The sequence below is a fragment of the Schistocerca americana genome, chromosome X, assembly GCF_021461395.2.
Source record: "Schistocerca americana isolate TAMUIC-IGC-003095 chromosome X, iqSchAmer2.1, whole genome shotgun sequence".
Taxonomy (NCBI): domain Eukaryota; kingdom Metazoa; phylum Arthropoda; class Insecta; order Orthoptera; family Acrididae; genus Schistocerca; species Schistocerca americana.
In genome coordinates, this window is record NC_060130.1 from 998,304,141 (window position 1) to 998,376,229 (window position 72,089).

Below are 72,089 nucleotides of genomic sequence, written 5' to 3' on the forward strand. Positions count from 1 at the left end.
GTTTTCTACCCGTCTAGGGTCCAACCGACAAAGTCACGAGCTCAGGAGAGGCGCCCCGTGCGATGTTATACTGTAAGCAAAGATACTCACGGTGGAGGTCTGCTGCGATAGCCCATTATCGCCCAATTTCGCCGCACTGTCCTAACGGATACGTTCGTCGTACGTCCCACATTGATTTCTACGGTTATTTCACCCATTGGCATTTGTCTGTTAGCAATGACAACTCTACACAAACGCCACCTCTCTCGGTCGTTAAGTGAAGGCCGACGGCCACTGCGTTGTCCGCGGTGAGAGGTGACGAGTAAAATTTGGTTCTCTTGGCACACTCTTGACACCGTGCATCTCTAAATCCTGAATTATCTAATGATTTCCGAGATGGAGTGACCTGTGGGTCTAGCTCCAACTACCATTCTGCGTTCAAGGTGGGTTAGCTCCCGGCGTGTGGCCACAATCACGTCGGGAACCTTTTTGCATGAACCGCTTGAGTACAGGTGACAGCGCCGTCAATGCACTGCCCGTTTAAACCGTGTGTACTCGATGCTATCGCCATTAGTATCTGTGCAAAAACTGTCCCTTGTCACCTCAGTGACTAATTACATAAAGGTCTAATGTAATCAAAAGCTAATGTTACACTATTCATTCACATGTCACATTCATTCAGATGTCACATACAATGCGCTCGCTGAACGCTCATCCATTCGGCCGAATCAGGACCACGATGATATTCCATTCTTTCCATTACATTTTTAATGCGTTCTAACTTCCCTGCCCTAAATCTGAGTCAGAATCTTTTCGAAATGAAAGAGATGTTAAGCTAAGGAATATCAAAGGAGGCCAGCAATTTTACTTTGTTAACTACACGAATAAAAATACGAAAAAATGGAAGATACCTTCAAGTCAATCAAAGGGTTTAATTTTATTTTATTTACTTTTTTTGTCTATCTCCATAATGCAAAAACAGTGAGTGAGGTGCAGCCTTTAAAAAAAAAAAATAATGGTGGTCCTCAACGACGCACCCTCAGACTCAGAGTTGAAATATTTAAAGTTTTGGATGGTTTCGTTGTCTATGGGCTGGGATACGTATTTGCCGCATTACAAGCCAAATACTGCTCAGTCTACAGTATACAATATGAATATACACATGAACTGAGTGGTCAAAGGTTCCTATCACCCAGCAATCGCGAATTTTGAATGTAACATAGAAATTTATAAATGAAAGATTGTAATTAAATAAAATCAGCAGCTACTTTTTTGACGACTTTAAATGATGAGTAAGACAGAAGTACCTTCAAGAATGCCGCTTACTACTGAAAATCACTTATTGGTGTCTATGGTCCAGCAATTACATAAAATATAAATTGAATGACAGGGAAACAATAGATTCTTACTTCACGTAATTAGTTATGAACAACAATGCAGCTCTCGAGACATTCGCTTCTAAACGCGTACTACATCTTCACTGCAGAAGCCACGGAAATCTCCCATGTGCACAAGTCGGCACTACGAAATATTTCTACTTCCCGCCACCACGCGCAAACTGCTCAACACTCTCCTAGTGTTTCCTGCGACCGTCCGTTGCGCCTTGCCGCCCAGCACTCCCCCGTGTCCTGTGCGACCTGATGCTCCTCCTTCACTTCCATACAGTCTCTCCATTGACTTCGGTAGTCGCCTACCACTGTAACGAGCGCTGTGATTGGCTAGAGCGCTCTCGCCATGTCTCCAAGCCAACGCACACTCATAAACATATTGAAACACATACGAAATACTGGAATTAGATTTAAATAACTTGAAATTAAATAAATATTCCTTTGGCTGGACAATTAACACACTCTAACACACTTTATTAAATACATAAACAAATCAAATAAACGTATATCAAATGAACGGAAAGGAAAGTAGGCCAATAGCCTAATTTCCCTGTGTTTTCTAAAACACAGTAAATATTTGACCAATTTCTTCATGAATAGTATATATCGGATATAAACAAAGACATAGACGAATAAATATATTTATAGACATGCTGCTACCGTTTTTTCTTGTAACTGTGGAGTACTTATGGCCTGACGCTATAAATAGTAATCGGCCACTTTGACCTCCAATAACCCATGTACTATTTCAAGTTACATGCCTGTAATTCATACCAATTTAGGTTTACACTAATAGCTTTCTAAAGACATTTCGATCGACAAAATCGGATGAACCGTTTAGATTTTGGAAATTCGTTGCTGGGTGTTACTTGTATAATTTACAGTCAGATACTGAACTTTAAACTAGTAAAGACATTGAAAATCTGATTACACCATCCGAATCATCGTGCAAATAATGGTAATGTACATGTTTCTTTTTAGGGTATCATGATTCCTGTGGCTATTATTAATTTCTACATGAACTGCGAAATGTCTGCCATTATGGTTTCACAGTGTTCACCATCTTTGGCACTCCCGACATACAAATGTCCTGTATCGACACAAAGTGCATTCCTCGACACAGCATCAACACGGTATTCCCAGCAAGCGGTCGGCCTGGACGCCAACTCCGAACTTAGAATATTTTCAGGTCGCCACAACTCCCCCGTTACCTCACAGAGAACAGAACTTAAGGTATTTTTAGTATTTTACTATAAAAATAATTGCAATATTAGCTGGTTTTGCTTTCGATGCACCACTAAGGAGGAGGAATTATCTAAATGGGATCGAAATGGGTAGATTTAATGTATGTGTGAAGAAAAACAAATGAATAAAATTAAAAAAAAAATGTTGATTAATTCAGGAGCAAGCGCTTCACAAATTCAGGAAGTCAGTAAGGCGCTGATCCAGTTTAGCCCTTATTCAAGCAGGTATTCAGTTAGTCACTGATTGACAGAATTGTGCCACATTCTGTCCAGTTGGTGAGTCAGACCGTCAAAATCCCTCGCTGGTCAGAGGGCCCTGTCAATACTGCTCCAAACGTTCTCAGCTGAGGAGAGATCAGGCGACCTTGCTGGACCAGGTAGGGCTTGGCAAACACGAAGACAAGCAGTAGAGCCTCCCACTGCGGATCTCTTATCACGGGCAGAACACTCCCGTCAACTGCGGTTTCGACGAAGAAACGCGCCAACTGGACAGAATGTTGCATGATATGCCTTAGGAGGGCATCCAACATGTCTATCAGTCGCTGACAAGCTGAATAACTGCTTGCATAAGGGCTAAGGTTAGAGCAACACATTACTGATTATTCAGTTTGTAAAGCCCTTTCTCTTGAATAAACAATGAAATTTTTCAGAAATTTATTTGTCTATAGATCTACAACAGATCTACCAATTTCCGTCCCATTCTGATAAATCCTTATCTTAGATAGTACATATATCGAAAGAAATACCAATAAATACATACATTGTCTGAAAAAATCGCAACACAAAACAAAAAAATTAAGGTAAGATAATGGAATACGTTTTTCTACACAACACATTTAGGTGATTAACACTGCAAGATCACAGATTAATGCAAGCGCGAGATAAGACATTGCTAATGTGAAATACTGGTAGATTAATAACCAGTGTGACCGCCAGAATGATGAATGAAAGCATGGAAACGTTCGTGCATTGTGTAGTACAGGTGCAGCATGTCAGTTTGTGGGATTCAGTTCCATGCCTATTGCACTTGGTCGGTCAGTACAGGAGCGGTTGGTGCTGTTTGTAGATGACGCTGGATTTGTCAACCGATGATGTCCCATATGTGCTCGATTGGAGACAGATCCGGTGATCTAGTGGGCCCAGGCAACATGTCGACACTCTGTAGAGCATGTTGGGTTACAATAGCGATATGAGGTCGAGCGTTATCATATTGGAAAACACCCCCTAGAATGCTCTTCGTGAATGGCAGTACAACAGTTCGATTAAGCAGACTGACATACAAATTCGCAGGTAGGGTGAGCTGAATAACCACGAGAGTGCTTCTGCTGTCATTTGAAATCACATTCCACACCATAACTAAAGGCGTAGGTTCAGTATGTTAGCATATAGGCACGTTGGCTGCAGGCCCTCAACTTGTCTCTTCCAAACCAACGCACGGCCGTCATTGGCTCCGAGGCAGAATCAGATTTCATCAGGAAACACAACAGACTTTCACCCTGCCCACCAATGAGCTCTCGCTTGGCACCACTGAAGTCGCAAAGGACGGGGATTTGGTGTCAGTGGAATGGACGGTACAGGGTATCCATCTCGGAGCGGTTGTTGAAGTAACCGACTTGTTAGAGCTATCTGTGTAACTGTGGTGCTAACTGCTGATCAGATTCCTGCTGCAGACATAGTACGATGCGCCGCAGCCACCGTGGTCTTCTGTCTCGGTATCGCGACGCGGCCGTTGGAGCCTGGTCGTCTTGCAATCTCACATTCGCGTGACCATCGCTGCCAGCGATCATCTACAGTGGCTACATTTCTGCTAAGTCTTTCTGCAGTATCGGAGAAGGAGCATCCAGATTCTCGTAGCCCTATTACAGTACCTCGTGTTAATAACGTCGTCTTTGTCGCCTTAAAAGCGTTCTTGACTGGCATCAACTCACCACGTCCAATCTCAAAAGTAACCAACGCTCACGACCGTTAAAGCGTGTATTTAAAGCGACCAGCGCCAAATCTGAAGTGACACCTTTCAGATGTAGGAATGTAGAAACACGTCTACCAACTTTCGTTTATATCGCACAACTCCTTCGTGTTACGAGTTTTTTGCCGTCTGTGTAAATAACACTAATATGATCCTACTACCGATGTAATCTACTCTGAAACCAAGCACGGGCAAGAATGGAACAGCAGACTGTCACTGGTGATGACAGACGGTCCCAGGCATTCAGTATTGCATTATCCCTTGAAGTGACCACTTTTTGAATCTCTAAATTCGTCTGTCGCATTGACTGTTCACGTACATGGAATCATACTACCCTGATACCTACGTGAAAATCGACCACATTTCGCAATGAGTATCACACAAAACGTCATAGGGATTGTAAGACGATCAATATGCTGACAAAATTTCACAAATTATAGTCTTCAGAAGTCCCTGACGCAGTTGGTTATCCCTCCAGACTCCCCCCTCTAATCCTTGGTGTACTTCCGTCTACGAATACTTCTCCTGTCACCTGTTGCAACTTTACCCATGGCCCGCCTACTAATGCTTTTTGCAAGCGGGCCACAAGTCTAATTCTCTTTAGCAGAAACAATCGTCCACCCTACCTACCACCGAGCACAATTTCGTACGACCAATGACGTACTGTTGATTGACAGGTCTCAGGATGTCTTTGGCGTCGTCTATAATGAAGTCGAAATCAATGCTCTTGAAATGTACAGGGTGTTTCAAAAATGACCGGTATATTTGAAACGGCAATAAAAACTAAACGAGCAGCGATAGAAATACACCGTTTGTTGCAATATGCTTGGGACAACAGTACATTTTCAGGCAGACAAACTTTCGAAATTACAGTAGTTACAATTTTCAACAACAGATGGCGCGCGGGCTGGGAAACTCTATAGTACGATATTTTCCACATATCCACCACGCGTAGCAATAATATGGCGTAGTCTCTGAATGAAATTACCTGAAACCTTTGACAACGTGTCTGGCGGAATGGCTTCACATGCAGATGAGATGTACTGCTTCAGCTGTTCAATTGTTTCTGGATTCTGGCGGTACACCTGGTCTTTCAAGTGTCCCCACAGAAAGAAGTCACAGGGGTTCATGTCTGGCGAAAAGGGAGGCCAATCCACACCGCCTCCTGTATGTTTCGGATAGCCCAAAGCAATCACACGATCATCGAAATATTCATTCAGGAAATTAAAGACGTCGGCCGTGCGATGTGGCCGGGCACCATCTTGCATAAACCACGAGGTGTTCGCAGTGTCGTCTAAGGCAGTTTGTACCGCCACAAATTCACGAAGAATGTCCAGATAGCGTGATGCAGTAATCGTTTCGGATCTGAAAAATGGGCCAATGATTCCTTTGGAAGAAATGGCGGCCCAGACCAGTACTTTTTGAGGATGCAGGGACGATGGGACTGCAACATGGGGCTTTTCGGTTCCCCATATGCGCCAGTTCTGTTTATTGACGAAGCCGTCCAGGTAAAAATAAGCTTCGTCAGTAAACCAAATGCTGCCAAATGCATATCGCCGTCATCAATCCTGTGCACTATATCGTTAGCGAATGTCTCTCGTGCAGCAATGGTAGCGGCGCTGTGGGGTTGCCGCTTTTGAATTTTGTATGGATAGAGGTGTAAACTCTGGCGCATGAGACGATACGTGGACGTTGGCGTCATTTGGACCGCAGCTGCAACAAGGCGAACGGAAACCCGAGGCCGCTGTTGGATCACCTGCTGCACTAGCTGCGCGTTGCCCTCTGTGGTTGCCGTACGCGGTCGCCCTACCTTTCCAGCACGTTCATCCGTCACGTTCCCAGTCCGTTGAAATTTTTCAAACAGATCCTTTATTGTATCGCTTTTCGGTCCTTTGGTTACATTAAACCTCCGTTGAAAACTTCGTCTTGTTGCAACAACACTGTGTTCTAGGCGGTGGGATTCCAACACCAGAAAAATCCTCTGTTCTAAGGAATAAACCATGTTGTCTACAGCACACTTGCACGTTGTGAACAGCACACGCTTACAGCAGAAAGACGACGTACAGAATGGCGCACCCACAGACTGCATTGTCTTCTATATCTTTCACATCACTTGCAGCGCCATCTGTTGTTGAAAATTGTAACTACTGTAATTTCGAAAGTTTGTCCCCCTGAAAATGTACTGTTGTCCCAAGCATATTGCAACAAACGGTGTATTTCTATCGCTGCTCGTTTAGTTTTTATTGCCGTTTCAAATATACCGGTCATTTTTGAAACACCCTGTACTTACTCTGGTTTTCTCCCTACACCGAAACGGGTTTCCCGTCGGTTCTCCAGATTATTCTAAAAATAACAAAATACTTATTATGTAATCCACGACCAGTCAAAAAATGCATTTATCTTCATGAAGACTGTATGTCCACCATTTTGCGACATTCACCAATACTCGGAAAAATTCATAAACCTCTCTTTCCTCAGTGACACTGTCCCATTCAGATTACTATTATCTACACTTTCCGAACAAAGATCTCAGTACCAAGAGGGAGTTGCGCGACATAAACGAAAACTGGTAGACGTGCTTCTACATCTGAAAGTTGATATCTATTCAAATTTTGCGCTGGCCGCGTAAGAGTGGCGCTAATAGCACCAGTGTGAGGACGCAAATCAGGTTTGCTTTAAATACACGCTGAACGGTCGTGAGCGTTAGTTATCTTTGGGATAGTACGCGGTGAGTCGACGTTAGTCAAGAATGCCTTTAAGGCGACAGAGACACCATTATTAACACCTCGCTGAGTTTCAACAACCTCGTGTATAGGGCTACGAGAAGCTAAATGTTCCTTCTGCGATACTGCAGAAAGACTTGGCAGAAATGTAGACACTGTTCATGATTGCTGGCACTAGTGAGAGGGAAGACTAGCGTGTTCGGCATACGGCTCTGGCGCGCCGCACTGCATCTGCACCAGCAAACTGAGCAGCAGTTGGCACCACAGTCATACAACGAAATGTTACAAATCCATTACTTCAAGGACAGAACCGTATCGTCAATTCCACTGACCCCATATCGCCGTCATTTGCGACTTCAGTGGTGCCTAGCGAAAGCTCATTGGAGCACAGGGTGGAGGTCCGTTGTATTTTCCGATGGAAGCTGGTTCTTCCTCGGTGCCGGTGATGGCTGTGTGTTGGTTAGAAGGAGGCCAGCTGAGGACCGGCAACCAACCTGCCTGCATGCTAGACATACTGGACCTACACTTCAAGTTATGGTCTGCGGCGTGATTTCGTATGACAGCAGGAGCACTCTCGTGTTATCCGACGCACCCTCACTGCAAATCTGCTCGTCAATCTGCAGCTTCGACCTATTGTGCTGTCGTTCATGAGCAACATTCCAGGGAGTGTTTTCCAACAGGATAACGCTTTAAAACATACCACTGTTGTAACCCAACATGCTCTACAAAGTGTTGGCATGTTACCTTGGCCTTCTCCACCACCACATCTGTCTCCAATGGAGCACATATGGGACATCACCGGACGACAATTCCAGGGTTGTCCACAATCAAGATTAACCGCCGCTGTATTGACGGGCCAGGTATAACAGCCATGGAACAAACTGACATCCGGCACTGTGAAGGCATTGCTAATTATGCATATGGTTTTTAAATGTAAGATGTAATTGTGATTATTTCGTTTGCCAATGGATAAATATGTTTCTTGCTTTGTACCTGTGGTAAAGTTTGTAAAGTTCTCTTTTGGAACATTATTAATTGTGAAAAATGCAGTCAATAACATTTATAAAGATTTATGTAATTTACGATAACGATATAACATCTATAGAAAGGAGACAGCGATAGTGATATCGATAGTCGAAAGGTGGTTGTGTAGTAGAGGGGATGGTGGATGGTGTGTCTGTGAAGCGTGCGCGGAAAAATAGTACTGTGTCTTATGAAAAGCATACGTAATTGTATGGACAGTGATACCGAACTATCAGATAGTTAATTCTCTTTACCACTGCGGTATGTAATGCCATCGCCAGCGAACTTTAAGAGCAAATAAACCGGACCGTGAAAGTGCCGCTAACAATACTTTGTTGTGGCCGACACGAACGGTGCTTCTATACGAATGAACTTTGCTGGTATGGGTTTTGGGTGGTGGAACTGTTGTCTATCGCATTCTATCAAGCCGTGAAAGTGAAGACTTTAAGTAACTGTGCAATATAAATGATTTTCAGTGAAGTTGTCGAAGTTTGAAATGCGAGAACAGAGTGGACATTTTTTACGGTGTGCTTCACAAAAAATGGTTCAAATGGCTCTGAGCACAATGGGACTTAGCATCTATGGTCATCAGTCCCCTAGAACTTAGAACTACTTAAACCTAACTAACCTAAGGACATCACACAACACCCAGTCATCACGAGGCAGAGAAAATCCCTGACCCCGCCGGGAATCGAACCCGGGAGTGCTTCACACACAAGAACAATTCTATGAACTGTGTATTTGTGGCTAAGACTATACGAATGTGATGAACTGTGTAATTATGGACGATAGCGTCATGGACAGTGCATAAAGTGTGAAAACGAGCGATGTCTACTTAATGTACTTTGAAAGTGAGGACATGTCAACAACGGTCGTATACTAGCGTCTTGTGGTTTGTTAATCACGACGGGGTTAATGATACAGCTGTGCCGGAACTTTATTTGCGTTTCGCCGGAGAAGATGAACCAGCGGAACTGCCTTTATCCTGCTCTCATCATCGTAACCCGCCGACATCGTGCTGCCCAACGCAACGCTTCGTATACAACAAAAAGTTAAGAGATTTCGCCGAACGCTATCCCCTGACCTAGAAACTTTCTTTCTCTATTAAAAGTATAAGAATTACAGACTCTATTCAAATAAATTATTTGTTTGGTTTGTTTGCTTTCTGCTAACGAAAATAAAATTACAATCAGTGAATTAAGAGTTGCCTGGTAATCATTGTTCACACACCAGTAAATATAAACTTCTTCCTCTCATTAGAACTAATTCTCCTTGCATGTGAAAATTATTGTAGTTATTTTATGTATTGTTATGAGACTAGATATACGACAGTGACTAATAAGAGTATTTTGTCACGAAATATGGCGTCGCGCGAAAATTACGGCGACCACCATAATTGCTTGCGTTCTGACCAATAAGGTAAAAGCTGCTATTCCTGTATTGGTGCATTTCCTGATGTGAGCGTGAATTATAAATGTCAGCTGTCAAATCACGTAGGGACTGTTTACCCAGTAATAAAAATTTTTGATATTGTATTGCTACGAGTCGTAGTATTAAGAGACACTGATTATACTCAAAAGTGGGTAGATGTATGGTGAACCCCCCCCCCCCCCCCCCAGTGTTCATGCAATTATTAACAGTATTGTGTGTGATTCACGAAATTTTGTCACTTTTTCTAACTCCTTTCAGATATTGTCTTAGATGTCTCTGAAGCTTCAGAGAATATATACACAATTTTGTCGATTCAGGTTAATTTCAGAGCATTTTCTCGTGAATATTGGAGTTTTCAGTTCATAAACAAAGTGGGATCGTGACCAATTGAGAAGTATAACAAAGAGTGTGGTTTTACAACGAGAATTTTGGATGACTTCACAGTTCAAATTTTGATAGTTATTTATCCTTGGGTTGAGGTCATCTGTACAACAGAATCTGTACAACAGAATGCATGCACGTTTGCATGCTTGCATTCAACATTCTGGCGGCTACACCGGTTATTAATGTACCAGCATTTAACATTTGCAATGGCTTATCTCACGCTTACATTAACCTGTAATCTTGCAACATTAATCACTTACAAAATGGTTCAAATGGGCACTATGGGACTTAATATCTGAGGTCATCAGTCCCCTAGAACTTAGAACTACTTAAACCTAACTAATCTAAGGACATCACACACATCCATGCCCGAGGCAGGATTCTAACTTGCGACCGAAGCGGTCGTGCGGTTCCAGACTTAAGCCGGCTGTTAATAATTTAAATACGTTACATAAACAAATGTATTACTGGAATTTCGTTATGCTACATTAATTATTTTTGGTATTTCGATCTTTTTCCGTCAGTGTATAAGGCCACCATTTTACTTTCAGCTTACTACCGAGCTTATACTTCGCGATGAACTCACGTCAGCGAGTTTAGCAGGTAGGCCAGTGAGGCCGACAAAACGAAACACGGCCTGCCACTCGCTTCTTCCTGGCGGACCCACGGATGACGAGATGACGAAAACAGTTCAGCGCCGCTGTGCTGCGCTGCGTGGGAAAGCCAAACGTTCCAGCCAACTTTTGTCTACTTACATCTTTCTAGCTACGCGTAGTTTTGAAGCATTCTGCTCAACGTGTTTACAAGCTGTAAACGAAATCGCTATCTGCGATCGTATCGAAAGCTGCGGTTTCCACGGCTGCACGAAGTTCTTTGGTGCGAGCTCCCTTTTCTGTCAGGTATAATATGTGAGACGTAGTAAACAGCCCAGATAAAGGCGGGGGAGGTGCGAGCCCCGGCTCGTCGCGACCGCGAGACAGCGAGTAATCTGAGCTGGCGGTCTTTGTGCAGGCGCAGATACGACACCAGATTTCCGCCCACCGTCTCCAATAGTTTCGACATTTCTGAATTACAGAGAGATGTGACGTGCATTCTCAGTGAGACCCGACTGTACTGATCGGAAACGAATTTCATTTCCGAATAAAATATGTTTGTTGCTAGTGAAGACATGCTCTAAGATACTGTTAACATTCTGCAAGTGAAGCTTCGCCTATAGTTATTATCTGTAAGCCACCGTACGATATTTGTCGGAATGTGTATAGTGTACCTCCGCATCAACCGCTCCAGATTTCAATTCTGAATGGTTTAGCTCACGCTGTCACGTCTTTACCTCTCTTTACGATCACTATTTTACAACTTATGAATAATGTCTTTCGCCAAGTGTTAGTCGTCTGCATATCTCAACGACGGCACTGACCTGCGTGCAACCTCAGAGAGGTACCGGCGACATCTCCTGTGTACAGAATGAATTACGTAATACGTAATGCTAATCTCATTTACTGAATAGCTCAACATATCGGAAGAAGGAATTCGGTAAATAACAGAACGCATAGGGATGTGTAATTTTATTAAATGTTCGATACTTTTTCATCCGTACCACAAAAGATAAGAAACCAAGTATCCTCTTTATTTGGAACAGTATACTATACGTAACGGCATTCGAAAGCTCTCTGAAACGTAGCTGCAGTGATATAACACTTGTTAATGTTGGCTTAAAGCTTTTTGCAGAAGTAACTGAGAAATGTACTAGGGCGGCCGCAATCTTCTACTGAAATGCAAATATGGCCAGTGTGAGGCTCGAAAGCCAGGCTGTGTCGATAAGCAGGGAGAGCGAAATTTTTTCCTTGGTTGGAAAAAGTTGTTCTAAGGAACTGCGCAGATACATCTATGCGATTTCTTGCAACTGGTAGTTTATCTCAAAGATTTTTGAGGAGAAACTTTTCATATGTCTATTCGTTTTCTTTCTTTTTTTAAAATGGTAGCTTAACTCATCGAGTTTTTATGGATAAACTTTTACATGTGCTCTGACAGCATCTGATTTGCTACAGGTAGTGTAATTTAGAAATGTAGCAGAGAAGAGAAAGCAGAATGTGTTCTGTGCCTTGTGGTTTTATGAAACACGGTCGCCTGTTGCAGCTCAGCGCCATTTCCGAGGTGCCTATGGTCGAGATCCGTCTGAGAGCGTCAAAGGATGATGCTTTTGTTGTTGTGGTCTTCAGTCCAGAGACTGGTTTGATGCAGCTCTCCATGCTACTCTATCCTGTGCAAGCTTCTTCATCTCCCAGTACCTACTGCAGCCTACATCCTTCTGAATCTGCTTAGTGTATTCATCTATTGGTCTCCCTATACGATTTTTACCCTCCACGCTGTCCTCCAGTACTAAATTCCCGATCCCTTGGTGCCTCAGAACATATCCTACCAACCGATCCCTTCTTCTAGTCAAGCTGTGCCACAAATTTCTCTTCTCCCTAATTCTATTCAATACCTCCTCATTAGTTATGTGATCTACCCACCTAATCTTTAGCATTCTTCTGTAGCACCACATTTCGAAAGCTTCTGTTCCTTTTTGTCCAAACTATTTATCGTCCACGTTTCACTAGCATACATGGCTACACCCCATACAAATACTTTCAGAAACGACTTCCTGACACTTAAATCTATACTCGATGTTAACAAATTTCTCTTCTTGAGAAACGTTTTCCTTGCCATTGCGCATCTTCATTTTATATCCTCTCTACTTCGACCATCATCAGTTATTTTGCTCACCAAATAGCAAAACCCATCTACTACTTTAACTGTCTCATTTCCTAAACTAATTCCCTCAGCATCACCTGATTTAATTCGACTACATTCCATTTTTCTCGTTTTGTTTTTGTTGAGGTTCATCTTATATCCCCCTTTCAAGACACTTTCCATTCCGTTCAACTGCTTTTCGAGGTCCTTTGCTGTCTCTGACAGAATTACAACGTCATCGGCGAACCTCAAAGTTTTTATTTCTTCTCCATGGATTATAATTCCTACTCCATATTTTTCTTTTGTTTCCTTTACTGCTTGCTCAATATACAGATTGAATAACATCGGGGACAGGCTACAACCCTGTCTCACTCCCTTCCCAACCACTGCTTCCCTTTCATGAGACTCGACTCTTATAACTGCCATCTGGTTTCTGTACAAATTGTAAATAGCCTTTTACCCCTGTCACCTTCAGAATTTGAAAGAGAGTACTCCAGTCAACATTGTCAAAAGCTATCTCTAAGTCTACAAATGCTAGAATCGTGGGTTTGCCTTTCCTTAATCTATCTTCTAAGATACGTCGTAGGGTCAGTATTGCCTCACGTGTTCCAACATTTCTATGGAATCCAAACTGATCTTCCCTGAGGTCGGCTTCTACCAGTTTTTCCATTCGTCTATAAATAATTCGTGTTAGTATTTTGCAGCCATACCTTATTAAACTGTAGATCGGTAATTTTCACACCTGTCAACACCTGCTTTCTTTGGGATTGGACTTATTATATTCTTCTTGAAGTCTGAGGGTATTTCGCCTGTCTCATACATCTTGCTCACCAGATGGTAGAGTTTTGTTAGGCCTGGTTCTCCCAAGGTCGTCAGTAGTTCCAATGGAATGTTGTCTACTGCCGCGGCCTTGTTTCGACTCAGGTCTTTCAGTGCTCTGTCAAACTCTTCACGCAGTATCATATCTCCCATTTCATCTTCATATACATCCTCTTCCCTTTCCATAATATTGTCCTCAGTTACATCGCCCTTGTATATACCCTCTATATACTCCTTCCACCTTTCTGCTTTCCCTTCTTTGCTTAGAACTGGGTTTCCATCTGAGCTCTTGATATTCATACAAGTGGTTCTCTTTTCTCCAAAGGTCTCTTTAATTTTCCTGTAGGCAGTATCTATCTTACCCTAGTGACATAAGCCTCTACATCATTACATTTCTCCTCTAACCATCCCTGCTTAGCCATTTTACACTTCCTGTCGATCTAATTTTTGAGACGTTTGTATTCATTTTTGCCTGCTTCATTTGATGCATTTTTAAATTTTCTCCTTTCATCAATTAAATTCAGTATTTCTTCTGTTACCTAAGGATTCCTACTAGCCCTCGTCTTTTTACCTACTTGATCCTCTGCTGCCTTCACTATTACATCCCTCAAAGATACCCATTCTTTTTATACTGTATTTCTTTCCCCCGTTCCTGTCAATCGTTCCTAATGCTCTCCTGGAACTCTGTACAACCTCTGGTTCTGTCAGTTTATCCAGGTCTCATCTCCTTAAATTCCCACCTTTTTGCTGTTTCTTCAGTTTTAATCTACAGTTCATAACCAATAGAGTGTGGTCAGAGTCCACATCTGCCCCTGGAAATGTCTCACAATTTAAAATTTGGTTCATAAAACTCTGTCTTGCCATTACATAATCTATCTGAAACCTTCCAGTATCTCCAGGCCTCTTCCATGTATACAACCTTCTTTCATGATTCTTGAACCAAGTGTTAGCTATGATTAAGTTACGCTCTGTGCAAAATTCTACCAGGTGGCTTCCTCTTTCATTTCTTACCTCCATTCCATATTCACCTGCTACGTTTCCTTCTCTTCCTTTTCCTACTATCGAATTCCCCAGTCACCCACGACTACTAAATTTTCGTCTCCTTTCACTATCATCATACATTTCATCAATCTCGTCGTCATCTGCGGAGCTAGTGGCATATAAACTTGTACTACTGTAGTAGGCGTGAGCTTGGTGTCTATCTTGTACACAATAATGCGTTCACTATGCTGTTTGTTGTAGCTTATGCGCACTCCTAATTTTTTATTCATTATTAAACCTACTCTTGCATTACCCCTATTTGATTTTGTATTTATAACCCTGTATTGACCTGACCAGAAGTCGTGTTCCTCCTGCCACCGATCTTCAATAATTCCCACTATATCTAACATAAACCTATCCATTTCCATTTTTAAATTTTCTAACCTACCTGCCCGATTAAGGGATCTGACATTCCACTCTTCGATCCGTAGAACGCCAGTTTTCTTTCTCCTGATAACGAACGACGTCCTCCTGAGTAGTCCCTCCGGAATATTTTACCCAAAAGGACGCCATCATCATTTAACCATACAGTAAAGCTGCATGCTCTCGGCAAAATTACAGCTGTAGTTTCCCCTTGCTTTCAGCCGTTCACAGTATCAGCACATCAAGGCCGTTTTGGTTAGTGTTAGAAGGCCAGATCAGTCAATCATCCAGACTGTTGCCCCTGCAACTACTGAAAAGGCTGCTGTCCCTCTTCAGGACAGCATATATAACAAACGGTTGCATATATAAAAACTTTGCTAAATACTGAAGCCAATGTACAGGAAGAGCTTCTGTGCCGCCGCCTAAGGGACCACAGACAGGTAGTAGGCATGAACTTCTGGCAGTTCTATTTCAGGAGAGGTAAATCCACCGAGAATGCGATAAATCACGCAATGAATGTTATGAACGCCTCAGACAACAAGTATATTACAGGCATAATGATTGATACCTCTGGCGAGTTTGATAATTCGCGGTGGCCTCCCCTGTTCAAAAGACTGAAACAGATGGGGTGTCGCAGGCGTCTGTATAAGAGTCTACGAGATTACTGCACAGACAGTTAAGTGCAATTATAATTTCCTGTAGAGAAAATTATGAAAGACATCACCAAAGGTTGCCCACAGGGCTCTCTTTGTGGTTCTCGAAGTAAACCAGTTATTGGTCTTTGGATTCTGAAAGTATCGTTCTTGTGAAACACAGCTAGCTCTTTAGTCTCTCGAAGTAATTACTGCTATTACGGGGAACGTCAAACTCATTCCATATTTGTCTCAGTTGTGTGACGGGATTCGTGATTTCCCGTCAGAAAGGCCACAAATCATAATAACCGACTGAAAGTCATCCAGTAAAACGAAAGTAACATCTGGCGTTCCCCCAAGAAAGTGCTATAGGCCTTGTGTTGTTCCTGATTCACATAAACGATTTGGGAGACGATCTGAGCGGCCAACTTAGATTGTTTGCAGATGACGCTGTCATTTACCGTCTTGTAAAGTCATCAGATGATCAAGAACTCCAAAATGATTTAGGAAATATGTCTGTATGGTGTAAAAAGTGACAATTGACTCTTAGATAATGAAAAGTGTGAAGTCATCCACATGAGGGTAAAAGGAATGCGCTAAATTTCAGTTGCACAATAAATCACACAAATCTTATGGCCGTTAATTTAACTAAGTACTTGGGAATTACAGTTGCGGAAACTGAAATCGGAAGGATCACATCGATAATGTTGTGGGGAAAGCAAACCAAAGACTGCGATTTAATGGCAGAACACGTAGAAAACGTAACGGCTCTACTAAAGAGTTTGTTTACAGTACGTTTTTCCGCCCTCTTCTGGAGTACCGCTGTGCGTTGTGGGATCCGCATCGGACGGAGGACGTCGGAAAAGTTCAGAGAAGGGCAGCTCGGTTTCTATCGTGAAATGAAGGTGAGATATGATATACGGACTGGGGTGTCAGTCATTAAAACAAAGGCGTTTTCGCTGCGGCTGAACATTGTCATGATCGCTGCGGTAGGACCTTCTCATGAAATTTTAATCATCATCTGTCTCCTCAGGGTCTGAAAGTATTCTGTTAGCACCCACTTATATAGGGAGAAATGATCATAATAATAATATAAGAGAAATCAGAGTTCACACGGAAAGATTGAAGTGTCAATTTTTTCCGCTCTCTCTTCGAGAGTGGTACGGTAGAGAAGTAGCTTAAATGTAGATCTGTGAACCCGTCACTTAATTGTGGGTTGCAGATTAATCATGTAGGTGTAGATGTAGACACATGTACCCTGGAATTAATATCGACGAAGAGCAAAACTTCCATGGGCAGGTAGAAGCCGTCTGCCGGACAGGCATGAAAACGCTAAATACAATAATAGAAATTGGCCAAAGAGGTTTTCAGCTGCCACTAAGTGCAATAACAACGTACACTGAAGCGCAAAGGAAAGTAGTATAGGCATGCGTGTTCAAATACAGAGATATGTGAACAGGCAGAATACGGTGCTGCGGTCGGCAACTCCAATATAAGACAACAAGTATCTGGCGCAGTTGTTAGATCGGTTACTGCTGCTACAATGGCAGGTTATTAAGATTTAAGTGAGTTTGAACGATGTGTTACAGTTGGCGCACGAGCGATGGGACACAGAATCTCCCAGGTAGCGATGCGGCCAGAAAAAGATCCCGCAAGAACGGGCTCAACGGCGACTGAAGAGAATCGTTCAGAGTGACAAAAGTGCAACCAGGAAAATTGCTGCAGATTTCAATGCTGTGCTACCAACAAGTGTCAGCGTGCGAACCATTCAACGAAACATCATCGATATGGGCTCTAGGAGCCGAAGGCCCACTCGTGTACCCTTGATGACTGCACTACACAAAGCTTTACGCCTCGCCTGGGCCTGTCAACACCGACATTGGACTATTGATGACTGGAAACATGTTGCCTGGTCATACGAGTCTCATTCCAAATTGTAACGAGCGAATGGACATGTGCGGGTATGGAGACAACCTCATGATTCCTTTGACCCTGCATGTCAGCAGGGAACTGTTCATGCTGATGGAGGCACTGTAATGATGTGGTGCATGTACAGTTAGAATGATATGGGACCCCCGATACTTCTAGATACGACTGTGAAAGGGGACACGTACGTAAGCATTCTGCCTCATCACCTGCATCCATTCACGTACATTGTGCATTGCGACGGACTTGGCTAAGTCCAGCAAGACAATACCACACCCCACACGTCCAGAATTGCTACAGAGTGGCTCAAGGAGCACTCTTCTGTGTTGAAACACTTCCGCTGGCCACCAATCTCCCCAGACATGAACATCATTGACGACATTTGGGCTGCCTTGCAATGTGCTGTCCAGAAGAAATCTCCAGCCCCACGTACGCTTACGGATTTATGGACAGTCCTGCAGGATTGGTGGTGTCAGTTTCCTCCAGCACTACTTCAGACATTAGTCGAGTCTATACCACGTCGTGTTGTGACACTTCTGGTGCTCGCGGGGGCGCTACACGATATTGGGCAGATGTACCAGTTTGTTTGGCCCTTCAGTGTACCACAAGTTAATCTTAGTTGCTGTTGTGGGCTGCGGGTCCAGCGTTTGGGCTCATAGAGCAGAAGGGTAAGGACAGCACTGGCTCTACGGCGAGAACAGGGAAGTGTAATCCTGCGCATGACAATCGCGTATTGAAAAATACCGCCAGAGGCGCTGATGGTGATATTGGGATTGCTACCTCTAGACCTGGCAGTACGAAAGAGAGGTACACAATTTTGTCTCAAAAAACCGAGTGTTGTAAGGTAAAGGAGATCATGGGCACAAGAAACTCATCGGATAAGGAAATAAAGGCATGGAATGATAGAGGTTGGCAAGAAATCTGGGAGAGAACAGAGGGAAGAGAACCTACCAGATCCTTCCTAACCTAAAAGAAGGAACAAAAATGACATACTTCCTTCCTACCAAGGGAGCTATACACTATCTGTCGGAACATGGTCCATAGCCCAACTAATTACTAAAAATACGAGTGAGCACCAAAGACACTTGTGAATGTGAAACAATCGGCATATCAGATCACATCGTCTGGGAGAGTACCATTAGACAAGATGTTACAGACCACGACAGGAACGCATTTGGAAATGCAAAAATCTATAACATAATAAGGAATGAGGAACTGTAGCATAAACTGAACTCAATGACAGCTAAAATATCGGATTATGAAACTCAAACCCGCTAAAAGTCAACCAAGAAGAGGAAATACACCATGATAACGAGACACGCCTTTACAGCCATCTCTCACACTCTGCACTTTCGAAGGTGTGTATGTGTATATGACGAAAGTTTGAGGAGCAAACGAAACAACAAATTTCATTTTCATAAACGAGCCAGAACAGAGCCGCTGGTGGCCAGTATGCTGCTTTTGTGGTCCACTGTTAAAAAACTGATTTGATGCAGCTCTCCATGCTACTCTGTCCTGTGCAAGCCTCTTCATCTACGAATAACGTCTGCAGTCTACATTCGTTTGAATCTGCTTACTGTACTCATCTCTTGGATTGCCTCTACAGCTTTTATCCGCCATACTTGACTCCGATTCTAAATTGGCGATCCCTTGATCACTCAGAAGGTGTTCTATCAACCGATTCTTTCCTTTAGTTAACTTGTGCCTCAAATTTCTTTTTTCCACAGTTCTATTCAGTACACCCTCACTTGAAACTTCCTTGCAGATTAAAACTGTGTGCCCGACCGAGACTCGAACTCGGGACCTTTGCCTTTCGCGGGCACTTGCCCGCGAAAGGCAAAGGTCCCGAGTTCGAATCTCGGTCGGGCACGCAGTTTTAATCTGCCAGGAAGTTTCATATCAGCGCACACTCCTCTGCAGAGTGAAAATCTCATTTTGGACACCCTCACTTGTTACGTGATCTACCCATCTAATCTTCAACGTTCTTCTGTAGCACCGCACTGGCAAAGTTTCTATTTTTTTCTTGTCTGAACTATTTATCTTCCACGTTTCACATCCATACAAGGCTGCACCCCAGACAAATGCCTTCATGAAAGACTTCCTAACACTTAATTCGATGTTAACAAATTTCTCTTCTTCAGAAACGCTTTTCTTGCCATTGCCAGTCTACATTTTATATCCTCTCTATTTCGGTCATCATTAGTTATTTTAATACACAAATAGCAAAATTCATTTATGACTTTTAATGTCTAGTTTCGAAATCTAATTCCCTGAGAATCGGCTGGTTTAATCCTTCTACAATCCATTACCATTGTTTTGCCTTTGCTGACGTTCATCTAATATCATCCCTTCAAGAAATTGTCGATTCCATTCAACTGCTCTTCCAAGTTCTTTGCTGACACTGACAAAATGACAGTGTCATCGGCAAATCTCAGACTTTTTCTTCCACCTAAATTCCTATTGGTTTTCTTTATTGTTTGATCAATGCACAGATCGAAAAACATCGGTGATAGGCTGCAACCGTGTCTCATTCCCTACTCAACCATTGCTTCAATTACATGCCCATCATCTCTTATCACTGCCGTCTGGTTTCTGTACAAGTTGTAAATAGCTTTCCGATCCCTGTATTTTACCCCTGTTACCTTCAGAATTTAAAAGAGTTTATTCCAGTTAACATTGTAAAAACCTTTCTCTATGTCTACAATGTCTCGTAAGAGAAGTTGTTGGGTCAGTATTGCCTCGCGATATTCAGAACCCAAACTGATCTTCCCCGAGGTTGGCTTCTACCAGTTTTTTCATCCTCCTGTAAAGAATTGCTGTTAGTATTTTCCAACTATGATTTATGAAACTGATAGTTCGGTAACATTTGCACCTGTCAATAAATCTTTTCTTTGGAATTGGAATAATTACATTAAAGTCTTTCAGTGCTCTGTCAAATTCTTCTCGCAGTATCATGTCTATCTTTTCATTTTCATCTAGGTCCTCTTCTGTTTCTCTAATTTTGCCTTAAAGTTAATTTCCCTTTTATAGTTCCTCTATACACACCTTTGACCTTTCAGCTTTCTCTTCTTTGCTTAGCACTGGTTTTCCGTCTGAGCTCTTGATATTCATACAGATGCTTTTCTTTTCTCCAAAGGCCTCTTTAATTTTTCTGTATGCAGTATCGGTCGATCCCCTCGTGATATACGCTTCGTTATCGTTACATTTGTTCTTTAGTCATTCCTGCTTAGCGATCTATCAATATCAATTTCTTAGACGGTGCATTCGGGAGGATGACGGTTCAATCCCGTCTCCGGCCATCCTGATTTAGGTTTTCCGTGATTTCCCTAAATCGCTTCAGGCAAATGCCGGGATGGTTTCCTTGAAAGGGCACGGCCGATTTCCTTCCCCATCCTTCCCTCATCCGAGCTTGCGCTCCGTCTCTAATGACCTCGTTGTCGACGGGACGTTAAACACTAATCTCCGCCTCCTTCTTAGACGGTTGTATTCCATTTAGCCTGCTTCATTTGCTACACTTTCATGTTTTCTCCTTTCATTAATTAAATTCAGTATCTCTTGGACATTCAAAAACGTCTAGGCCTTGCCTTTTTACCTATTTGATCCTTTGCAGCCATCAATATTTCATTTCTCAAAGCTACCCATTCGTCTTCTACTGTATTCCTTTCCCCTGTTGTAGCCAATCATTCCTTAACACTCCCTCTGAAACTCTCAACAATCTCTGGTTTTTTCAACTCATCCAGGTTCCATCTCCTTAATTTCCTACCTTTCTGCCATTTCTCCACTTTTAATCTACAGTTCATAACCAATAAATTGTGCCCAGAGTCCACATCAGCCCCTGAAAATGTCTTCAGACGGATTATATAATGGTGGACAGTATATGAACTAACAAATTTGTCCTTACTTAACGCACTGCTGCGTAAAATTTAGTTCCAGCACTCTCATGAGTAACTGTTAGCACCGACAACACGCCGAAACTTTTTGGGCTATGGGCTCATAATAACCCTCAGGGTCCGAGCAGACCTATTTTGCGGTTCATCGTTTGTAGAGGATTGTTACATTTTAATTATGGTAGAAGTTTCACTATTTTACTGCTTTTAACGACTCTTGTCCCATAAAAGGGTTTACAGATAATAACACGGGCATGAAAAGACATAACTGTCGTGCACCCAATCCAATATACCGTCAGCATCCTAGTCACTTCATACAAGAGTTTATACCATTAGCTATGCAACAAAATTATGTACCCCTCCACGTAGTACCATTTGCGAAAACCTCGTTTTGACATCCTGAAGCATTCAGCAAATAAAATAGATTTTTATACCTTACGTTACTCGGCTTATGAATTGGCCACAGTAAATGTACAGTGGATTTTGTAACAGAAGCCTTATAATTAGATTTCCTTCTTTTTCCATAAAGCTAACAAAGAACATGCAGGTTAACGTGGAATAACTGCATTTACAACCGAAATATTCCTCCCTCCGCAAAACTTAACTGGACTGATGGGAAGTAATTTTCCATTAACATAGAAATAATTTCATAATTGAACAGTGCGAAGTGAAATGAGAAGGACACATGTGCTGGTTACGAAGTTTTACATGCATATGACAATGACTCAATTATTTTCACAGTAGTACTAATAGATTAAACTGGAATACAGGCATCAGCTACATTGGTAATAACTTTACGCTTTTAACAGTTCTACTTGTTCATACTGCATCGAAATCATCATCGGTGCCTTCAACACTGTTAGGTCGCTATGGTAGGCTCTTCTTGACACTTTTTTTTTTACCAAAAAGACTCCCTATAACAAATTTCACTACGGCACGAAGCTTGCAATTTCCATTCCGTTGGAAACATCGCAATGTCTCGTGTACGCCGTGACAGTTATAGAATGAAATCGTAGTTTATGTCACTATCCGTGTCAACGATAATTCGTCAACACGCTCTGTGTCACTGTTATTGCACCTGATATTCTTCTCAGGACATTTCAAGCAGTATACACCACGGAAACCTGAAATGAGGCATCCCTTCCTGTCTCCCATATCCGGATTGTCTCAGGGTAAGAATTTAGTTTCTGCAAAGGAGCCAGTATTCACAGGTTTCAGTAAGTAATTTCGTATGGACACTTGGCCAGTTTCCCGTACCTGTGGAAAGACAGTAATCTGAAGAAACATAAAGAAAATAATCAGGAGATCGCATATAAGTGCGGTGGCATTTCTAGGTGGTGGTTGTGAAAGAAAAATCTAGTTATTCACTCTTCAGTTATTCAACTCTGAGAGTTGACAGAGGGCGATCTTCTTGTAGGAGGAGATCAGAGGGTATTTCACTTACATGCTATCCCTTGTATTCATTTTCCAATTGGTTAGATACACTCTTGTTTCCCGCACTTTCGTACATCCCTGAAAAATCTCTGTATACTCTCGCAAGTAATTTCATTAACGATAGCTGCTGTTAGAGACAGCTACGGCGAATGGAGTGGTTGGGCGTGCCATGTGGCTGACATGTCGTTAGCATTAACACTGACCGTCACGAAACAGTCTGGAGCAGAGTGGGTGAGACAGCTATACGAGAGCATTTGACCGCGGCTAGCTGGTGGGTGGGTGGCACAATCCATCTGCGGAGCTGTACGGGCACTGCGCTTCTGACGCGTCGCCATGTCGCCAGGATGCTGTGTCCTGTCTGTGACAGGCCTCGCCGGCTACTGTCGCAGCGTATACCAGGGCCACGGTGCATTAAGTCAGTGCCCGAAAATATCTACACGTGAACAGAAACACCTTCCGGGACCACCACGCTATGAGAGGTGTCGCAATGGGCTCACATTCTGGGGGGTCTTTGTTGAAATCCCTGCCCTTCCTTCCTGATTTAGGTTTTTCGTGATTTTCCCTAAATCGATTAAGGTGAATGCTGCAACGGTTACTTTGGAAGGGCGCATTCGAATTCCCTCCCTAGCCTTCCCAGATGCGAGCTTGTGCTCCACCACGAACGATCTCATCATCGACGGGACCTTAATACCTAGTCTTTCTTCTTCAGCACTAAGAACTCGCTATGAGATACGGACCATATAGTCGGACAGCTTTACTTCTGATCACCGGACGCCCCAGGGAACAGATATGACCACTTGCACTTATTATGCAGGGTGCTTTTGCTAAATGGGGACAAACTGCAGGAAACTAAGGCTGAGGGGGAAACAACCGCTGGGGCATATCTCTGGGAATGTGAGCCAAGAGAGGCACACCCACTCGAAGGTGGAGGTAAAAAATCTTTAATGGTGACCCTGGTATCAGGACCAGGCAGGTGCCGCGCGAGGATGGGGTAAGACAGACGACCGTGTGGAACATTCTCCGTGATAACTGCCAAAGTATGCAGTCTTTGTTACCTACGGATTTGACTCCATGGCGACGGCTTTGCCAATGGTTCGTCGCACTGGCCACCATGATACTAAGATTGCTGTCATCCTTGCTATTCACAGATGAGGCTGCCTTTAGTCGAGGCAATACCGTCAACCTTCACAACATCCACCAATGGACCATGGAGAATTCTCATGGTATGGTGACAGCGAACCATCAGCACCGGTTTAGCCGCAATCTATAGGCGTAGATTATTGGCGACCGTTTGCTGGGACTTGTCATCCCCCCACAAGACCTCACAGGTCAGGCACATCTGCACCTCCTGCGGCTCTCCCTGACTTCGCTGCTGGAAGACGTGCATTTCGTGGTACTACGTGATGGTGGCTACTACGTGATGCTGGCTACTACGTGATGGTGCTTCAGCTAATTGCCACCTTGAGTGTTGAACTTAAACATTAGTACAGACCGAACATTCCCATATGCCTGTTGTGTTCTCATGTATGCTTTCAATTATTGAAACCTACACTGCCAAAGGTCTGCAAATGGGTGTACGTGCTTTGAAGAGCATTTCCGGCCTCATGTTCGTACGACGTTTCTTGCTCCTTATCCTTTCATGTGTTATTTCCTGCAGTTTGTCCCCATTTAGCGAAATCAGCTAGTAGAAAGTGCGATCATGTTGAGTATCAAGAAAATTTTTGACAGGATTCGAGATTTCTTGGTAGGGAGGACGCAGCGTATTATCTTGGACGGAGAGTCGTCGACAGATGTAGAAGTATCTTCAGGTGTGCACTGGGGAAGTGTATTGGGACCCTTACTGTTCATAATTTATAATAATGACCTTGCAGACTATAGTAATATCAACTTCAGACTTTTTACAGACGATGTGGTAATCTGCACTTCATTACTACTACGTAAAGACAAGTGGTCGTTTAACGTTGTTATCAAAAATTTCGAAAAGTTCTTGACTTCAAATTTTTACACGATAATATAATGAACATTTGGACGGACATAGGTTATATACATCTTTTAATATATTACATATCAAATCATCACAAGACATTGTGCTCATTGCAGGACGTCGTGATCCTATGAAGCAAGATTCTCCTTTCAGGACGGTTACCAGCTTCCTTAGCGCCTGCTGAAGAGGTAGACCAGAGATTTCCTTAATTTGATCTATAAATCTGCTCGCTGCTCATCTCCTTAGTCTCTGGCATTCGATATTCTCTTCCACGATTATTTTCTCTAGGTTTTCTCCATCTCTTCTGAGAATATGGCCAAGGCAATGGAGAATTTTTTGGGTAATACGAGAAGAAAGGCGCCTGGAGGTAATGAGTTGCTCAATAATGGATACATTTGTTCTTCTTTCAGTCCATTTTGTGAACAGCATCCTGCGCCAGTGCCAAAAAGCTCAAATATTTCAAAAACTTGCTTGTGATCGGCCTTAAGGATCCATGTTTCGCAAACATGAAAGAAGAAGGGAAACAAGAGTTTTAAAACAAACCGGATCTTTGGGGTGTTCGTTATTGCTCGATTCTGATAGATACTGTTGAGCTTCTCCATAGCCACTCGCCTCAGTGTGATCGATCTTCTTATCTCATCATCATGACTTTCCATGTCACAGATGGTCGACCCAAGACAACTGAAAAAATGCACAACTTCCAGTTACTGTAACTGACCTGTGATTATAGACAACCGCTCACTTCACGGAAGATCCGTACCCTAAGCTTGGCAAGTTGCACAGGTCACACCAATACTCAAGAAAGGCCATAAGAGTAATCCAATAAATTACAGACCCATGTCATTAACCTTGATATGCAGCAAGGTTTTGGAACGTATATTGTGTTTGAACATTATGAATTTCCTCGAAAAGAACCGTCTATTGACACATAGCCAACACGGATTTAGAAAGCATCGTATTTCTGAAATACAACTAGTCCTTTTCTTACACGAAGTGTTGAGTGCTATCGACAAGGGATATCAAATTGATTCCGGATTTTTAGATTTCCACAAGACTTTGCCAGCCGCTGTGGCCCAGCGGTTCTAGGCGCTTCAGTCCGGAACCGCGCGACCTCTACGGTCGCAGGTTCGAATCCTGCCTCGGGCATGGATGTGTGATGTCCTTAGGTTATTTAGGTATAAGTAGTTCTAAGTTCTAGGGGACTGATGACTTCAGATGTTAAGTCCCATAGTGCTCAGGTCCATTTGAACCATTCTACAAGACTTTAGACTCCGTACCTCACAAGCGGCTTGTAATTAAATTGCATGCTTGTGGAATATCGCTTCAGTTATAAGATTGGATTCGTGATTTCCTGTCAGAGAGGTCACAGTTCGTATTAATTGACGGTAAGTGATCGAGTAAAGTCAGCAGAAGATCAAAACCAATTACAAAGCGATTTAAATAAGATATCTGTATGGTGCGAAAATTGGCAATTGAACCTAAATAATGAAAAGTGTGAGGTGATCTACATAAGTGGTAAAAGGAAACCGTTAAACTTTGGTTACACGATAAATCAATCAGATCTAAAGGCCATGCATTCAACTAAATACCTAGGAATTTCAATTACGAATAACTTAAAATAGAAAGAACACATAGAAAATGTTGTGAGAGTGACGAACCAAAGAATGTGTTTTATTGGCAGAACACTTAAAAGACGCATCAGATCTGTTAAACTGTTAAAGAGACTGCCTACGCTACGCTTGTCCGTCGTCTTTTGGAATACTGTTGTGCAGTGTGGGATCCTTGTCAGATTGAGTTAACGGAGCACATCGAGAAAGTTCAAAGAAGGGCTGCACGTTTTGTATTACTGAGTAATAGGGGAGTGAGTGTCATGAACATGATACAGTATTTGAGAAGGACATAATTAAAACACAGCTGTTTCGCGTTGCGGCGGGACCTTCCGCGTGCGAAAATATGTTGTTGACGCCCACATACATAGGGAGAAATGATTATCATAATAAAATAAAGGAAATCGGAACTCGCACGTAAAAATGCAGGCGTTCGTTTTTCCGTGCGCTATTCGAGAGTGGAATAATAGAGAATTAGTGTGAAGGCGTTTCGATGAATCCTCTGCCAAGCACTTAAGTCTGATTTGCAGAGTAACCATATAGCTGTAGATGTAGATGAAGAATATGTGACTAAATATGTAGGTGGCTTGCATGTGTGTAGTTTGGGAATTCCAATGAACAGTGCTGCAGCAATGACCCTTCCCCAAATGGGAGTCGAGCCGAGATGAGCTTGAATGAAGGATACAGGTACATCATTCCCCATAATATTACAGTTTAATGTCAGAGTTCATCAGTCATAATGGCTGACAAGTAGTGGTCTCCCGGAAACCAATGACAAGATGTTTTCAGCGGGTAAGAAATCTGGAGGGAATGCCAGCCAGGGTAACAGTCGAATACTTTCTGATCCACGTAGCTTTCTTGTTAAAATATAAAGTCATGTAGGCCTTGAAGATAGGGTGCAATCACCGGCCTTTGTACACCACAAACATACTCCTGCAGTCCAAATGACCGGCTATGTGAGCTGGAGGTGATCGTGTTCTGCATCCCATGGCATCCCCTTCCAGCACGTCAGGTGCTGGATCCAGATGACGATGAAGAATGCTAGCTGGTAACGTTCGTTCTCCTCGAAGCCTTCACACATGGAGGCGTCTATCGTGATTCACTACGCAGAACTGAGACTCTTATAAAAATACGACGTGCTGTCTCTTCTCTGTCCGGTGTTATCGTGGGTCGCAACACTGTAGGCGCGACTTTCTGTGCTGTCGTGTAAAGGAAAGCTGCAAATCTGGTGGCCATGCTGACTGTTTACAGTGTGCTCCAGACATTGTCGCACTGCCTTGTTACACACAATCGTGAAGCAAGATACGTTATATAACCGTACGATCCAGCATGATGGAGCAAACAATGTGTTTGACCACTTGGGTGCTAATCTCCTAAGGCCACATGGCGTTGAGATGGTCCTATGGAGCCCAACGACTCCATTTTCGCATGACAGTCGTGTGATCCGAACCATCGCGAGCTGCAACATCACAAAACGATTACTTTCTGTCAAACTAGGCAACGACACCTGCTGATAGACGCTTCCCCTTCTTAAACGATCTTGTCACAAACAACCGGCAATGAAATGCGACTTCTGAGTGAGAAAGGTAGCCAAATTGTCTTAGAAAGTAAAATTAAGGAAGGAAACGATGTGTGTATGAAGGTTGGTGTGCAAATGTCTAATAGAATTACTAATATTGAAAGTAACATCGGCCAGTTTAGTACTGAGGTAAATGAGCAGCTATGTAACCATGAAGGTACACTAACAATGGTTGAATAGAAAGCTAACAACAATAATGCGTGTGTAGTGTCTAATGGTGTTGTGGAATCTGCTGAAATTGCCTATGTGACACATCGTCAATTTTTGAAATTTATCCAAATAAGAATGTTCATCCAAAAGAGTTTTGGAGTGATTTCAAATATGTATTTCCTACAGTGTGGAACGATAAGCAAAAGATTTGTTTCATTTATCAAATTTAATGGGGGAAGCTAGAATATGGGGAAATTTAGCTTCTGATAAGTATCACAGTTTAGGTGATTTCAGACAGGATTTTTTCGAAGAATACTGGGGAAAGAGAAAGCAGATGGAAGTTTTAAACAAGTTTTGGTCGGGGGAGAAGTGTGACCCAAATGAAGATTGCATCAAAAGGTTTGTACAAAAGTGGGTGACTACCTTGTCAAATTTAAATGCAAAGGTAGAAACAGAGCTGATCGTTATGGGCATAGAGAATAAGTTGCCGTTATATTGGCGGAATAAGATCATTTCGGCTCCTCGAGATGATACTGGTAGGTTTATCCATCATTTAGAAAGAGTAGAAAACATTTTGAAAGAGGAGGAAAATAATAGGAGAGAATATAGACTTCCCGCGAGACCCAATGACAATAGGACGGAAGTCAATGCAAATAGAATAGGCGTACAAAGAGGTAATGATTACCGGGGTAGGTATAGAGGAAGAGGAGGTACTGCTGGAAGTAGGTTCAGTGACAGACGACAGAATTTTGATTGCAATCAGCTGCGAGTCGGTGACGTAATGGATGAGCGTCACCTATCAGGTAATAGAAACGTCAGAGGCAACGGCATCGCACGGCAGGGAAACGCCCATTGTGAAGAAGGCACCTACTAAACAATGTACTGAAAGTAATGTTACAGAAATCAGAAGAGCAGAGGAGAGTGACACTGAGAAGCAATTTATTTCTTTAGGAAAGGAAGTAGCATTTCGTGGCAAGGAAAGTTCTAGTAAAGATCGCAGGAACCATGCTAAGAAGGAACTTCATGCAGAAAGTAAAGACTCAGGTCAGGTGGTGGGAGTGAATCAGCATTGCGAAACCGATGTGAGACTACCTGTAGACGGTGGAAGTGACACTATGGGAATTCAAGAGGATGTTGTAAATAGACTGCATCAAGTTATTTTGGAGAGTGAGGACGAAGGGACGGGAGAGGAGGAAGAAGTAAATGATGTAAATAGTTCTGACGACACCTTGGATAGGGTTGCAGAAACCAAGATTATTTTGGAGGGTGAGAAATTAGAGAAATTTTTTGATTTGTCTATAGTGGAACGGATCGTAAAATGTCCTTCGCTGTTACAGAAGTGCATAAGGAAGCTGTTCGCGATTTGATACAGAAAATGCTCGAATGGGGGATAATTGAAAAAGCAATTAGTGTCTACAATAACCTATTGGTTGTAGTACCTAAGAAAGATGGCTCAATTAGGCTAGTTTTGGAAGCCAGGGCATTAAATAAAGTTATCTTACCAGAAAGTGATAGACCTGAAAACAAAGAAGAATTATTACAAAAATTTAAAGATGCAAAATTTTTTACTTTTATGGATGTAACGTGTGGTTACTGGAATTTACCTTTGGCTGAAGACTCCAGAAAGTACACAGCGTTACTGTTTAAAGGACGATGTTACCAATATACGGTAGTGCCATATGGGTTGAACATCAGTGTGTGTGCTTTTGTTAGGGCAATCTCCCAAGTCTTAGGTAATCAGTTATTAAGGCAGATAACTGTGTACGTGGATGATGTATTAGTTTTGACTCCCACTTGGGAAGAGCGTTGCATATTGTTAGACAGGTATTAGAGGCAATTAAAATGGGGGAATGAAACTGAAATTAGACAAAACCGAATTTGTGAAGAAAGAAATTAAATTCCTGGGACATTTAGTCAGTGGTGAAGGGATTATGCCGAATTCAGGTAAATTAAAGGCTATTAAAGACTATGCAGCCCCAAATACACGTAAAGAGCTAAAGGGTATGTTTGGCCTTTTCGGACTTTACCGAAAGTTTATACTGGGTGAGTTATTTAATGAACCTTGTCTGACGGAACCTTTGAAGAAGAACAAACCTTGTAAGTGGGCCCAGGAGTGTCAAACAGCTTTCGAAAAACTTAAAGAAGCACTGGTGAACAGTCAGATTTTGAAACATTCTGACTTTCAAAAACCTTTTGGTTTAGGATCAGATGCTTGTGGTTACAGGTTTGGAGGTGGAATTGTTCCAAATCGAAAAGGTTGGTGGAGAAACGGTCCACAAAACAATCGCCTTTCCAAGTCGGTCGTTGCAACAAGCGGAAACAATCACAACATTTCGGAACTGGAAGCATTAGCCGTTATTTTTGGATTGCAGAAATTTGAACAATATCTTTTAGGATATAAAGTTATGATTTTTACTGCCCGTAATGCCCTAACATATTTAGATACTTGTCAGCTTAAGCATGGCAGACTGAGGAGGTGGTCTATGTACTTACAGCAATTTGACTATGAGATGAAGTATATAAAGGGTTCTGAAAATCGTGGCAGATGCATTATCTATAAGTGTAATGGAAAAGGAGCAGGGGGTGGATCCACTAAGAAACAGGACTTGTGATGAAATTTTGCTGGCGGTTATTCAACTGCACGAAGAGGGAGCGATTAAGTGCATCTGCAAGAATCTTAGACGGGAGCAAAACCGGGATGATAATTCGAAATTAGGAAAAAGCAGGATAGGTCACCCCGAATTTCCAAAGTTAGCCGAATATTACAAGGTGGCCAGAGATATACTTTTCAAAAGGAGAGAGAACACTGATGATGAAAACTGGTGCATTTGCTTCCCCAAACAACATGTGGATTTGTTAATTGATTTTATACACAGGAAGTATAGGCATTGCGGAGCTCGTAAATGTGTTGCTAAATTGAGTGAAATGGTCATTTTTGATAACATGTGGCATCGAGTGCAAAAGAGACTAGAATATTGTGACCGATGTCAGAAGGTACGAGCAAACAATAGAATTGTGCAGGAACAGATTTACTCTGTGGAACCTCAAAACAAATTAGATTTAGTAGCAGTGGATCTTTTTGGCCCTTTGCCAGTCTCAAATGGAAGTTGTGAGTCCATGATCGTACTGGTAGATGGTTTTCCTAAGTATGTAAAATTTTATCCAATTAAAAAGGCCAATGCTGAGGTAATAGTGAGAAAATTGGAAAAGGACTATTTTGTAAAGCAATTTTGTCAGACAATGGGCCTCAATTTATTTCTAAGCATTTTGAGGAATGTTTATAGAAGAAAAATGTGGAACACATTAAAATTTCGGCATATTATCCTCAGGGTAACATGTGTGAAAGAATCATGAAAGAACTTATTCGTCTCTGTAGGATATACTGTCATAAGAAACACTCTGCCTTGGCTAGCTACTAGGAATATTTTGAGTAGGTAATTAACAATCTGAAACATGAAGCCACGGGTTTTGCACCAGTAGAATTAATGGGGAGAATTAGACCTAATAATCTCCCTTTTGATTTAGTGGAATTTCCTAATCTCACGGAAGTAGCGATGGAAGAAAAGAAGAAGATAGCACGTGCCAATATTAGAAAAAAGACTTTGGAAAGGAAAAGAAGGCATGATGCGAGGACGAGTCCTACGAGTTTTCAGATTGGTGACCTGGCGCTGGTAAAAACTACAGAAAAGTCTTAAAAACTTACATTTGAAACTAAAATATTTACAGATGAATATGTGGGACCTTTATGAATTACAGCCAAACCCATGCTAATGCCTACCGATTAGAGTAAGTTAAGTCACATAAGTTACTTGGCTTGAGAAACATATCTGATTTAATGAAATACATACTGAAGCAACAATTAAATAGCAGCAACTAAGAAGCCTCAGGGGACACGCATTCCTTGCAGTGTCAGGTGGTTGACGATCACCAGGCATCCCGAGTTCTTGACAATACTGCTTCCCCTTCTTTTCGTGTTGTCAACCATCCTCTTCATCATTCAGAACTTTTGCTGTCGTCTTTCCTTCTTACTTGCCTGTTATAGTATGTAGTGTACATAATGATAGAATAAAGTTTGTAGAGTGGGTTTAGGAGGCAAAAGGAAGACAGTTTTTGAGAGCAGTTAGAGTAAATAACATGACTCAGAAGTGACTAATCGAGAGAGAGAGGAATAAAAGAATACATTAAGGTGACTATAAAGTAACGTGAAGAGTTGTCACAAACTTTTGTGACTTGTAAAGATGTTGTAAGAGATATCTTAGAGGCAAGAGAGTTGCCTGTTCAAATGAGTAAAAAGAAGTTTTTTATTTGACGTCCATTGAAAGCCACATAAGGGGGCATGAGTCAGGCATAGTAATTCTCTATAAGGACTTTATGTATTTACTGTCTATATATTATTAAATTTGGATCATGAGATGATGAAGAGGCACAGTATCTGACTGGTGTTAGAGGTGTTTTGAGAGCCACAGAAGGTGGCTGGAATTAGTTTCAATAATGTGTAATGAAGAGCCACAGCAATTGACTAGGAGGTTCAGTACATTTCTACAAGGATCCTTTGTACACTACTGGCCATTAAAAATGCTACACCACGAAGATGACGTGCTACAGACGCGAAATTTAACTGACAGGAAGAAGATGCTGTGATATGCAAATGATTAGCTTTTCAGAGCATTCACACAAGGTTGGCACCGGTGGCGACAACTACAACATGCTGAAATAAGGGAAAGTTTCCAACCGATTTCTCATACACAAACAACAGTTGACCAGCGCTAACTGGTGAAACGTTGTTGTGACGCCTCGTGTAAGGAGGAGAAATGCGTACCATCACGTTTCCGACTTTGATAAAGGTCGGATTGTAGCCTTTCGTGATTGTGGTTTATCGTATCGCGACATTGCTGCTCACGTTGGTCGAGATCCAATGACAGCAGATTATGGAACCGGTGTGTTCAGGAGGGTAATATGGAACGCCGTGCTGGATCCCAATGGCCTCGTATCACCAGCAGTTGAGATGACAGGCATCTTATCCGCAAGGCTGTAACGGATCCTGCAGCCACGTCTCGATCCCTGAGTCAACAGATGGGGACGTTTACAAAATAACAACCATCTGCACGAACAGTTTGACGACGTTTGCAGCAGCATAGACTATCAGCTCGGAGACCATGGCTGCGGTTACCGTTGACACTGCATCACAGACAGTAGCGTCTGCGATGGTGTACTCAACGACGAACCTGAGTACACGAATGGCAAAACGTCATTTTTTCGGATAAATCCTGGTTCTGTTTACAGCATCATGGTGGTCGCATCCGTATTTCGCGACATTGCGGTGAACACACATTGGAAGCGTGTATTCATCATCGCTATACTGGCGTATCATCTGGCGTTATGGTATGGGGTGCCATTGGTTACACATCTCGGTCACCTCTTGTTCGCATTGACGGCACTTTGAACAAGGGACGATAGATTTCACATGTGTTACGTCCCGTGGCTCTACCCTTCATTCGATCCCTGCGAAACCCTACATTTCAGCAGGATAATGCACGACCGCATGTTGCAGGTCCTGTGCGGGCCTTTCTGGATACAGAAAAAGTTCGACTGCTGCCCTGGCCAGCACTTTTTCTAGATCTCTCACCAATTGAAAACGTCTAGTCAATGATGGCCGAGCAACTGGCTCGTCACAATACGCCAGTCACTACTCTTGATGAACTGTGGTATCGTGTTGAAGCTGCATGGGTCAGTCAAAGTGGCCGAGCGGTTCTAGGCACTTCAGTCTGGAACCGCGCGACCACTACGTTCGCAGGTGCGAATCCTGCCTCGGGCATGGATGTGTGTGATGTCCTTAGGTTAGTTTGGTTTAAGTAGTTCTAAGTTCTAGGAGACTGATGACCTCAGATATTTAGTCCCATAGTGCTCAGAGCCATTTGAATAATTTGAAGCTAAATGGGCAGCTGTACCTGTACACGCCATCCAAGCTCTGTTTGACTCAATGCCCAGATGTATTAAGGCCGTTATTACGGCCATAGGTGGGTCTTCTGGGTACTGATTTCTCAGGATTTATGCACCCAAATTGCGTGAAAATGCAATCACATGTCAGTTCTAATATAATATATTTGTCCAATGAATACCCGTTTATCATCTGCATTTCTTCTTCGTGTAGCAATTTTAATGGCCAGTAGTGTATTTTTCTGGAATATTGTGTACAAGATGTACAGAGCCACAGAGGTGGCATGAGTTATGTTCAATATCTTCTATGAAAACTTTTGTTATACTTTGCCAATAAGAATGTATATTTCTTATATAATGTATGTCTAATGTGCATTGGTAGAGTTCAGAAGCTGGCAAGGATAATTTGTAGAAACTTTATAAGGACTTTCTATAGAATAAGTATTCTTCTAGTTGACTAGGAGGTTCAATAGTTTTCTACAAGGACCCTTTGTATTTTTCTGTAATATTGTGTACAAGATGTACAGAGCCACAGAGGTGGCATGAGTTATGTTCAATATCTTCTATGAAAACTTTTGGTATTATTTGCCAATAATAATGTATATTTCTCATATAATATATCCCTAATGTGTATTGCTAGAGCCACAAGAGCTGGCAACGATAATTTGTAGAAAATTTAGAAGGACCTTCTGTAGAATAAGTATTCTTTGTACATAGTAATCGATAAAATATGCCTCTGAGCCACTGAAGCCGACATGAGTAAATTTCAGCGATTTTATAAAATTGTTTTCTCTTTTGTATAATAAATATAGAAGCTGTTTCTGAATTACAGGAGGTGGACTCAATGATTTTCAGTGCCTAATAAACTTTGTATTTCTTTACGTAATGTGTAATGATGTTATGAAGAGCAGCCAGAGATGGCATAAATAATTTTTCATTTTATTTAATGATATTGTAATTTCTTTGTGTATAACAGTTTATTTATGTAAAGTGAAACAGTAAGATTTGTTTAAAAGAAGGTTAAGAAAGATTAATAAATTTGAATAAGCAGAATTTGTAACAGTAACTTGGTTAATGACTGAAGCAGATTTTGGAAAAAGAATTCAGTAATAATGCCAATTTCAGGTACTGTTAAAGATTTGAGGGACACAGTTAATTCATTTTTCAATGAGTTAGTTAATACTAAATGTAAAGGAATGTTGGATTAATAATGAATATGAATTTGTCTAAGAAACAGTTCTGACTAAAGTGAAACTGATACTACAGTAAAGTTTTGAAAAAAAAATATGAAAATTTCTTTGAAAAAGTCTTGCTTTTACCTTTGAATTTGAGAGTCAAACTTCGAGATATTTGTAATTAGGATCAATGTGTGTGCGTTAGGTTAGGATGCAGATACTTAGAATGGACACTAAGGCATCCTGAATCTCCATCTACACATCTACATCTACGTAATTACTCTGCTATTCACAACAAACTGCCTGGCAGAGGGCTCAATGAACCACCTTCAAGCTGTCTCTCTACCGTTCCACTCTCGAACGGCACGTGGCAAAAACGAGAACTTAAATTTTTCTGTGTGAGCCCTGATTTCTCTTATTTTATCTTGATGATCATTTCGCCCTATGTAGGTGGGTGCCAACAGAATGTTTTCGTTATCGGAGGAGAAAACTGGTGATTGAAATTTCATGAGAGGATCCCGTCGCAACGAAAAACGCCTTCGTTTTAATGATTGCCAATCCAATTTATGTATCATGTCTGTGACACTATCTCCCTTATTTCGCGATAATACAAAACGAGCTGCCCTTCTTTGTACTTTTTCGATGTCATCCGTCAGTCCCACCCGATGCGGATCCCACACTGCACAGCAGTATTCCAGAATAGGGCGGACAAGCGTGGTTACTTGTAATTGTAATCCCTAAGTATTTAGTTCAATTTATAGCCTTCAGATTTGTATGACTTACCGCGTAATCGAAATTTAGTGACTTTATTTTGGTACTCACGTGAATAACTTCACACTTTTTCTTATTCAGGGTCTATTGCCACTTTTTGCACCATACAGATATCTTATCTAAATCATTTTACAATTGGTTTTGGTCATCTGATGACTTTACAAGACGGTAAATGACAGCATCATCTACAAAAAATCTAAGAGGGCTACGCAGATTCTCCTATATCGTTAATATACATCAGGAACAATAGAGGGCCTGTAACACTTCCTTGGGGAACGCCGGATATTACCTCTGTATTACTCGATGACATTCCGTCTATTACTACGAACTGTGACCTTTCTGACAGGAAATCACGAATCCAGCCGCACAAATGAGGCGATACTCCATTGGCACGCAGTATAGTTAGAAGACGCTTGTGAGGAACAGTGTCGAAAGCCTTCTGGAAATCTAAAAATATGGAATCAATTTGACATCCCCTGTCGATAGCGCTTATTACTTCATGAGTATAAAGAGCTTGTTGTGTTTCACAAGAACAATATTTTCTGAAACCGTGCTGACTATGTGTCAGTAAATCGTGTTCTTCGAGGTACTTCATAGAGTTCGAATACATTATATGTTCCAAAACCCTACTGCAAATCGATGTTAGTGATATTGGCCTGTAATTCAGTGGATTACTCCTACTTCCCTTTTTGGGTATTAGTGTGAATTGAGCAATTTTCCAGTCTTTAGGTACGGATCTTCCTGCGAGCGAGTGGTTGTATATAATTGGTAAATATGGAGCTATTTTATCAGCATACTCTGAGAAGAGCCTGACTGGTATACAATCTGGACCGGAGGCCTTGCCTTTATTAAGTGATTTAAGCTGCTTTGCGACACCTAGGATATCTATTTCTATGTTTCTCATCTTGGCAGTTGTTCTTGATTGGAATTCAGGAATATTTACTCCGTTTTAGTGGCACTGTCATCAGTGACTTCACCGTTGTTATCGCGCAGTGAAGGTATTGATTACGTCTTGCCACTGGTGTGCTTTATGTATGCCCAGAATCTCTTTGTGTTTTGTGCCAGATTTCGAGACCGAATTTCGTTGTGGTAATTATTAAAAGCATCTCGCATTGAAGTACGCGCCATACGTCGAACTTCTAGAAAACTTTGTCAATCTTGAGGATTTTGGGTTCTTTTAAATTTGGCATACTGTTTTCGTTGCTTCTGCAAAAACGATTTGACCCGTTTTGTGTACCATGGGGGATCAGTACCATCACTTATTAATTTATGTGGTATTTATCTCTCAATTGCTGTCGATACTATCTGTTTGATAACATCCCTCAACCTTTCTACACTTACATGATCAGATCGGAAGGAGTGAAAATTGTCCTTAAAAAGGCGTTAAGAGCATTTTTATCAGCTTTTTTAAATAGATATACTTTGCGTTTCTTTTTGATGGTTGTAGGTGTTACGATATTCAGCTTAGCAGCAACTGCCTTGTGGTCGCTAATCCCTGTATTCGTCATAATACTCACTATTTGTGCAGGATTATTTGTTGCTAAAAGGTCAAGTACGCTTTCACAACAATTTACGCTTCGAGTGTGCTCATGAACTAATTGTTCAAAATAATTTTCTGAGAAAGCATTCAGTACAATTTCGGATGACGTTTTATGCCTGCCGCCGGCTTTAAACGTATAATTTTTCCAGCATATCGAGGGTAGATTAAAGTCATCACATACTATAATCGTATGAGCGGGGTACTTATTTGAAATGACCTCAAGTTTTCTTTGAACTGTTCAGCAACTACACTCCTGGAAATTGAAATAAGAACACCGTGAATTCATTGTCCCAGGAAGGAGAAACTTTATTGACACATTCCTGGGGTCAGATACATCACATGATCACACTGACAGAACCACAGGCACATAGACACAGGCAACAGAGCATGCACAATGTCGGCACTAGTACAGTGTATATCCACCTTTAGCAGCAATGCAGGCTGCTATTCTCCCATGGAGACGATCGTAGAGATGCTGGATGTAGTCCTGTGGAACGGCTTGCCATGCCATTTCCACCTGGCGCCTCAGTTGGACCAGCGTTCGTGCTGGACGCGCAGACCGCGTGAGACGACGCTTCATCCAGTCCCAAACATGCTCAATGTGGGACAGATCCGGAGATCTTGCTGGCCAGGGTAGTTGACTTACACCTTCTAGAGCACGTTGGGTGGCACGGGATACATGCGGACGTGCATTGTCCTGTTGGAACAGCAAGTTCCCTTGCCGGTCTAGGAATGGTAGAACGATGGGTTCGATGACGGTTTGGATGTACCGTGCACTATTCAGTGTCCCCTCGACGATCACCAGTGGTGTACAGCCAGTGTAGGAGATCGCTCCCCACACCATGATGCCGGGTGTTGGCCCTGTGTGCCTCGGTCGTATGCAGTCCTGATTGTGGCGCTCACCTGCACGGCGCCAAACACTCATACGACCATCATTGGCACCAAGGAAGAAGCGACTCTTATCGCTGAAGACGACACGTCTCCATTCGTCCCTCCATTCACGTCTGTCGCGACACCACTGGAGGCGGGCTGCACGATGTTGGGGTGTGAGCGGAAGACGGCCTAACGGTGTGCGGGACTGCAGCCCAGCTTCATGGAGACGGTTGCGAATGGTCCTCGCCGATACCCTAGGAGCAACAATGTCCCTAATTTGCTGGGAAGTGGCGGTGCGGTCCCCTACGGCACTGCGGAGGATCCTACGGTCTTGGCGTGCATCCGTGCGTCGCTGCGGTCCGGTCCCAGGTCGACGGGCACGTGCACCTTCCGCCGACCACTGGCGACAACATCGATGTACTGTTGAGACCTCACGCCCCACGTGTTGAGCAATTCGGCGATACGTCCACCCGGCCTCCCGCATGCCCACTATATGCCCTCGCTCAAAGTCCGTCAACTGCACATACGGTTCACGTCCACGCTGTCGCGGCATGCTACCAGTGTTAAAGACTGCGATGGAGCTCCGTATGCCACGGCAAACTGGCTGACACTGACGGCGGCGGTGCACAAATGCTGCGCAGCTAGCGCCATTCGACGGCCAACTCCGCGGTTCCTGGTGTGTCCGCTGTGCCGTGCGTGTGATCATTGCTTGTACAGCCCTCTCGCAGTGTCTGGAGCAAGTATGGTGAGTCTGACACATCGGTGTCAATGTGTTCTTTTTTCCACTTCCAGGAGTGTATATCTTCTGAGTCGGGGGGTGGGTAAAACGATCCAATTAATAGTTTAGTCCGATTGTCAGGTGTAACCTCTACCCATACTATTTCGCAGGAACTATCTACTTTAATTTCGCTACAAGGCAAACTACCTCTGACAGCAATAAATATTCCACCACCAACTGTATTTAATCTATACTTTCTGAACATTGTTCGATTGTTTGAAAAAATTTCGGCTGAACTTATTTCCGGCTTTACCCAGCTCTCTGTACCTACAACTATTTGAGCTTAAGTGCTTTCTATTAGGGCTTGGGGCTCTGGTTATTTCTCAAAACAGCTACGACAATTTACAATTACAGTACCAATCGTTTCTACTACTACCTTACTGTATTTGACCTGCCCACTTTGAGACGGACGTTCCATCCGTGATTCCCTGAGACCCTCTAACCTAAAAAAAACCGCCCAGTCCCTTCCACACAGGCCCCGCTACCCGTGTAGCAGCCTCCTGTGTGTAGTGGACTCCTGACCTATTAAGCGAAACCCGGAAACCCACCACCCGATGGCGCAAGTCAAGGAATCTGCAGCCTATACGGTCACAGAACCTCCTGAGCCTCTGATTCAGACCTTCCACTCGGTTCTGGACCAAAGGACCACAATCGGTTCTATCGACGATGCTACAAATGGTGAGCTCCGCCTTAATCGCGGAAGGAAGACTGTCAGTCTTTACCATTTCCGCTAGCCGCCCGAAACCAGACAGAATCTGCTCTGATCCAAAGTGACACACGTCACTGGTACTGACATGAGCCACCACCTGCAGTTGGCTTCACCCTGTACTCTTCATGGCATACGGAAGCACCGTTTCCACATTCGGAATGACTCCCCCCCCCCCCCCCCGGAATGCACACGAAGTGCACACTGGCTTCCTTCCCCTCCTTGGCAGCCATGTTCCTAAGGGTCCCCATCACGTGCCTAACGTTGGAGCTCCCAACTACCAGCAAACCCACCCTCTGTGAATGGCCAGACCTTGCGAGATGAGAAATTTCCTCTGGAACAGGGTGGACGACTGCATCCGGCTCAGAGACATCGTCAGCCACAGGTAACGCCCGAAACCTGTTCGTCATCAAACGAACCGGGGAGGCCCTACGATCGGCCCCTCGGAAAGATTTTCGCTGCCTGCCAGACTTTGGAATGATCTCCCACTCGACCACGGGTGAGGGGTCAACCTCAGTGCAGGCAGTACCAGGGGCGGCCACAGCATTGGACCGATCAGAGGACACGTGGGACGTGCTCGACGTCCCTCGCATCCCTGAGTTCGATCCCCCACAGTTGCAGGTACGAATAATGTGATGGAACCGGAAACAATACTGAGAAAGAATACGGTAGTTGAGACAGAGCTGGACGCTGTATGCCATTGACAAGCCATAATGTGACCTATACGTAAGTGTTAGTGATCCGCACCCATCTGTTTCGTCAGTGAAAGTAGGCGAGACCCCAATCTTGTTTCGGAAAAGTGCTGTAGGTATAGACGACTCCCATTTCGTTCATAAAAGTTTATGTTTCAGTGAAGTTTTAGACGCTCCATAAGCGATGAAAGAGAATATTTGTTTTTGGGTTAAAAAATTAGGTACAAAATGAAAAAGTTTCCTCATGAGTGTTTTGTAAATATAAATTGAAAGAAAAAGTTGTAGTATTGGATTAAGCGAGAGAAAAGAATTGAAATTTTTTTTCTATAACAATTTTATGTATGCCATCAAGTCATAGCCAATGATTATTTGATGTAATTATACATAATGTAATCTCAAGTATTTTGTTTATTTGTGAAAGACTTTAGTTTAACATAGAGTTTCGTGAGACCCATTTTAGATTTGGCAGTGTCGATGTGGATATTGGAATTCTTCCTGTTTGCTCCGTATTTTGTAAGAACCATATACATTCTTAAAAGAAATTTTAGGTTTTCAGGGATGTGTAACGTCGCGAGTCAAACCGCAATAGCATTTTATTGCAGTAAGCTACCTTACAGTACGGGATCGTAGCTTCGGAGTCGGTGACGGTGACAGCTGCTTTTATCTCGGCGTGATTCACTCGCACCTGTTGCTAGCACGACCGTGATAAGCGCTACTTGAGTCAGTTCCAGCGACAGAATATTCAAACCCTTAAGAATCAAAATAAACGATACTAAATCTTATTCAATTTCGAAAAAAACTTTGTATTTGACCTTCTGTTATAAAAAAAGCTGGTTGCAAAATCTCAGCTTTCTGACTGGGATACTTTCAAAGTTAGAGAAAATTACCAAAAATGCCAGAAACCGACACTAGTAAAATTAAAGTCAGTTCAGATGCATAACAGTTTGTCCTTTGCTGTCAGTTGCAACCATTATCGATGTTTACAGAATGTTAGGTCAGTATGTTTCAATTTTTATACTTAAATAACGTTCACTATTATTCGTTAACGTATTAGAGAATTCAGTAAGAATTAATATTTATTTAATAACTATTTGTTTTTGTGTAAATAAATGAGAGTAAATGAGAGTGTGTATGCGGGACACACGTAAAGATTCAGTATTATCTCCTGTTAAACATTATGTAACTTGGCCATGGGAAAGTGTGCAACAAGCTGTTGCAACGAAAGCTGTAATTCCCCTTACTTGCTGAAGACGTATATCCAAGTGTGCTTGTTCTTGTAAGAAGGCAGCCAGAGTAGTTATTTGTAGAGTATTGTTTTGCTAAAGTTATTTCAAGATTTGTTTTCGTTGGTTTAGTTTGATGGAACATTTTATTGATATTTGCAGCATAAATTGAAGTAATTGCATCTGTGAATGTTAATTGGAGTAAAACGGTTTAGGCGCGAATATGATCTTGAAAGATTGATCTGAATGGCTGTTCATTGGATCAACCAATTAGAGTGAAGTCTTTCCCGTGCTCTAGAATATACGTAGTATATGCTCTATGAGCAACGGCATTGAGGAGTCGTAGTCTCACTCTTGGATGCGCGGGTCATGTTGAATGTGTCTGAAAAAGTTATATGTAAAATGAAGAAGGTACTGTTATTTCACATTCGCTTTATATCGCCGTGAAAGCAGATGCATTTGCAGAAAGAATGTGAAAATTTGAGATTTGTGAAGGAATTAGTTGGAGAGATAAACGCGTGTGAACTCTCGGCCTTTGTGAAGAAGTCTGCGTGGCATGTTCAGTATTCAATTATGGAACATTTTTGGCGCGCAACTTCTTTTTAAAAAAATCCACTGAAAAGGACCGAATATAAAACTCACGTTGTAGCTGAGCATAGACTGTGAAAATCGCGTAACAATTCGGGTTGAACTTTGGTACATTTCTGGCTGTCTTGCGTGTGTACTAGATGGTACGAGCTGTGAGATGAGAACAGTGATACTAGCTGTTAGTTTTAAAATGCGGGCTGGCACCTATTTGATTTGGCATCTAAAGGAAATAATGAAATATTTGCCGAAGTTTGACATCTTATTAAGAGATGAAACAATCGCCCTCCACCCGAAAATTATTATAGGATATTTTCATGACATATAGCTGCAGAGTTAATGCGGGCTGTGCTAACGTAAGTATTGATGATGTTATTCTTCAACGCTGTTTTTAACATCGTCAGAACAGTATCTACATTTCAGAGAAGCGGGTTGGTGACCAGACGCCATACTGAGGTAGGTGGAACTTTTGTGGTTGACAGTATGACGAAAGAAGCAGTAAGCGAATTTTAACCCAGCAAAGCTACACTTCCTTGTTTGATAGATAGTAGTTCTGAGGTGTGTGCAGTGTCACAAAATTTTGTAAATGCCCTGCCTGAAAGTAAAGAAGTAGTTATCATTCCAATCAGTGGATTAAAAGTTATTGTGGCTACAGGAAAAAACAAAAAGTTAGTTAAACAAGAAATTATGTGACCAATCACTCTAGGTGGGGTACAAATAGAACAAAACTTTTTGGTTATTAATGGACTAAGTGTAGAGATGTTAGTAGGGGCCGATTTCTTAACTAAATAGAATGGGTGAGTCAATTTTGGGACTAATGATGCGATGATTAGAATGAATGGAAAACTGGTAACTATTCCTTTCATTTGCAAAAGACTTTGTGAAGACAATGAAAAAAATGAATTAATTTATTTCTGAAATAATTAATGCTACATGTAACTAATGTAAAGAAGATGTGGGATTTCAATGATTGTGAATTTGTTTGGGAAAGAGCTTTGAGTAAATGAGAGACGAAATTTAAAAGAACAGTAAAGTTTTTGGAAAAATGTTTCATACGGTTTATATGCTTTTGAATTTGAGAACAAGTGCTGACTAAAGCATATATTTATAGGTGTGTTAGGGTAGGATGTAAATATTAAAAATTGACACTTAGACGTACTGTATTTTTCCGATACGAAAAAAATTGTGAAGAACCCGATGCGTGACGGTGCGTAACCCGATTTGAGACAGAGCTGAACGCTGTATCCCAGTGACGAGCCCATAATGCTATCTATATGTAAGTGTTGAGCAGAAGATATTGGAACCCCTTTAGCTTCATCAGAGACAGTTATCAGAACCCCAAAGTATTGTGAAAAAAGTAATAGATAAAAAGATGCCATTCATGGCGAGTTATATATTTTGTTAGAATTCATGGATTCTATTCATAGCAGTTTGAAAGAAAAGTAATATTGTAGGAAATAATTAGGAGAATATAATGAACACCCTCCACAGTGCCGAAACCATAGTGTAGTGAATTTCTTGGACGCTGAAAAAACGAAAAAAAAATAGTTGGTTTTGCTTCAGTTCCGTGTGAAAGACTAATTTTTTTGTGTGTCTTGAAAAAATTGCAGTTTCAAGAAAAAACTGAAGTGTTGACTAATGTAATTAATTTGTTCATTCAATTTGAAAACAAAAAGTTTATGAAAAAAATTGCCATAAGAATGGGATTTTGAAGAAAAGAAATTTTTGTAAATTAATTTGATCGTATGCTATCAAATCTTAGCCTTTGACATTCGATGTAACCATATATAATGTTGTCACGTAGCTCTAGAACTATTAATTGTTTGCAAATTTTCATTAGACACCATCCCATAGCTAAAAGTGTCAGAATAGTTAAACAATTCATTAATAATGAGAACCATAAAATATACTGAGGACAGTTTTAGGTTCTTAGGGGGTGTGTGACGTCGCGAGTTATTACGGGATATCATTTATTGCAATAATATACCTAGACGTGGAGCCCAGTGAACGTACGGGAGGCAGCACACTTGTGTCTTAGCCATGACTCATAGCACATCTGTCGCTACTAGCCAGCGTGAGAACGGGCCTCTGTGTCACTTAGAACGAAAGTATATTCGTACCCCCTACGAATCAAAATAAAACATATTAAATATTAACGGATTATTTTCAAACTTGGTATACTATTTATACATAGAACGATGATCGCATGGATAGAATTGGGATAAAATAGATAGAAATGCGAAAAATGATGTGGAGAATAGGTATAAATTGACTGAATATAAATGTGGCGAAATTGAGCAAGTACTTGTGTATCTTCTGTCTCGCGCAGAACAATTTGTACATGGCAACAAGTATGCGGCAGAAAGAGGAATCCGGGAAAACATAGACATGGAAGCGAAGGGGATCGGGGAAGCAGTCAATTTTTTTCGTCTTGAGGCAGCATTATACTACATGTCTATTGAGGTATCAGTGGTACACGCGAGTCGACTAGTGTATTTGACACTGTACAGGAAGACAGAGAACCATCCACCTCTAGTTTTCTGCAAGAGGTCATGTTAATCTCGGATTAGAACCTGACACATACCCCAAAGTCGTGGCGGAAGAAAACAAAATGTTTGACAGTGTACAAAGCGTGTTAGAGCAAATAAAAAAATCAGTGTTTCAAACAACGAGACAGGGTGACAGGGTGCGTCTCTTGCGACTGACAGTATATTCCTAGGGATACGATCATCGTCCTACAGTACAGATGATTAAACATTAAACTGGGGTATGCAATTGAACAAAAGGTGTATATTTAATAGGGTCGCCATATGTGCTTGATGCCTACACACATGCGGTATTTTGTTTTCGATACATGGTAGGAGAGAGATGCGGTGAAAATCTTATCGAGTTCTGTATCGGATGAAGTTAGTGTAGCTTTTATAGTTGATAACATTTCTCTGTTGTATGGTATAGAATAACGAAGACAGATGTGAATGAACATGGATCTGTAATACTTGTATCTAGTTTGGGGGCGCACCACAGTACGGCAGAAAAAATCATTGTCCTTCTAGCATTTCCGGTTTCCATCAAATGGTCGAAACACAGTGCTATCGCAGCAACGCAGCTTAGCCTCTTTCTACATGGGTTGCAAAAGACGGTAGATACATTTTTCCCCGACTCCTACTCAGTTTCGAATTAAATTGGAATGATCACATGCATAAAGCTAGAGAAATGGCATCAGTTGTAAGATCCATGGGGCGGGGGGGGGGGGGGCTAACTAAAAGGAGGTTGGAATTTTACTGTAGCAGATAGGCTCGAGGAAAGTGACTCATTTCGAGATATGAGAGTGTTAGATATATGATTCATTAGTGGACGTAAAGGACTTCTCCATACGAGCCTATGCAGGTATATGCTTGAATGAGAGGACTTGATTCCAAATCCTAGACAGCATTTCTAGCGGATAGCGTAGCACTAAATATATGAAAAGCTAGTGTACATTTCTTGCGACCTCAACCAGCACATTATCCACTGTTTGCGATCCTTCTCAATCAAGCATAGCCTATAGCCAAATCTCTGACCTGGCATAGAGAGAGAGAGAGAGATAATGATTTACAAATACTGGAGAAATAACTAGGCACGGTGGCTTGAGAGGTTTGAAAATACTAGTTTCATTAGACGTTCGTTAGCCGAATAAGTTTCTAAATTGGGAGCATCAGGTTTATAAAGTATGTGTTTGTGTTTCGACATGTGCAAAGGAGATGACTGTGTCGATTGGTAGGAAGGTATAGATTTGACGTGGAATACTGCGATAGCAAAGGGAAGAGTATGTCAAGTCATAAGAATAGTAGAGATACACTACTGGCAATTAAAATTGCTACACGAAGAAGAAACGCAGATGACAAACGGGTATTCATTGGACAAATGTCCGCCCCCGGTAGCTGAGTGTTCGCGTGTTCGGTCAGAGGGTTAGCTGCCCTCTGTAATAAAAAAACTGAGTTCACCGATCAACAACGAACCGAAACGGGTGTCGTACGACGTCCGCCCCGAGCATATACAACGAACGAAAGAGAACAAAATGAGATTAAAGCCACGCCCGGGTTCCCGGGTTCGATTCCCGGCGGGGTCAGGAATTTTCTCTGCCTCGTGATGGCTGGGTGTTGTGTGCTGTCCTTAGGTTAGTTAGGTTTAATTAGTTCTAAGTTCTAGGGGACTTATGACCACAGCAGTTGAGTCCCATGGTGCTCAGAGCCATTTGAGCCATTTGAGATTAAAAAAAAAAAAAGAAGTGGTCAGCGTGACAGACTGTCAATCCTAAGGGCCCGAGTTCGATTCCCGGTCGGAGATTTTCTCCGCTCAGGGAATGGGTGTTGTGCTCTCCTAATCATCATCATTTCATCCTTATCCACGCGCAAGTCGCCGAAGTGATGTCAAATCGAAAGACTTGCACCTGGCGAGCGGTCTACCCGACGGGAGGCCCTCGTCACACGACATTTTTTTTATTGAACGAATATATTATACTAGAACTGACATGTGACTAGATTTTCACGCAATTTGGGTGCACAGATCCTGAGAAATCAGTACCCAGAAAAACCACCTCTGGCCGTAATAACGGCCTTGACACGCCTGGGCATTGAGTCAAACAGAGCTTGGATGGTGTGTACAGGTACAGCTGCCCATGCAGCTTCAACACGATACCACAGTTCATCAGGAGTAGTGACTGGCGTATTGTGACGAGCCAGTTGCTCGGCCACCATTGACCAGACATTCTCAATTGTTGAGAGATCTGGAGAATGTGCTGGTCAGGGCAGCAGTCGAACTTTTTCTGTATCCAGAAAGGCCCGTACAGGACCTGCAACATGCGGTCGTGCATTATCCTGCTGAAATGTAGGGTTTGGCAGGGATCGAATGAAGGGTAGAGCCACGGGTCGTAACACATGTGAAATGTAACGTCCATTGTTCAAAGTGCCGTCAATGCGAACAAGAGGTGACCGAGACGTGTAACCAATGGCACCCCATACAATCACGCCGGGTGATATGGCGATGACGAATACACGCTTCCAATGTGCGTTCAGCGCGATGTCGTCAAACACGGATGCGAGCATCATGATGCTGTAAACAGAACCTGGATTCATCCGAAAAAAACGACGTCGTGCAACCAGGTTCGTCGTTGAGTACACCATCGCAGGCGCTCCTGTCTGTGATGCAGCGTCAAGGGTAACCGCAGCCATGGTCTCCGAGCTGATAGTCCATGCTGCTGCAAACGTCGTCGAATTGTTCGTGCGGATGGTTGTTGTCTTGCAAACTGTTGACTTAACGCGATCCGTTACAGCTATGCGGATAAGATGCCTGTCATCTCGACTGCTAGTGATACGAGGCCGTTGGGATCCAGCACGGCGTTCCGTAATACCCTCCTGAACACACGGATTCCGTATTCTGCTAACAATCATTGGATCTCGACCAACGGGGGCAGCTATGTCGCGATACGATAAACCGCAATCGCGATAGGCTACAATCCGACCTTTATCAAAGTCGGAAACGTGATGGTACGTATTTCTCCTCCTTACACGAGGCATCACAACAACGTTTCACCAGGCGACGTTGGTCAACTGCTGTTTGTGTATGAGAAATCGGTTTTAAACTCTACTCATCTCAGCACGTTGTAGGTGTCGCCACCGGCGCCAACCATGTGTGAATGCTCTGAAAAGCTAATCATTTGCATATCACAGCATCTTCTTCCTGTCGGTTAAATTTCGCGTCTGTAGCACGTCATCTTCGTGCTGTAGCAATTTTAATGGCCAGTAGTGTATTTCTGTTTCCAGAACTTTCAGCAGGGTGTATTTCAGTGTAAACTGTTCGGTCAACTGCTTCTTTTCATTTGACTTCTTTATTTAGTTGAGAGGAGATCGATTGTGGTGTGTGCATCTAGCGGGTGGAAAACACATTTGCCGGTTGTCTAGATGTGAGAAAGACGTTATTTGGCTTTGTAAATTATATGGCGTGATATGGACAATGCTAAATCACCGAAATCTGTATTCGTGAGTGGAAATATTGGGTTAACCGTAAATGTGTTCACAGATAAGTTCCTCATTCGGACGTGAAAAACTATATCCATTTTTGCTCACAACACTGGACTTTGTCTATTTTCGTGAAAATAGGACATTTATTGGGGTCGGAAATGATTTGCTTTAATATCGGAGAGAAGTTGATGTTAAATAAATAATAATCGAGTACTGAATGGTGGCGCTTGTCCGGCCCCTGCTGGAGCATACTACGTGACGTCAAAGTGTGGGAATGAGAGGCGTTCTGGGGTCGTGACAATGGTACTTCGTAGATATTAGGGACGGCTGGGTCAGAACAGTTTTAGAGGAACAGAATGCATTTGGAGGGAAAGCGTGACTTTCGCCACGAGGCATTACGGCGAGGCATGTGCCGCGAGACTGTTGTCGTAGTAGCTTGATCTCGTAGTTCGTGACTGTATATGGATGAGAAAGCAGTCATTTAGGACGAGGATTTCCACTGGCTTCGGTTAGGGGAATTTTTTAGTAGGCATGTGTAGTGAACTCTGACGCCAAACAGGGATAGATGGTATATGCTTGGAGGTAATATACATTTTTAAACTCATGTCTGTCGAACAGCAGTATCTAATGAGTTTCACGTTTTCCCCCCTAGCTTGTTGGTGTGTAGAGTATGAGTGTTTCTTTCTCTGGTTTCGAGTGGTATAATTTTTTTCCCAAACCAGGTAACACGAGTTGTCAGTTTTTGTGGAGTATTGCCATTCTTGTGCAGTGCTATGCATATAGTTGTGTAATTTGCGTTGATCTTTATAATTAGGATGGATATTTGCGTATGTTTAGTGTGGTACTGCGAAATTTTTTTCGCTGCAAAAAAATTGGATATTTTTGGTAAGGTCTTATGGGACCAAACTGCTGAGATCATCAGTCCCTAAGCTTATGCACTACTTGTTCTATCTTAAACTAACTTTCGCTAAGGACAACAGACAACTACTAATGCACGAGGGAGGACTTAAACCTCCGACGAAGGGAGCCACCCGGACCGTGATAAGGCGCCTTAGAATGCCCGGCTATCCTGCGCGGCTTTCCCCTACAGGATAAAGCGTGTTGTGTAGTTAGTTCTTGCGATTTTAAGCCGTCCTTGTGCAATGCTATGCATGTAATTGTGTAATTAAAGCAGTTTCAAATGCGTCAAATGGCTCTGAGCACTATGAGACTTAACTTCTGAAGTAATCAGTCCCCTAGAATTTAGAACTACTTAAACCTAACTAACCTAAGGACATCACACACATCCATGCCCGAGGCAGGATTCGAACCTACGACCGTAGCCGTCGCACGGTTCCAGACTGTAGCGCCTAGAACCTCTCGGCCTCTCTGTCCGGCTCAGGTGAATGAGTGTATGTAATAGAGCTATCGATATCTCAGCCTCTTGTGACAGTAACACGAAACTAATGATGTATATAATAAATTTTAAACAAATTTAAACAAATTATATTAGAACTGAATGAGAAGCGGCTAGTGGAGGCAACACCATACTAACACCTGTCAGCTGCAGGATTAAACTCTTAGAGAAAAATTAGTGGACACTTTCCCAGATGGTGGTATGGAAATGAAAATGATAGTATAGTGTCAATGACGTTCCTCGGCGGGAAGTTCGGCTGCCAAGTGCAAGTCTTATTGAGTGCGATGCCACATTAAGTGACTTGCGCGTCGGCAATGGGGATGAAAAGATGATGAGGGCAGGGCCCAGTCCCTGATGGGAGAAAATCTCCCACCCCAGCTGGGAATCGAACCTGGGCCCATGTTCATGGCATTTCAACGTGCTGACTGTTCAGCTATTGGGGCAAACTCACAGATGATGGTGAACACATTTGATGGTGGTAATGAATCTAATTGTTTAAATAAATACTTATGTTCTGAGCTGAATGAGTGCATGTAATACAGCTCCCGACATATCTCAGCCTCTGGTGGTGGTAACACGGGACTAGTGCTGTAGGTAGATAATAAATTTAAGCAAAATTTAAAAAAATTAAAAAAATTTATAGAAATTATATTCGAATTGAATGAGCAGCATCTAGTGGGAGCAAGACCATACTAACCCCACTCTGCAAAATTAACGCCCATTTTTCTATGAGTATAGTGAACACAATTGATGGTGGTAATATTTGCCGGCCGAAGTGGCCGTGCGGTTAAAGGCGCTGCAGTCTGGAACCGCAAGACCGCATACGGTCGCAGGTTCGAATCCTGCCTCGGGCATGGATGTTTGTGATGTCCTTAGGTTAGTTAGGTTTAACTAGTTCTAAGTTCTAGGGGATTCATGACCTCAGCAGTTGAGTCCCATAGTGCTCAGAGCCATTTGAACCATTTTTTTGGTAATACTTGTAATTGGTTCATTGCAGACTTATGTCTAGTTCCCAGTTTCTAGGGTGGGGTGAGTTAGGTTAGTGGAGGTAGATTAAGTGCGGTTTCTTCGCTTCCATTTTCTTAGGTTAGTAGAGGTAGCCCAATTTGCCTATCTTCGCGCCAAAATTCAAACTTTCCGCCAGTTCCTAGGACGATGTGACTTGGGTTAGTGCAGGTAGCACAATTGACCTATCTTCCCGCCATTTTTTGGATAACGGTACTCGCATCATCAGCTGACGTCACTGCCGCCATTTTGGGTAACGGTTCTTGCATCATCAGCTGACGTCACAGCCGCCATTTTCGATAAAAGTACTTTGGGGCTGTGTCCTTATTTGGGATGATAGCCGCCATCTTGGCTCAAATGGTTCAAATGCCTCTGAGCACTATGGGACTTAACATTTCTGGTCATCAGTCCCCTAGAACTTAGAACTACTTAAACCTAACTAACCTAAGGACATTACACAACACCCAGTCATCACGAGGCAGAGAAAATCCCTGACCCCGCCGGGAATCGAACCCGGGAACCCGGGTGCGGGAAGCGAGAACGCTACCGCACGACCACGAGCTGCGGACCCGCCATCTTGGATGACGGTACTTTGGGGTCGTGTCGTTGGGCCACTACTGCCATTGTGCAACCGGATTCCTGATTTCCGTCAGAAAGTTACAGTTTGCGGTAACTGACGTTAAGCCTTTGAGCAAAACACAAGTGATATCTGGCGTTACCCAAAGAAGTGTTACGGACCCTCTGCTTTTCGTAATCCACATAAACAATTTAGGAAACAATCTAAACAACCCTCTTAAATTGTTTCGCAGATCTGCTGCCTTGTAACGTCATGAGAAGATTAAAACTAATTGCAGAGTGAGTTAGGCAAGATATCTGTAAGGTGCGAAAAGTGTCAATTGACTGTAAACAAAAAGAAGTGTGAGGTCATGAACATGTCTACTAAAATGAATATGTTAAATTTCGGTTACATGTAGGCTGTCAGTTCAACTAAATACTTGCGGATTATAATCATGAACAACTTAAAGTAGTATGATCACAAAGAAAATGTTGTGGGGATGGCAAACAGAAGATTGTGTTTCATTGACAGAATACTGAGAAGACGGAATAGATCTACTCTAATGGTTACACTACGCTCGTCCGTCCTCTGCTTGAGTACTGCTGTGCAGTATGGAGTCCTTACCAGGTAAGATTGACGGAGGACATCGAAAAGTCCAAAGAAGGGCATCTTGTTTAGTATTATCACGAAATAGGGGAGAGAGTGTCATGTATACGAGAAGTGAGTTCGGGTGGGAATCATTGAGCTAAGGCGTTTCTCGATGCGTTGTGATCTTTTCACGAAATGTCAATCACCATCTTTCTCCTCCGATTGCGAAAATATTTTGTTGACTCCCAACTACATCGAGAGGAATGTCCATTGTAATATAAATAAATCAGAGCTGGCATGGAAAGATTTAGTGTTCGTTTTTCTCACGTGCTATTGGGGAGTGGGACGGCACAGAAATAGTCTGGAAGTGGTTCGATGAACTCCCTGCCAAGCATTTAAGGTGATTTACAGAGGGTAAGTACGGGAGAATTGGGTCTGTGGGTAATTCGGATCAGTGGTGTATTTCACAAATGGGCCGCTTAAGAGCCGCTCCTGCTACTTGTGAGAAAGCTCTTATGTGAATGAACGCGGTGAAAAGTGATACTGCCATTTTCGTATCAGTTCTGTAGAAAAATCTCACTCTCTGTTGTGGTAAATCGAAAAGTATTAACCGTATAGCTACATAATTTTAGTATTAAGGCGTAGTTTGCACAATATCGACGCAGTTTTTTACTACGACTTTGGAAAATATGCTTGAAGCTGATCTAAAACGGCCACCGAGTCGCTACCTGCAGAGAGAAGTTGGGAGAGATGGATCTCGTGTTTTAATGTGGGAGAGATGGATCACAATTCAATTTAGGTTAAGTGATCACGGAAATTTAACTTCTATTTTGGAAAAGGACCGAACAAAATATGTTTTTTATAGTTACTATTTTCTGTTTCAGAAAAATTTCAACTAGTTACAAAAGGACTTGGTCCATCGGGCGAGTCTAATGGGCTCATCAAGGTGAAGGCCATGAATGTGTGCGGACAATTTCTTGGATGTCACCGCTACAGCTAAGGTTTTCTGCCTATCTAAAACCACACTAAAAAGAAGGCTTCACTCAAAAAACTATTGTGAGGTCAGTATGGGACCTCAAACTTTACTGGGTATTGGGAATGAACGGTAGCTCACTACACATATTAAGAAATTGCAACAACGAGGTTTACCAATATGCACAAATGCAGTAAGGTGTATTACATTTGTAGTCGCAGAAAAGCTTAATATACTATATGCTTTCACTAAACAACCAAGAAAAACTTGTTACGAACGGCTTGACTTCCTTCTTAGACGTAATCAAAATAAGAGTTATAAGAAAGGGAGAATGTGTGTCATTCACTCAAGCCAAAGGGATGAATAAAGCCACTATAAAATAATATTTCAAACTTCTTGAAACTGTAATGCTCGAACAATCACCGTTTTGTGTAGTGTCAATGGCGAAGGGACATTTCGTCCGCCCTTTTCATAATGAAGGGGAGACACCTGAAGCTGGAATTCGTGGAGAGAATGCCATCTGGTGAAATTTTTAAGAATATCCCAGACGTCTGCATAAATTTATGCGAACAGTGGCATTTTCGTGAACTGGTTAACAACACATTTCATGACAAGGAAATCAGGTGTAAAAGTATTGTTTGTGCATAATGAACAAACGTCTCACACAAGCGGTTTGGAAATACGAGAGTTTTCAGAAGAACAAGCGTCATTTAAATTTGTTTACCTCCACATGTATCCCACTGGTTGCACCCCCTAGACCGTTCATTTTTCAAATCATAGAAATCCACCCAGGAAGATTAACAGTATTTAGTTCGGAAAATTGTTGAACTCGACGCGGGCTAAATTAGCCAACGATGAAAATGGCTCACGTGGCTTCGAGGCACGTGGATTAGCTCCAAGGCATATGGCAGACACGTCTGCCCCAACAAATGGAAGAGCAGAACCTCACACAAAGGCAACAACCACTTCCAGGTTCATCAGAAGACCTGATGATCTCAAGCACATCGTAACAGCAGAGTTATCTTCCCTGAGACAACTTCGGACTCAGCTTCTGATAAACCTAACTTCCAAGATTACCATTTCAAAACTCACTACTCCTAAGCCATCACCTACAAAATCTTTGGATGAAGTATCACCTATTCTTTCTGTTGATAAAACCAGGAATTTTAAGAGGAAGGCAACAACTGTATCCAAAGTGCTAAAATCAGTTGAAAATATTGAGACTGTAAAGAAAAAGAGTAATGAGAAAAGAAAGGGAATAGAAAAGAAGTAACAACAAAGATCACGATGGCAGAACATTAGTGAAGAGAAAAACAAACTGAAGAAGCTAAAGAAGATAAATACTGCAAGTAACTCACCATACTCATAAGATGTAGAAAGCTACAACATTGAAGACCTTATAGAAGGTTACGAAAGTAACTTAGATGAATGGGATGAAGATGAAAGTGCTGGATCTGGTAAAACCTATTACGAGAGTCATAAAAAACACAATTGGATTCAGTGTGTTTCCTGTTCACGGTGGCCACATGAATGTTGTTTTAACATTTGGTAATAAGTGTTGCTGCTGCTGTAAAAGAAAGAGAGGGTGCAGTTTGAAGAAAACGAACAACACATTAGAGAAGCCGATGTTCAAGCTTTAAAATAAACAGAGAAAGTGCATATTTAATAATAAAATTCGTACTCATTAGGACAAACCCCAAATAAAAATATGTAATTTTAGTTACATGTTGAAATTTTAATTAATCATATACACAACATATTAATATCTGCTACATATTTATATGTATCCTATATTAATTAATTACGTATATTAATTTCATTCGTGTAGCCTTTTTTATATGGTCCGTCTCTCCCTGTACACTTGTCCATCTAATCCGTAAGAGTGTGTGTGAAATGGACCACTCATGTGTACTTTCATTTTGTCGTGTCTTTTGTATTTGATGTTTCAGTTCCTCATTTATTGTATTTGAGTTTATATGACACTGTAAACGAACATGATGCCAAAAAAGTTAAAAACACATTAATTTTAATGCTGAAAAAAAAAAGTGGTCCAACTCTCCAGGACTTACCCTTGATGTAGATTGTATTATAAACAGTTGTAGTGAGTGTTTTTTTTTTTTCAATTTGTTGGTTTTCATGTGAAGCTCATACAGCCATCTCACCAGTGGAATGTCATTTCTGACAATACGAACGTAATGACAGCACAACACCCAGTCACCTAGAAATTCTCCGACCTGGCCGAGAATCGAACCCGGGCCCCTTTGATAACAAATCCGCCGCACTGGCTGCGCAACTACCGAAGCGGCCAATATCATTTATTGTTCTCACAAATTAATTTCCTGCCTCTACTCAGTTTCAACTTTTCCTGATCACTTTGAATATTCTCAAGGTACCTTTTTCGTGGTTGTCCAAAAGATCGTTTTCCAGGGGCAAGCTCTACTCTCACCGTTTTCATGGTCCTGTTTGATGACATGCCCCAACCTTTTTCATTTTTCCTTAAATGTCTGCTTCTTTGCATAAACTTCATCAACATTTAGTTCTCCCCAGTCTTGATTATTTTGTGTTCAAAGTGTCCAAGATGCTACCCCAGACGGGTGTAAAATGAATGTGCGCAACGGAAAATAATGAACGCTAAAATGATGATTTGGCCCTGTCTGACTACCCCCTGAAGCAGGTCTTAGGATCTCTTAATGGACTTTAACATATAAATTACAATCTAAACATAAATGAATGATTAAGGCAACTAATACTACTAAACGTTGTTCGTGATTGTATATTTATTGTAGATTAAAAAACCTTTATATTACAAAGTTTACAAAAAAAAATGGTTCAAATGGCTCTGAGCACTATGGGACTCAACTGCTGAGGTCATTAGTCCCCTAGAACTTAGAACTAGTTAAACCTAACTAACCTAAGGACATCACAAACATCCATGCCCGAGGCAGGATTCGAACCTGCGACCGTAGCGGTCTTGCAGTTCCAGACTGCAGCGCCTTTAACCGCACGGCCACTTCGGCCGGCACAAAGTTTACATTTCCAAAGTAAAATTACTAATCAGTTGTTCAACTCTGCCCCCTATTATGAGTGCGCCATCTAATATCAATAACGCGAAATGACTGACATCATCTATCTACCGTACACTAGAAGATACTACTTTCAAAGATGATCTACGACGGTGTGGAAATTCAGTGGAAATAAACTAACGTGATCGCAGCTGTTTAGCTTTTATAGCTCTAATGAGCCGAAGCAATTTGCGATATCACCGTATGTACTGCGTCTGGTACGTCGAAGTGATGGTTCTCGTACTCATCTGCGATGATGGAAGAACTCCAGCCACAAATAAACTCTTCCAAACACTAGGACGGCAGAAGGCGGTCCTCTGACTAATATACTGTAATACTGTCTTCTCCTCTCTGTGTTTTACAGACGAGAAAGGCGAACTCCCAGCCACAAGAACGGAGTTCGGATAACGTCTCAACGTAAGTATAAGCAGAGGAAGTGCTCTCAATTACCGAACGCTGCATACTCAACGACAACTTCCAACCCGGAGGTGAAGTCCAGAATCGTATACGTTCGCAACAGTGTAGTGCATAACTGTTCTAACCATAAACTCTCCTGAGAGCAAGGACAGCAAATCCGTCTGTATCAACAAAGCTGTCGAGCGACCGTCACACACGGGCGCTCACAACGGAAGACCATGCCTCTCCACCGCTGGCCTCCCAGCAAGGCTCAGCTCCCCACCCTCGTAATTCCGTAAACGAATCATATTCCCGAAACCACGGAATATTCTCCGTCTCTACAAATTCCTCCAAACGTCGACCAACCGTATTTTAGTCTTTTGTTGTCCAACGTGGAAGGTTGTGAGGAAAAATCTCATACAATGGTATGCTTCTGCGTAAAATTCCTTGGAAATAACCCAGCCTCTCAGCTGCGTCCAAGATTTTCGTAGTTTCCGAAGTATAGCCCTTCCCGTCCGGCTACGGGCCAGCCGTCGCGACTCTATTGTGCCCCAGTGCTCAGGTGTCCCAACAAATAACAACATTTGTCTTATTTATAAACAACTTTCGTATTTATCAACAATTGCTACTTCCTGTGTTGAAGCAGGACCAGCACACCTCTGTGGGCCTTCCATCCAGGGCTTGAGTTCCACTTGCTGTTTGATCTACTAGTATGATAATAAAGACACTCCGTCACCTTTCATGCAATAAGCGTTAACAATTATTTACAAGGCGTACAATGTCAGTCTCCTTTATAGATTCATATATACGGTGTGCAACATATCATATGATACCTAATTGTGTTTGTAGGTCACAGCAAAGTGTATGGACAGGTGCTTGTAAGGTGCGAAATTATAGCCACCTTACAAGTGTAGTATTTCATTAAATTCATCAATTTGTTAGAGATAAGAAGTTGGGTTAACTGATATTTACCGTTTCACATTTTCGCTAGGAGGTGGGTGCTCAAAACTCTGTTACCATCGAATTTCGTGTAATGCCTGACAGCATCATTAGGAAGGGTTGAAGGGAAGTTTCCACTTCCTGCTTTCGTCAAACGAGCTGGAAGCTGTAAACACGGTGAGAGCACTGATGCTATCTGAGTGACAACCAAGCCAGTTTTCGCCAGGTCTTCTGTAAATAATCGAATAGTCACATATTCACAAGTACCTCTTTTACTGAAGCAATATTCTTTATCTCTAGACAATAAGAGAATAAAAAGAACACAGACTATTAAAACTACGGTAGACTACCATAAGTAAGCGTGGACTACGGTAGTTTTCTTAGTAGCTTAGGTCATACTGTGTTACTTGTACCTTGGATGTGTTGCAATACCTCATAACGCTCGCTTTCTTTGCGCATGCGATCAGTCCCTAAATACCAGAAACGGTGAACCGTCTAGAGGCTGGGTGAGGTAGGCTACGGAATGTTTTTCCACATTGTTATCCTTCTGTTTGTTACTAATAATAAATATTACTTATAGCAAAACTGAAATTTCCAATGTTTAATTCAGGTTTTATTCGAAAATTGTTGATTTGTAACGTGAAGCAGAGGGATGTTGTAGTAAAAATAAAGAAAACAATACAGATTTACCATACAGCGCTAGTAAAAGCTATTTCCTCAACAAATAGATAAAGTTAATAAATAAGAAAAAGCGAAACAAAAATGAATCAAATATCGCTTCAATACTTCTTCGAACTTTTATATAACAAGATTTGCGTTATTTATAAACAACTTTCGTATTTATCAACAATAACAGGAAACTCTTGTCTTTCATAACGTTCTATTAAGTACAAAATAACAGCAATAATAGTATATATATTTTTTATAATTGTGCATGTAAACTGTGCTTGCATCAAATTGCTTTGATTACATAAAAGGGCAGAAGTTACGCGATCAACTGTTTTTTTTTTCTTATTTATTGTAAAACGCAAAGGATATAAAACACGCAATGGACTAACACTGGATGATGTGCGATTCTAATTATGACAAAACAAACAACCAAACAGACAAAAACACAAAGAGAAATCGTCGGCTCCCATTTTCTCTCTTACACATTCATTTACTTTTCTTTCCCTACCAGTTCTACCGACACTATCGATAATCCGACCATATATGTAGTGTACCAACAGATATTGCATTGTAAGGCGTATCCAGGGGCAGGTATAGATTCAGATCACAATTTACTAATAACGAAGAGTAGGCTTAAGTTTACAAGACTAGTCAGGAAGAATCACTGCGCAAAGAAGTGGGATATGGAAGGACTAAGGAATGAAGAGATACGCTTGCAGTTCTGTGAGGTTATAGATATGGCGATAATGAATAACTCAGTAGGTAGATCAGTTGATGAGGAATGGACATCTCTAACAAGCGCAGTCACAAAAGTTGGAGAGGAAAACGTAAGTAGAAGGAAGGTAACTGCGAAGAAACCATGGTTAGCAGAAGAAATACTTCAACTGATCGACGAAACAAAGAAGTACAAGAATGTTTAGGGAAATTCAGGAGTACAGACATTAAAGTCACTTAGGAATGAAAGAAACAGGAAATTCAGGGAAGCTAAGGAGAAAAATGCGAAGAAATAGAGAAAAAAAATGATTGTCGGACGGACTGTCTCAGCAAATAGAAAAGTCATAACAACCTTCGGTGAAATTAAAAGCAAGAGTGGTCACATTAAGAATGCAGTGGGTATCCCACAGTTAAATGCAAAGGAGAGACTTGATAGTAGAAGTAGTACACTGAGGGCATATCTGTTGAAGTGAGAGAAGTAAAAAGAGGAATCGATGGGGAAGAGGTAGAAGATGCAGTATTACAATCAGAATTTAGAGGAGTCTTGGAAGACTTGACATCAAATAAGGGAGAAGGGATTGATAACATTCTATCAGAATTTCTAAAATCATTGGAGAAAGTGGCGACAAAACGATTATTCACGTTGGTTCAAAAAGGTTCAAATGGCTCTGAGCACTATGGGACTTAACATCTGTGGTCATCAGTCCCCTAGAACTTAGAACTACTTAAACCTAATTAACCTAAGGTCATCTCACACATCCATGCCCGAGGCAGGATTTGAACGTGCGACCGTAGCGGTCGCGCGGTTCCAGACTGAAGCGCCTAGAACCGCTCGGCCACAACGGCCGGCTTCACGTTGGTGAGTTGAATATATGAGCCTGACGATATACCATGAGACTTTCGGAGAAACATCATCCACACAATTTCCAAGATTGTAAGGGCCGACAACTGCGAGAATTATCACACAACCAGCTTCACAGCTCTTGCATCCAATGCTGACAAGAGTACTATAGAGAAAAATGGAAAATAAAACTTAAGAGCTGTTAAATGACGACCAATTTGGCTTTGGGAAAGGTAAAGGTACAGGAGAGGCAGTTCTGACGTTGCGGATGATAATGGAAGAGAGACTGAAGAAAAATCAAGACGTATTCATAGGATTTGTCGATCTGCAAAAAGCGTTCAACAATGTAAAATTGTGCAAGACGCTCGAAATCCTGAGAAAAACAGGGATAATATGTAGGAAAGACGGGTAATATTCAATATCTGTAAGCTGTATGTCTTGCTGGTGCATACCTACAGATACTATTGCTCACATTAAGTTTCTTTTTCTTCTGTTCTGCTAATTCTCAAAGTCAGAATGTAATCTGCAACTGAACTGATCCGACATATATGTGTCGACAATAATTTAGATAATAATTTCAATCGGCCTGTCGTTTGCTGCTTTACTGAAACTCATTGTCGTCGAATGCATAAACCGAGCGAATGGTACAGGGGCACACTGGATTCGCATCAGAGAGGACAACATTTCAGTTCTCGTGCGGACATCCAGACTGAAGATTTCCTTAAATGGATTAAGGATAATGCTGGGGTGGTTCCTCTGAAAAAGAAACGGCCAAATTCTTTCCTCAGCTTTCTTCGGTCCGAGATTGTACTGCGTCACCAATGACTTCGTAGTCGAAGGGGGTTACTCCTCTAATCTTCCCTTCTTGCATAAGCCAAAATTACGAGATCTAGCTCAGTGTGTGTTAGAAACAGACACAGGACACGTCTGTACAGTGTTAGAAAATGCCTCGTTACAGGCCACTTTGTTGCTTAATTTAAACTTTTCTGTCATTGCCAGTTCTGGGTGTGCAGTTAGGAATCGCTGTATTGACAATATTGCGGGTATCACTACTTAGGAAAGTATCAAACGTACAAAAATTAAAGGCAAAATGTAAACCTGTGGTTTATTAACAATTATTTCCCATTTTGCAACTGAATACAATGACGATATATTGAGATCATCGTATCAACATTACAGAGACTTCCAGTATAGAACCGCAAAATAAACTCTTATGTTTTTATAAGACCTGACGTTGTCAATTAAAGAGACACGCCATCCGTAATAGTTCACCAAAAATTTATGTATACTGGCCGAAATACTAAGAAGCTTCTTTATATTACGATTACTCTACAAATAAATTTATAGTGACAATATTTTTTTGCTATCACTTTTCATTTATCATGTAGTTGGCGAGGATAATGATCTGATCTCAAGATTTTTCTTTCTTTCTCTCTCCGTGTCTCTCATCTGGGTACGTAAACGTGCGCACGCGCGCGCGCTTGCATGAACGTTGAAGACCTGATTTTGAAATTAGTTTCGTTCCACTACCCAACTATATAGCTAGTGGTTTTACTTTTCCTATGCACGTTTACCTTGTAATGCGTTTCGTTTATTGACACAGATCGACTGAGTTTCCTTTACAATTCCATACAGCGGATACTAATCAAAGTTCAAGGATACGTAGCGACAAAAGCAGTAATTGCTGTGAGCACATAAACTCTGACAAACCTGTTACACGATAGCTACATGGCTCATCACAGTTGTCGAGAAGTTAAAAATAAAATCTCTTTCTCTACACACACATTTGTAAGAAAAGGAAATTCAATTGAAAAGTGCGTTGAGATATTTAAAATTCTCTCTGACGTAATGGGGGAGAGAGCAGTTTACTCGCAAATAAGTGTATGTAGGTTATGACGAATATTTATTTCCTGAGGCATTCAGTGTGAAGAACGTAATTTAGTTGATATGGTGGACATTACTTTCTTTTTACCAGGTGCACACCCTCTCTCAGATAGTTCCGCTCACGGTTGGTAGGTGGCAGACGAGACCTAAGCTTCCTGCCATCTAGCGACGATCACGGCAAGCCACCGCAATGGGGGTTTGCTGGCTTCTCGGTCCTTTCCGGCGTAACCGGAACCTTTCGCTACTCCAGGGGTAATGCGGAAGAATATTATGACTTGCAATACACTGCAGTTTATTTTTCTTGTTAAAGCTACGGAAGAGAAATTACAATATCGTGAGGGGACGTATTCGTAAATGAAGATGCAGCACTTGTACCGTAATCTGAAGTATGGTTATATACACAGCATATACGTGTGAAATTTAAATAATTGTGAAATTATAGTTATCCAACTTCTTTTATAGTTTTACATTATGATAAATGGCGTTTTTGTAGCTGTAACAACACGCATCTTCATTCAATTTCGCAATATTCACATGAGTGCTAAAAGGAATCCGTTAAACTTCGGTTACACGATAACTAAGTTAAATATAAAGGCCGTAAATTTAACTAAATACCTAGGAATTACAATGACGAAGAACTTAAATTGGAAGGAACACATAGAAAATGTTGTGGGGAAGGCTAACCAAAGACTGCGCTTTATTGGCAGGACACTTAGAAAATGTAACAGTTCTACTAAGGAGACTGCCTACACTACGTTTGTCCGTTCTCTTTCAGAATACTGCTGCGTGGTGTGGAATCCTTACCGGATTGGACTGACGGAGTACCTCGAAAAAGTTCAGAGAAGGGCAGCACGTTTTGTATTATCGTGAAATATGGGAGAGAGTATCACTGAAATGATACAGGATTTGGGCAGGACATCATTAAAAGAAAGGCGGTTTTCGTTGCGACGGAATCTTCTCACGGAATTCCAATCACAAACGTTCTTCTCCGAATGCGAAAATATTTTGTTGACACCGATCTACATAGGGAGAAACGATCACCATGATAAAATAAGGGAAATCAGAGCTCGTACGGAAAGATATAGGTGTTCGTTCTTTCCGCACGCTATACGAGTTTGGAATAATAAAGAATTGTGAAGGTGGTTCGATGAACCCTCTGCCAGGCACTTAAACGTGATTTGCAGAGTATCCATGTAAATATAGATGTACATGTAGATTGTATCTCGTTCCTCGAAAGTTCAATACTTTCGATAGCCACTGAATAACGTGTGTCGACTCCTGGCTGCAGTGCGTGTTTTAGAAAACCTTAGCTTCCTATACATGGCAGTAGAAATATCCATTTTTGGCGGATGAAACTTGCTTTGATAAATAAAAAACAGACAACTACTGTAGGGGCATTTTATTACCGTCTGAGGACTGCAAAAATTTACACCGTTACAGAATTTTTTTTTTTGCCTTTGTAACGTATGGGCCACATTTTAACGCTTCGCTATTGCAAACACAAATGAAAAAAGGGAGACTAAAAACATTACGATAAAGCACAAACCACAGTATACTCTGTAGTAGCTTTCTGAATATAGTGTTAAATGTAAAATATCGGTCCATTCTAAACTCGTATGTGAGAACAACGGTTCAGTGATTCAAATGACTCTAAGCATATGGGATTTAACAGCTGAGGTCGTCAGTCCCCTAGACTTAGAACTACTTAAACCTAACTATCCTAAGGACATCACACACATTCATAACCGAGGCAGGATTCGAACCTGCGACCGTAGCAGCCGCGTGGTTCCGGACTCAAGCGCCTAGAACCGCTCGACCACAGCGGCCGGCAGACAACGGTGAAGTCGTCAATACACAGTAAGTTACCTGACAGGATGTATAAAGTTTCGCTGTTTTTAATGTCCAGGTTCTCGTAGCAGGCAGCATACCAGAATTCACTGTATGCAACGAGCTTCAAGAACTTCATTTCTTGCTCTAGGTTTCTGAGTGAGTGCTACGAGGACTGTCTATCAGACTGTGTACATCAGAGTTACCGAGAATGGTAACAAGGAGTTTGAGTACTTGAATCGCATTCATAAAGAGCAGTCCATGTATAATTAGGTTTTCAGCAATTTCCCTTAATTACTTTAGGTGAATGCCGGGATGGTTACTTTGCAAGGCCGCGGCTGATTTCTTGCTCCATCCCCGCCCATTGCATACGTACCATCACTGATGATTTTATCGTGGACGAGACGTCACACCACTATCTTTCTTCCTCCCTTGTACTAAAACTACGAACTTCTATAGTAGATTATTGACAGTATTACCTCAACAGTTCTAGCCTCATCAATGCATGATAAGATTACGTCTGTCAAAATAGTTGTTTAAAACCGTTGAGCAACCGAGAATTTAGTTAATACGTGTAATAAGAAATCAAAAATGACAAATTTAAAAATATGCGTTGTGTAACACATTTGCGAGTATCCTATACAGTTGGTAATATCGTTCTTCTGGTATTAACACCAAAAACTTTATAACTAATAAGTTCGAAGTTGGATGGAGTGGCCAGTTCAATTGGGCTAAAAGTAAGTGGTGATAGGACGAAAAGCAATGTGCGTAAAATGTAGAAATGAATCCATTGAAATTACAGTACAGTAGAAGGTACTACAAGGTATTGACAGATTTCCATATCTCGGCAGCCTTATCTGTAATAATAGGGAAGTAGGTACAGACGTCAGCAGCAAAAGTGGGAAACCTGCTGCAATCTTCCGGCGAATGAGATATATATGGCAACTAGACTCTATAATTATGTCCACAAGTCTTTAGCTGTACTCCTCTGTCACCCTAACGATGGCCATATTCGCATAACAGACTTGGTAAACGTCAGTAAAATCAGTACACGAGCTCAATGTTTTTCACTAACGATGCTTGAGGCGATTTATGAGGATCAGATATCGCGACCAATTTCCAAATGATGAAGTGCTAAGAAGAAGTAGTCTACGCAGCTTGCTCAAAATCGTTGAAGAAAGAAGAGCGAAATTTGCGGAGCACGTTTTACACAAGACAGATGGAAGAACCGTAAACCGGCACCTCTTAACCCCTGGAAACGACCTTTTGCAAAGTATCTTCCGTGCATGGACGCGACCTACGAGGAAGCTGAAAACCTGTTAAGTGATCGCGTTAGCCGGAGTGAACTTGTTTCGCGATATGCTACTTAGCATTGGAGGAACTAAGTCTATGTCTATGTAAATCCGTTTCCAAAGAACGTTTCGTAGAAGTGATGTTATACTCTGCGTTCGTACAACGTTTAGTGTTGTAGGGAGAAAGAATGTAGTCGGCAGAGACTGGGCACAAACTCAAAACGACCATGCTTTTAGGGTATCAAATATTCTTACATCAACCACGAAAAACCAGTCCCATGGATCGGAACACCGCAGTGGTTTCACAGCTATGCCACCTCGCGCGTTGTCATATCTGTGGAACGTTGTGAAGTGCGTGGCGTAGAGTACTTTCTATTGTCCCACGTATTAAGGTTTTTTCCAGTTACATTCACGATGGAGCGTATGGAAAATTACTGCTTGTACGACTCTGTACATGCGTAATTTCTTCTGCGCGGTCTCTGCGAGACAGACACGTAGAGGGCTGAACGATATTCGTAGTTTCTGCCCTGAAAGATGCTTCTTGAAGTTTTAGAAGCGGCTTCTCGCATACTTCTTAATGTTTAAATGACGTCATTTTGATGGAGCTGTTTTTATTGTGGTAGTATAATTTCGACCTACGTGCCATTATCAAACATAAAATTCGATGCTACATTACGGCATAGAAACGGGTTAAAAATGTGATTTACACACTTTGACATACACGTTTCTCGCGTTACTAATAACAACCACTAACTCTATTACTGTCGTGGGAGACACAACTGCACGAGGACCTTATTATTGTGAGCGTGCTTCTATGCCATAATATGGCATCGAATTTTATGCTTGACTGTGGTACATGGGCAGCAACTGCAATAGAGCAATAAAAACATCTACAGCCACAAGCGGAAACTGACGTCATTCAAAGAATTTGTAGAATCGGTGGTTCGCCATACAAGAAGTTGATGTCTTAGGGTGTCTACCAGATGATATTTTTTTAAAACTGACATTTTGAATGGTACAAATGGTTCTGAGCACTATGGGACTTAACATCTGAGGTCATTAGTCCCCTAGAACTTAGAACTACTTAAACCTAACTAACCTAAGGACATCACACACATCCATGTCCGAGGCAGGATTCGAACCTGCGACCGTAGCGGTCGCGCGGTTCCAGACTGAAGCGCCTAGAACCGCTCGGCCACACCGGCCGGCACTGACATTTTGAGATCGTGGTTTTATACAAAATTCAAGTTCATACTTCCAAAGAAGAAAACTGCAACCGGAGATGTTAATAACGCTGTTTATTTACATAATAGTGCCGTAAACTGTGTATACAGTCTCCTATGTGTTAAAAGCTATCCTCTGTTTGTGTGTGTGTGTGAATAGTGTCTTACACTATGTGAGTATTTACATACATAAGAAAGCGGTTCATATATTTCTTACTATTTCGTGAACATAATGACACGGAAATTTTGACGACACCACCACCCCAAGGGGGAAAAACAGCTGACAGGTAACATACACAACAAATATATTCTAAACGTGAAAAATCGTCTGAAAAAGAACGTGCCAATTCGAAACCAATTATGGCGCTATTTTTGTAAATAAACTGCGTTACTGCCGACCGGAGTGGCCGTGCGGTTCTAGGCGCTACAGTCTGGAACCGCGCGACCGCTGCGGTCGCAGGTTCGAATCCTGCCTCCGGCATGGATGTGTGTGATGTCCATAGGTTAGTTAGATTTAAGTAGTTCTAAGTTCTAGGGGACTGATGATCTCAGAAGCTAAGTCCCATAGTGCTCAGAGCCAAACTGCATTACTGACAATGTCTGATTTCTGCTTTCTTCTTTGCAAGAATCAACTTCTATGATATTTTTCAATTTTTTTACACTTACTCGTCATACAAATACGCCTGTGGCTATTCGCACTTCATTTATTCTCTTAGTGTAACCAAATACGGGCCTCACACACTCAAGCAAAAAAATCGTTCAAATGGCTCTGAGCACTATGGGACTTAACATCGAAGGTCATCAGTCCCCTAGAACTTAGAACAACTTAAACCTAACTAACCTAAGGACATCACACACATCCATGCCGAGGCAGGATTCGAACCTGCGACCGTAGCGTCGCGCGGTCCCAGACTGTAGCGCCTAGAACTGCACGGCCACACCGGCCGGCCCACTCAAGCAGGATTCAAGCGTGAGCTCTACAAGCCTGCAAACAAATTGTAGTTTCACAGCGAATCGATGCCTGCCGTTTGCACCTACTTATACATTCTGCGAGTCAATGTGGCTGCATAACAGGAGTCACTTTTTGTTGCACCACGATGTAAGGTGTCTTTTCATTCCATTCAGTAATGGAATTTGAAAAGAATAACTGCGTCTACGCCCGTGTGGGAGCGGTTATTTGCCTAATTGTATTTGCACGGTATCTACAGGGTACATGCGTAGGAAATGAAGAAATCCGTAGACTGTAGCACAAAAGACAAGCCTTAAAGTTTTCTGAGCAGGTTCTCAAGAGATAAACGCCGTCTTCTTAAAATATCAGGCTTTTAATGTCTTTCAAAACAACTATCCCCGAAGATCCAAACTGGAGACATACACTTGAAGACAAACTTATTATAACAAGTGTTCCACATGCCACCGTTCACGTGAAGGCAGGCTACAGTACGTCTCCTTATCGATGCCCGCACCCGTTCAAAAAGTCCAGGCGTGTTCCGAATGCGTTCCACGAGCTCGTTGATAGTATCTACAGGGCTGGAATACACCAGAACTCTTACATGTCCCCACACAAAAAACTTGCAACGGGTTCAGATCGGAGAGCTTGGAGGCCACGGTACTGACGGCCCACGGATGTTATACCTGTTGACTAAACGCTATTTACTAGTATTCAGGTATGCGGAATGATGATAAAATCAAACGAGGGCAGTACATCACTTTTTAATTTACTCTCCGCTTTCGGTGTTTCCAAATAAATATAGCGTTAGAAATTAACAATGTTATAACATTCGCACAACTGCACTTGTGCATACATCGCATCGGGGAAACGGTAAGTTTCACTACCTATGTTCATTAGCATTATTTGCTTGTTATATTGCCCTGTACTGTTGCAATCTCTCGTCATGCAAACAAACCTGTGACCATTCTCACTGCGCTCATTTGTAAACACTCGTATCCTCTGTTAATCTGACGTGATGTGTGTCCTGTACACCTTGAACGGTTTTCAAGTACGGGCTATAGAAGTGATCTGTAAGCAATCTCTTTTGTAGACAAACTGCATTTGAATCGTAGGCTGCTGTTTGCTTTGGAAGAGCCAGTGCTGTCAGTCCAATTCACCTCTCTACACAGTGTTATCGACATATATTTGTGTGACACGTGGAAACATGTGAAACTAATAGCGGTTAACGAGTATCTGGATTCGCAAACTAATTTGTGATCGACCTACAACTGTCCTACTCACAACATCTTTTATTTAACGAGGTACATCTACTCACACTTTTTCGTGATTTTGTTACTATAAAGAAACTAATTTAATCAGTTTTAAAAGAGATTATATGAATAATTCTTACGTTCACGGTTGTAACTGCTAGGGAACTAAAAGCGAGTGAGCCGGCCGCGGTGGCCGTGCGGTTCTAGGCGCTTCAGTCCGGAACCGCGTGACTGCTACGGTCGCAGGTTCGAATCCTGCCTCGGGCATGGGTGTGTGTGATGTCCTTAGGTTAGTTAGGTTTAAGTAGTTCTAAGTTCTAGGGGACTGATGACCTCAGATGTTAAGTCCCATAGTGCTCAGAGCCATTTGAACCATTTTTTTTTTTGAAAGCGAGTGAGACGGGCAGCAAGTTAAATTGTAACAAATATTTTACACTATAAACATAATATTTTTAACACTTTATAATCAAGTTTGTTTCACGTATTTAGAAAAGGGCACCAGCAACTGACCATTCGAACGCCCACATCACAAAAGTCGTTATCATCACCCGTCTGCGAGTCCAAGTTTCCGCACCAAGTCGCACTTGAGAAAAGCTTACTTGTGAATAAATAATATACTGCGTGACACAAAAAGTGGAGCACCTAGAAAGGTGGACGAACAGGCTTTCATTTTGTGCTCACCTCCGTAAGGGGGTTGACAACCTCCAACATATAGAGCCTTCCTGCTACCCTGTGATGTGGGATACACAATTCGTGTGGCTCCTCCGCTGTGGACAACCCGCCTCGGTTGACTCTTTCGGCAGCAGTTCTACCACCGGCAGTGCCCCCAGTTTCCTCGGAACATATAAGGTTCTGAAACCGGCACCGAAGGTTCCTTCAGTAAGGCAATGTGCCCTGGCCAGGGTGTACAATTCCTCTGTGCCATGATAATACAGCACATAAACTCGACATTACCGAAGACAATGGGTACTGTCAAATAGATGTTGATGAACTCTAAGACAGAACAAAGAGTATGATCAAGAACATCATCGAAATGCCCGAAATCGTCGGTGGCCAGAATTGTATCCCACATACGGAACCCTATTTTACTTAAGCAATGTACCATCGAAAGTTTGTAACCGTTTTTGAGAAAAGTAAAATTGGATTTAATTTAGAGCCCATAATGATCCGAGAACTAGCATAAATCTCGAGCTGGATAACCCTGAACGGAAATATACCTTTTATGGTAGGTACAAAATAAAATTTTTCTCACCAAAAACGCTGTGTGGGCTAAATTGGTAGGTATTTTGAAACATGGTTTTAGGAAAACATATACACGAATTGTCCCACAAATCTATTTGAAATCTCGAATATGATGGAGATACAAAAAAAGAGCTTGGATGTTAACCGAAGGGACACGAACATCTAGAACTTATATTAAATGCCATAATAATGATTTTCGGAATTTAAAATATTCATTTACACATAGTGATTTTGCTAAATAGGGACAAACTGCAGGATACGATCCCTGAGAGGATAAGAACGATAAAAGGTCCTACGGACACAATATGGCAGGAAGTATGTTCCAAGAGAGGTACACATACTTGAAGGTCGAGATGAAAGATCTTTGGCAGTGAGGCCGGTATCAGCATCAGGCAGGCGGTCCGACAGCATGGGTTAAGCCAGAACCCGTGTGCAACATTCTCTACGACAATTGCCTCTAGGCCGGCCGGTGTGGCCATGCGGTTCTAGGCGCTTCAGTGTGGAACCGCGTGACCGCTACGGTCGCAGGTTCGAATCCTGCCTCGGGCATGGATGTGTGTGATGTCCTTAGGTTAGTTAGGTTTAAGTAGTTCTAAGTTCTAGGGGACTGATGACCTTCGATGTTAAGTCCCATAGTGCTCAGAACCATTTGAATTGCCTCTATTTTTGTGGCTTAAAACGCGTGCACGTGTTATTACCTTCGGACCTGCGACGGTTTTGTCGCTGATTCGTCGCACAGACCACCACGATGCTGTGGTTTTTGTAATCCGTCTTACAGCTGGGGCAACATTTATGACGGCCAGTTTCTAGAGCCTTCACATCACCCACTTGTGAGCTATATCTAAGTCTACGTATATACACTGCAAGCCACTGTACGGTGTGTGGCGAAGGGTATATTGTACTACAACTAGTAATTTCCTTTCCTGTTCCACTCGCAAATAGAGCGAGGGTAAACGACTGTCTGTATGTCTCCGTATGAGCCTTAATTTCTCTTACCTTTCCTTCTTCGTCCTCATACGAAATGTACGTTGGGATCGGTAGAATCGTACTGCAGCCAGCTTCAAACGGCGATCTTCTAGATTTTCTCACTAGTGTTCCGTAATACTTGCATGATGTTCGAACCTACCAGTAACAAATCCAGGAGCCCGCCTCTGAATTGCTTCGCTGTCTTCGTTTGATCCATCCGATTTGGTGCGGATCAGATACACTCAAGCAGTACTCAAGAAAGGGCCTCACTGGTTTTCTATACGTGCTGTCCTTTACAGATGAACCACACTTTTCTACATTTCTACTCATAAATCGAAATCGACCATTCGCTTTCCCTGTGTGCTGGTTCCATTTCATATCATCTTAGAGCCTTACGCCTAGATGTTTAATTGACGTGACTGTATCAAGCAGTACACTACTAAGGCCGTATTCGAAGATTATGGGATTGTTTTTAATACTTATTCGCATTAAATTATATTTTTCTACATTTATACCAAGGTACCATTCATCACGCCAACTAGAAATTTTGCATAGTCATCTTGTACCATCCTACAGTCAATGAATATCGGCACCTTTCCGTGCATCACAGCATCATAAGCAAACAGTCGTGGATTGCTGCTCACTCTGTCTGTCGGAGAATCCCCATGTTTTGATGGCAGCGAACCTTCAGCACCGGTTCAGCCTCATTGTGCTGACAGTTATTATTGGTTATCGCCTCGTAGGGCCAATCATCTTAACACAACGCCTCACAGACGAACCCTATCTGCACTTCCTTCAGGTGACCCAGTCTCCCCTGGTACGAAGGGTTAATGCCCACCTTCCTGTGTGTGTACCTCTCTTGGAACGCTTTCCTGACCGTACGTCCATATGAGCTTTCTTGCTCCTTATCCCCTGAGGGAATGTTTGCTGAAATGTGTCCCCATATAGCAAAATGACCTTCTACAAGGAAGTAGACTTATAGATGGGAAGTATAATATTTTAGTGAGCGCGTCTGAGTGCCATACCGAGGACGAGGACGCGGGCTCGGTTCCATGTACTGCCATAGATTTTTCCTTCGTGGAAGGACTGGAACAGGGTATACACAACATCGGAAGAAGCTACTTAAATAAGAAGTAACTCCAAGCCGTAGAAAGATGACGTCGAGCTGACTCCATGCCCCCACACTTGTCCCCATCCAGAGCACATCTAAAAGGCAGAGGACGATACTACGGAAAGTCAACATCACTTCTTACTCTGGGCCGGTAGTTTATGCATATTCGATTTTTCCCCATGTATAACCTTTTAATTTCGGCGTAAAGATAGCGAATGACAGCGTTTAATAGTTTTAAATTTAATATTGTTACATATTAAATAAGCATTTAACAGTTAGTGACTACGTTAAAAAGTTAACATTAAACCTAAATGTCCCAGAGTAAGCAAAAAAAAGTCATCCTTGCGGAGATCGTGCCAAAATATGTCAAACTGGAGCTTTAGATCGCGAAAATCCCCATCTGGTTGGAGGGCCCTGTCGTTAATGCTCCAAACGTTCTCAAATGGGGAGAGATCCTGCAACCTCGCTGGCCAAGGTAGGCCGAGCAGTAGAAACTCTCGTGTGTGGACGGGCATCCTCTTGCTGAAATATAAACCCAGGATGGCTTGCCATGAAGTGCGACAGAACGTGCTGTAGAGTGTCGTCGACGTACCGCTGTGCTGTATGTGTGCCGACCGCAGGCGTCGTGCTGTCA